Below are 60,948 nucleotides of genomic sequence, written 5' to 3'. Positions count from 1 at the left end.
AACCAAATGAAATTTGATCATGATGGTAGGGGTTTGCGTGGGTGTTGTCAGGGTGCTGGGGATTAGGCCTGGGGCGCAGTATATGCCAGATAAGCACTAAACCTACCTTCTAAGGTCCTTTTGAACCCCAAGTTATAGTAGAGCCTTAAGCAGAGCTCAAGGCCCCAACCTGGAAGCACAGCGCCACCTGGTGGCAGCTCTGCAGACCAGCCTGGAGAGGCAGCCAAGGAAGTGGAACCAACGGCTTGCTTTGTGTTCATTTTATTCAAAACTATATAAAGAACCTTTGAGACCTAACATACTTCCAGGAGGATTACAGAGTTCCACAGACAGAGCTCAGAGCACTAGAAAAAGGACATGACTATGCAGTCTAGATACACGTTGATTTTGACCCACTGAGACTTAGGCTATTTACTGCCTCTGGCATCTTCTGGTAAAGTGAGGTGAGAGTGGGACTGGGGGCTAGGGATTTAGGGTGCTACCCCCTTGGGAGTTCTGCTCCTTTCTAAATAGAACAGCTGTTTACTTTTAATTGAGACAAGGTCTTACTGTATAGCCCTGGCGTCCTGGAATTCACTATGTGTAGCCCTACATTATTGTCCAGTCAGTCCTCGTATATACACTGAAGAGACTGCTCAATGAGCTGACTTAAAAAACAACAACTCTTTATTAGTTTCAACATCAACGTTTGTTACAGATAATCACAAGTGTCTTCCAGGTCACAGTCTGCCTCTGTCACCTCCTTACAGGACAAGGAATGTTCGAAAGCCTCAGGACACAGGACAGTTGAAGCTGATAATGAACTATGGCCCATCAGATCAACGATACTGAAATCACAGGACACACGGACGAGGCTCACTGACCAGTTTCCACACGTGCAGCGAGCATACTACAGTGCACAGACCAGGGGACTACAGACATGCTGGATTCGGGACTTAATCCAGCTGCAGGTTCAGTTGTGGGGATCAATGTGCAACAGCTGTGAATACGTTCTCACACGTCAAAGACACACGTGACATGAGTAAATACTCAGAGGCTAACAGCAGAGGGCACGGCACAGCATAGGACTGACACCTGTGGTCCCTCCTTAGTCCTCAATCGGACTTAGGAAGAGGGGTGCCAACAGGGAACGGTACAGAAAACCACAAATTATCTGCATAGATAGAAAAGAAATCCCCCTTGTGTCATAAACTCACATCTGGCCAGGCCACGTGGGACCTGCAAGGGTCTCGGGACCCACTTCAAGAACTGCAGGTTTCCAAGAGAAAGCACTAACCCGAGTGAGTAGGTGGTGTCTGCATGCTGACCGTATTTGGGATCACTTCTAGCCTTGACTAGAAACCACAGGGAATACGTCACGTTCCCAGCGGTGGACAAAGATGCACAGTCGCTGTTATCTGTCACTGGGATACCTGTACACCCAGGAATCCCCTTGTTTTTAGACAGGGTCTTGGTACATGGCCCAGGCTGGACTTAAGCTTGCCAAGCCCTGGTACCTCTGCCTCCCAAGCGTTGAGAGGACAGCATATGTCACTGTGCTGAATACATGGTAATCCTGACTATGAACTGCGCTCTACTCAAGACTGAGGGAAACAGTGGCACTCTGAGAGGGGTGGCTTTTCTGGAGATCACACTCTGAGGGGAGTTTGAAACCCCAACAGTCATTTGTCATGTGGTTGCTCAAGGTTCATACATCGTACTCTCTTTGTGTACTTAAGTTTGTGTAGAATGAGTCCAGAACACAGACTTCTTGGCTAGAAGTAAGTATTTTCCCAGTTGCTCTGTACTGTCACACCAAGAAAAAGGAAATAACTTATTCTGAGACGGTTTGACTCATGTAGCCCAGGCTAGCCTCGTTCTCTCAATCCTCCTGCCTCAGTCTCCTGCAGGCTGAGATTACAGGCCAGGGCCACCACACCCAGACAACGGTTTCCTTGAAGACAGATGTATTAGGGAACGCAGAGGGAGGCGGAAGGTGACTGAGTTCACCTGACAGGTGAGGTCTCGGGCTCCATAGAAAAGAAGGCAAGCAAGTAGGTGTGAACCCAAGGCATCAAAGAATCCAGGACGCTTCCATGGTTTAATTATGTGTAAAGCTTTCCTCTGAAAACCAAATCCTCGAGTCTAAAAATAGTTTACATAAAAATATAAAGCCCAGGCCCACCATTAGTCTGGAATAGAACTTGATTCTCTAAGCCAAGGGAGAGAATTCTCTTGTTCCATAGAGAACCTTTAACTCCATGCATCCTTTGTGCCTGGCTCTGCTCTCACTACTGTTTACATTCTAACATGTAAATTCTAACACGTAGCGCGAATGTGACTATCCAGGGAACCCAGATAAGGCGGCAACACAACTGCCGGCGGCCAAGGTAACATCAAGTATGCAGATTGGAACTTCTTGACTTAAAAAAAAAAAAAAGATGTTCTTTAATTGAGGGGTAGAAAATGAAAGCCAAGACAAATTTCAAAACTGGGTTATGATTACTTAGAAAATTAGAGAGAACAGGTACTGTATAACGGGGACACACAAACTCCCCAACCGTTGAGAACACACTTGCTGGCAGCTAGGGTCTACCTTACAATCAAAGGAAGCAAACTGCCGAGCTCAGCACTGCAAAGCACTGTAAGCCAAGGATGACCTTGAACTCTTGATCTACTGCATTCGCCTCCAAAGTCTCAGGATTACAGCGGCGTGTGCCTGCATCCAGCCAACCCACTGAGGCCTGGCGTTTGAGACCAACCTGGGCCACACTGAGCTGTCACCTCAAAACAAAACTCACTTTATCTGACAGATGACTTAGATCTAAAAACCAGTGCGGGTGGAATCGTAATCTGCAACTGAATCTGCATGGAGGGTTCCCAACGGCAAATGCAGAATTCCGCATTCGACAGGACCTGAAGGCAAGGGACACTCTCCTGTTCTTGTCACTATGGTGGCACACACCCTCAGTCCTAGCACTTATGAGACAGAGGCAGGAGGAGTAGGAGTTCAGGGTCATCCTTGGGACACAGCAAGTTTGAGGTCAACCTGGACTACATGAGATCCCGTTTTAATGACAGACAATGCAACCTGTGTGCGTGTGTTTGAGTGTGAGTTCATGCGTGCACGCTCATGAAATCAATCCTACCACAAAAGGACTCAGCCCTAACATGTCACCCAAAGTACACGGCTCTCATGGCTTCATTTCTCTACGTTCTTTTCTTTGCAGTTGCAGCTATGTTCCTCTCTGTTCTATGCCCAGCCCCTTCACTTAGGCCAGCCAGCTCTGAATACTTGCTTTGCAAGAACACTCAGATGAGTGGAGCAGCTGATGTACCTGTAGCCCAGCACTCAAAGGCAGGAAAGCCTGCAAGGGACCAGTGATGCTGAGTGACCTATGGAGGCCCCAACAACACATCTTCAAGTGTAAGAGGGCCAACTGCAAGCAAAGGTGGAAATGTTTGTTAAAAGGGGGAAGCACGGACTACAACAAGCCCATGCCTGCAATCCGAACACTCGAGAGCCTGAGGAAAGAGAGTGGTCTGGGCCTCAAGGCCAGCTTGGGCTACATAATGAGTCACAGGCTAGCATGAGCTACAGTGTGAAACCTTATCTCAAAACCAACCAACCAACCAACCAACCACCCCCAGAAGAATGATTACTCTCCCTAATCCATGGGGGAAAGGACAGGTGATTTTTCTTTCTGAACAGCTGAAATACTTGAATGGAAAACTTTGAAATGCATAGTGCTCACCCCTCTAATTCCAGCACTTGGGAAGCTGAGGCAGGAGGATCACAGAGGACTTGAGGCCCAGGAGCTACAAAGTGAAACCCTGTCTTTGAAGAAAACAAAAGCAAACTGGCTCTCCCTATTTAAAGCGGTCTTCACAAAGTCTTATCATTATCTTCTAAAGTTAAGACCGACTAACGTCCATGATTACACGCACAGCGCAGGAAACCTCAAGCAGCAGCAGGCCAGCATTAGGAGGGTCAAGAGAGTAACTGAAGAGCTGCCGCACAGGCTCCAACTCTGTAGTCCTCAGCCAAGCTTCCCGGTGACACATCCCACTGGCAAAGGCCGGGTTCCTCCAGCAGAGCCGAGGCTGGGAAGGGCTGAGCTGGGAGCAGAGTCCTGTACACCATTGTCACTGACTGCCAAGAGAGGCAGGACAGACAGACAGCCAGGAGAGCCAAGAGCACATCTGCCCACGATATCTGGATCTGACAATCTCAGTCATTTGGCCTTTCATCCTCAAAGCTAGTGAAAAAATACTTGAGAGAAATGACTTCTACAAATGATTTTGGATCTCAGGTTTCTTCTCATGCAACAACAACAACAACAAAAAGTGATGTCTATTGAACAACACTCAGCCTTTGCTCGATATATTTGTTAAGACACTGCCACACCTGTACAAAAATACCCACACCAAAGTACTGAAATCCTAAGACTAATTTTTAAATCTGTAAAAATGGCAGTGCACTGGGTGACTCTAGTTCTGGCCTGTGGTACCCAATGCTCAACAGGTTCAAGGGAACTAATATTTCTGGGGGAGGAGACAGGTGCCACATGGTCAGGGCTAACCTTGTCACTTAAAGTGCCATTGAGAATACTGTTCAGAATTTCAAACAGCTGGCCGAATCTGCTACTTCACCCCACGTTCTGGCCTGGGGAGGCTGGCCCAACTGCCTGACGGATGCAGCAGCACCCTTGGGCTGTGCTCCTAGACAGGCGCAGCTGTAGTAGTGGGACAGGCAGGCGCGGCAGGCACCGCAGCCGCTCAGAGTGCACAGTCCAGCCGCTCACTCAGTGCCGCCGTGGGAGCTTCCGGGCGCCGTGTCTGCGTGATTTTCTGTTTTGGATTTTTTGTGTCTTCTTCCTCTTCAGTTTCGCTCTCACAGACGTGCACCACCACACTGGGGGTGGACTCGGTTCCCGCGTGCAGTTCGTATTTCTCCCCTGCAAGCACAGGAAGGAGCCTTACTCCCAGTGAAGGAAATCAGTTTCTTCCATCTCCCAACTTCCTCTTCTACTACGTCATTCAGTGGCTGATTTTTTTTTTTTTTTTAAAGGCTGCGTCTCATGCAATCTGGGCCAGTTAGAAACTTGCTGCTGTAGCTGAGGCTGACCTTGAACTCTAATTCTTCTGCTTCCATCTCCCAAGTGCTGGCATTTAAAAAAAAAAACTCCCTGGAGTCGCACTATGTAGCCCAGGCTGGCCTGGGCTCACTGTGTAGACAGGCTGACCTGGAACTCCTGGGGAGCTGCCAGCCTCTGCCGCCCAAGTGCTGTGAAAGCTGAGTACCACCATGCCCTGCAGAAATCCTATTTGTAAAGACACTGTCGGGTAATGAGATGGCTCAGTGGGTAAGAGCACTCGATGCTCTTCCGAAGAGTTCAAATCCCAGCAACCACATGGTGGCTCACAACCACCCGCAATGAGATCTGACGCCCTCTTCTGGTGCGTCTGAAGTCAGCTACAGTGTACTTAGATATAATAATAAAGAAATCTTTGGGCCGGAGCAAGCAGGGACTAGCGAGCAGGGCCGACCAGAGCGAGGGGGGTTGATGAGAGCAAGCAAAGGTCCTAAAAATTCAATTCCCAACCACATGAAGGCTCACAACCATCTCTGTACAGCTACAATGTACTCACATCCATAAATCTAAAAAAAAAAAAAAAAATAAAGACACTGTCCCTTCTGTCCTGAGCCCTAGGAGTTAAATCCAAGCAGTTCAGGCACCTTCAAGGCAGACTCCTGTTAGCACACATCTTAAAACCATCCTTCTCTTATTTTCAAGTGAAACTTCATGGTGCAGGCGAACCCAAGCACACCCTGCCCACCATGTTCATCTCCATGACTTTCAACTGCGCATGCTCAGGAGTGCACATGCTACTGTATGAATATACACAGCTTCCTTCTCTCGGGGAGGGCTTGCTTTGCAAACAGCTCCTGTCTCTTCCTATCTCTTCTCTTCTTGTCTCTTCCGTTCTATGCTTACTCTGGCTTTGTGCTCAGGAAGAAGAGGAGAACCCATTGATTAGATTACATAAATACTAATTAAAATGTTAATATAAATGCTAACTGCTGTTCTATAGATAACTAAGGTGGGAGAGTTACATTCACGGTGGTGTTGGGGTGCCATGGGAGGCACTGGCTAAGCTCTAGGCAGCGGTGTCTATGGTAGGGCCTCTGCCATCGAAGAGCTCAACCGCCCAGGAGCATAGAGCGCCTTCTCAAAAGCCTCTGAAGTGCCCTAGAAGAATCGGCTCCTTGCAGTATTAAAGATGAGTGAGACCGAGCAAGAAAAGAGGGAAGTAAGAAATGAAAAAAGAGAGAGAGAACTTTGGAAGGGCGATAGGTCACTGTCACTGTCACCCAAAGCAGCTGCCATCGACAGACACTGTGATGACTGGCTGGCAGAGAGAAAGCAGTGAGAATGTTCACTAACCGCCTATATTAACTTCTGGCTGAATGGCTAAAATTATCACGTTGCAGACAGCGTTTAATCCTTAGAACACACTCAGATAACCCAGGCAAGGCAACTGGCTGAGGACCACAGCACTGGAAAGTGTTCAGTTTCAGTGTGAACTCAGACTGGTGTGGCCACACCGCCCACTGGACGGTGCTGGTGTTGCTGGGCTCTGCACCCCATACTGCACACAGTCTCCAACACACAGAACAGCAATGTCTGAGGACGCGGAGAGCTAAGGTGGAATGCAGTACCTGGGCCCAGCTTGGAGACAGCACAGAGCAGGTCATAGTTGATCACTGGCATCGCATCTTCACTCTGCTTCCACCCCACGGGGGGTGAGGCGGGAGGGGAGATGAGGAACTGCTTGGTGGGCTGTGGTGGCAGTAAGTAGGACTTGTCCCGGGCCTCCCCGGACACCTGCACCTGCAGGGAAAGGTGTGCTTGTGAGCAGCTGTCCTTTCTTTTCTTTTTCTGAGACAGGGCTTCTCCGTGTATCCCTGGCTGTCCTGGAACTCACTCTGTAGGCCAGACTCACAGATCTCACTGTCTCTGCCTCCAGTTCTTAGATTAAAGGCCTGTACCATCACCACAGGGCTTTCATTTCCAACTTTATGGTAATTGTTACTTTCTTGGAGGGGTGATTAAAACTGTCTCTCAAACTGTCTGTGACCTTCCAGGTGGTGGACTGGAAGTGGCCACAGGCCCTGGACCCTTGATAAACGTGCTACTCTGTGGTCTGGGCTCTAAGTGACCCTTGGGCTCTCCATAGTAGATAGAGGCTTGCTCCCCTGAGAGGTCAAACTGGGAGCCTTCAGGAGGCAGGGAGGCCTTTAGTCATGGGGACATACCCTAAGGGACAGTGGAACCCCAGCCCCTTACTCTTACTGCTTCCCATGAACGAAGTGAAGAGCTTTGCTCTGCCCCTATGTGCTACGCACAGCAGGCTCACAGGAAAAGTGCCAATCACATGCAGACTGAAACCTGCAAACCACAAGCCGAGACTTTTCTCCTTTACAGCTGACTCTCCCAGGTATTTGCTAGTGGTGTGAGTGGGTGTGCTGGCTACTATATGTCAACCTGATGCAAGCTTTAGTCATCAAGAGACAGGAACCTCAACTGAGGAAATGTCTCCGGAAGACCTGACTGCAGGCAGGAAGTTTTCTTAGTGACGGATGTGGGGGAGGGCCCTGCCCACTGTGGATGATACCAGCCTGGGTTGTGGTTCTAGATTCTATAAGAAAGCAGGCTGAAGCCGGGCATGGTGGCGCACACCTTTAACCCCAGCACTTGGGAGGCAGAGGCAGGTGGATTTCTGAGTTCGAGGCCAGTCTGGTCTACAAAGTGAGTTCCAGGACAGCCAGGGCTATACAGAGAAACCCTGTCTCAAAAAACAAAAAACAAAAAAAGAAAGCAGGCTGAGTAGGCCATGAGGATCCAGTAAACAGTACCCCTCTGTGGCCATTGCCTCCAGGTTCCTGCCCACGTTGAGTTCTTGCCTTGGCTTCCCTCAATGAATGGTGATTCATTATAAGTAAACTACAGCTGGTGAGATGGCTCAGTGGGTAAGAGCACCCGACTGCTCTTCCAAAGGTCTGGAGTTCAAATCCCAGCAACCACATGGTGGCTCACAACCATCCGCAACGAGATCTGGCGCCCTCTTCTGGAGTGTCTGAAGACAGCTACAGTGTACTTACATAAAATAAATAAATAAATCTTTAAAAAAAAAAAAAAAAAGTAAACTACATACACCTTTTGTCTCCTGGGTGCTTTTGGTCACAGTGTTTCATCCCAGTAACTAATTCACTGGGAAGGGCTAACACACTACTGTCTCAGAAGAGAGAAAACTGCATATGTGGTCCTCAGAGGACACAGGTCGGTTCTTTCCTTCCACCCGTGGATGAGTTCCTGGGATCAAACTCAGGCTGTCAGGCTTGGTGGCAAGCACCTTCACCCCCTGGGCCATCTTGATGACCCTTGAAGGTTTTGTTCTGTTTTCCCATGGATGTCATGTCCTCGGTGCCATTTTAGATGCACAGTGTTTAATTTGCCAACCTCCAAGTGTCAGGACTTCCCTCACAGAGCCCTAGCTGAGCAAAATCGCCAGAAAAACGAACCCCTTAGGTGTTCGTCTCAGAGAAACAAGAACAGAGGCTTAATGGGCTCCTAAAATACATGAAATGACGTATGTGTAAAGTCAGAAAAAGCACGGCAGCCCTGGCTCACGTGACTGCTGACCTCACAGACCTCTGACCCCGCGCTGGAGCGGGAACTGGAGCAGGCCGTGTGCGCAGGCGCAGAACGGCCATTACCTGTGCGAAGTAAAGCTTCAGCTTCCGGCCGTGGAACTCACTCTCGTGGAGCTCTATCCGTGCTCTCGCGGCGGCCTCGGGCTTGCTGAAGTTGATCCTCACTCTGCGAAAGCTCTTGAACAACTGGAATGTGACCTGGTCATCGTAGAGGGTGAACAGGGCCTCAAACCTCTCCTGCACCGGGAGGGAAGACAGAATATTCCTGTTAACGGGAGAGCTGCTAAGGGGAAGCCGCCAGACAAACTCCCTATGCTGCCCGCGTGCGCGAGGGCGCTGCGCTGCGGCTCCTTCTTTCTCACTGGTTGAGAGTGAGAAAGGTTGCTACTTATTGTAGATTGCCTTGGTGCTGTTTGTATTTTGATGCTAACCCTGGCCCCAGAGAGGGGCGGATCACTACTCAGGTGATAATGAAGAAGTATTAAAAAAGTATAGCAAAGTAAAAACAAAATTCGAGGCTTTTGGGCCCAGGCTTGGGAGTGTAGCCTTTGTGGCTTAGTGCTCCAAGTACTGGTCATAAAACAGATAGCGACATTCCTCCACCTACCCGCTTCCTGGGTTCAATTCAAAGAATGGCACCCTGACCATTACTGGAACCTGCAATGCAAATGTGCTATCTTTAGGGGCTCTTAGATTGTTAGGGGCTCTTAGAAACTGTCTTGAGAGATAACCTGACACTTGTGACTTTATACTTCCTTGTGACTCTTAACTGGTATTTTTGGTATTTTCCAACAACGCCCTCCCCACCTCCATGAATTGTGGTTTCTTCCTTTAAATACCCCCTTACTCAGCTACTCAGGGCGCCATGGTCCTCTACCCCTGCGTGGTGTATGACCATGGGCCCGAGAACGCTCTCGAATAAAAATCCTCTTGCAGTTGCAGCAAGATCGTTTCTTGTGGGTGATTTTGGGGTGTCGCCTCTCCTGAGTCAGAACGTGAGGGAGTCCTCACGTTGTGGGTCTTTCAATAACATGGGAACCCTGCTCCCCATTTTAACAGGTCAAATAAAGGCTAGAGCCTGTGATTGGGCCGTAGAAGAAAAAGGTGGGGCTGGAAGTTTTAGAGAAGAGGAGGAAAGAAGAAAGAGGACGACAACGAGATGAAGGCACAGAGAGAGGAGGATGGAGGAGAGCCACGTGGCCTAGAGGAGCCGCAAGTCGCAAGGGATCTCACAGCTGGGAACTAGAGTAGTGTAGTGGTCGATCTGCCCAGTCTAGGCTTATAAATATTATTAACTGAGTTGTGTGTTCTTGGCATGGGCATATTGGGTTTGGAGATTTATCAATACAAATCTGGCCAGTAAATCATTAATTAGTTTGGCTGTCTAGTGTTTTCCATTTGTGACGATTTAGATGGGCAGGAGAGAGACTGAAATTGCGGAGCTGTCTTTGGTGGTTGGTGTTGCAGACCGCCAAGTGTGGTCGGTCTGTGGAACAGGAGAGGTAGCTCCAGGCATTTGGATGGTTTATCAAGCCAGGCCAGGGAACCAGGGCCAGATGGCCGGTTTCCCGCATTGGGCAAGGAGGAAGGCTACCGATTCTAGAGCCTAGCCGGACCATGCGTGGGCTTTTTAAAATTACATGCAATAGATACACCGTGACTCACGTGCTCAATTCTGCAATCTACACAGACTTAAAATGGCTACCTCTGTTAGATACTGCAGGTTCAAAGGTTATTATGAAATATTTATGATGTGTAAGACAACACACACACACACACACACACACACACACACACGGCTGTACACAGAACAGGAGCACGGCATGGCTGCTGTCAAGGCAGTGATTCCTCTCACGGGAGACAGGAGTGTCTGGCACTCAGACCCTTCCCTGCTTCCTCACAGTTCTAGGCATTTGTTTGCATGCTTATGTCTGACACTGGTGAGGGCCCCTTTGACTTCTTCCTCGTAGAATCTGAACAACACCCACTTAGCATGTGCACACAATCTAACGCAGGTAAATCACTTCCTACCTTTTGCTTTTTAAAGACTAGGCCTCACATAGTCCAGGTGGTCCTGAGTTCTATTTTTAAAAAAAGCAGGCAGAGCAAGCCAGTAAGCAGCACCTTCCATGGCCTCTGCATCAGCTCCTGCCTCCAGGTGCCTGCCCTGCTTAATTAAGTTCCTATCGTGACTTCCTTCAGTGATGACCAGTGCTGTGCAAGTGTGCGCCAAATAAACCCTTTCCTCCCCGAGTTGCTTTGGTCATGGTGTTTTATCACAGCAACAATAACCCTAAGACACTGGAACACACGTGCATGCAGACACACAAGCATACATGGTCTGGGATACAGATACCCCTCCAATGGTTTTAAAAATGAAAACCGGGGCTGAAGAGATGGCTTAGTGGTTAAGAACATCTGCTGCTCTTACAGAGGACTCAGATTCATTTTCCAGCATCCACAACAGGTGGCTCACAACCATCTGCAACTCCAGTTCCAAGGGGTCCATTATGCTCATCTGCTTTCTCTCTAGGGATTCACTCACATATACACATAAATAAAACCAAAATCCAAAACAAAACACAGCACCAACAAGAGAAAACCAACAAGAACTCAAGCTTCTGCTGAGGCAAACCTTTTCCACATCAACCCCCTGAAGTAGATTCACAGGTCTGAAGCTCGGCCCCGTGACTCTTGAACTTAAGTGTGTACTTACTGTGGGTGTGTGGGCAGCTGGGTGTGGAACTCATAAGAGGGTCGTGCACCTTTCTGTGGGTTTCTAGGGAGGCTGTCAGGCTGACGTCACTAAGCAACAAGTACCTTTCCCAGTGAGCCATCTCACTGTCCCCAAAATCTTGTTGACAATGATTTTAAGATAAAATGGTCCTAAGATCCTCTCAGGTCCAAAATGCTTGTGTAGTAAGTGCTGGCTATAAAGAGGAGAGTATTGGCAAAGGATCTGTGTATTTCCCCAATATGATAAACCCACTGCTAGATGCCCTACAACTCAGAACACAAGGTAGGCAGTTTTTATACTGCATTGCTTAGGAATGGGGAAGATTTTTAAATATTCAGTACAGAAACAACCCCTTTCTTCTCTCTCTCTCTTCTCCTTCACCCCCCCCCCCTCTGAGACAGGACCTCTCTCCACAGCCTGGAACTCACTGTCCTGGAACTCACTCTGTAGACCAGGCTGGCCTTGAATCCAGAGATCCTCCTGCCTCTGCCTTCCAAATGCTGGGATTAAAACATGTGCCACCACCACCTAGCCTAGATAAATTTTTTTTTTTAGCAGAATATTTTCCATCAGCGATTGTTTGAACTTGGGGATGCTACATCCACTGATATATACAAAGGGCTGAGTTAAATACATGTGCTTTCTTACACACAAAAAAATTATCTCTAACATGAAATTCAGAGCTCTTTAAAAAAGAGAAAGCAGGAGGGATGCTTCGGATTCCTGACCTGTGGCTGAACTGGGCAAAGAAACAGCATTTGTAAATAAAGCAACCGGCAAAGAACCCCTCTGTGGCTGGCCATGCCCCCCCCCCCTGCACCGCACAGGCTCCCATCTCCAGACAGGAGCCCTGAGCCTCCCCATCACACTCCTGAGCCCAGTGCCGTTTCAAATGCCACTCTTTGCTCCGAAGCCCTAGGATTGAAACCCCGTAAGAGGCAACTTCCACTCCGCATCGCAGTGTTCTGCAGGAAGGCCCAACAGCCACCTCCCAGCCCAGGGTTCTTGACTCGGGCGCTGAGAGCCTGAGAGTCAGTCATACAGAATGCCTGTTGCTCTTCCCTGCCTCACACTGTCTAACTAGTGTCAGTGTATCTGGTTTCCTCTGGCTGAAGATTCATTTCTTTGCTGAAGTTCTAATTCTCACAGGTCTTCCTCAAGGCCACATGTCCCTAGGAGAGACTTACTGAACCTGGCTGTGAACCTGTGTCCTTGACACCTTGATGGACTACAGGACTGTCCACCCAGGGACTCAGAAGCTGAACAATGCACACTCTACTCCCCAACCTAATCGGCATGGAGCCTTACTCTGCAGGCCTTTGAGCACCCAGGTATCTGAGCATGTATCCAGGTCTGCCCCTAAAGACACTGGAAGGAAGCCCAGCCTGGGCTACAGAGTGAGAGCCACTCTCACTGAAAGGGAAAATCTTTGCATATAGACTAGACCATTTAAAGGCCAAGTCCAGAGTGGTGGCTTCTGCCTGGAATCCCAGTGCTCAGGAGGCTGAAGAGGATTGCCCCGATGTCAGTCTGGGCCACACAGTGAGACTAAGTCTTAAAGAAAGAAAAAAGAAAGAAAGCTATGTAGGCTTTTATGAACGTGTGCTGGACACACACAGACACTTTGCAAGTAAATAATAAGTAGTTTAAAAGGAAATCCATTTCTCCTTTAGAGCCATAAAGAGCAATATAAGCAATGTTAACAATGAGCTAATAACTATTCCTCATTGCCTCATAGTCCCAATAAGCCCCTGGAGAAAGCTGAGCTGCCTCTTTAGTGAGTGCAAAAAGAAGACAAGGAGGAAGAAGCCAGGTTTAAAGAAAAAAAAAAAAAGCAGCAGCACTCAGACATAGCCTAGTATTCAGGAGTTAGAGCCTTCAGCTGCACCACACGGCCAATCCCAGGCAAGCCTGGGCCACACAGCCAGTTCCTCCTGAGCTACGAAGTTCTTCTGTCAAACTACAGTAGCATGTTAGGTAAAGGCAGAATTAGTGGAGGGAAGAAAGGTACCCAAGAGCAGAGACAGGTCCTGTACACAAATAACATGTGCTAACGAAACACATTCTATATATTTAATATCTTCAAGTAAAATATTTAAATAGCTTTTCTTCAATTCTAGTCTCCAAAACTCCATGAATAAGTGAATGAATAAAAACTGCATTTTTTTTTTTTTTGACTTTTCAAGACAGGGTTTCTCTTTATAGCCCTGGCTGTCCTGGAACTCACTTTATAGACCAGGCTGGCCTCGAACTCCGCCTGCCTCTGCCCTCCCCCCCCCCCCCCCCCCCGAGTGCTGGGATTAAAGGCGTGCGCACCACCACTGCCCAGCACAAAGTGCGTTCTTAAGCCAGGTAGCGCCCTGACTCAGAGTTCACTAGTTCATTGCTCCTCCAGTGTGGTCTCCTAAGGCACAGTGAGGGGCCAGCGTGGCACACACTGTGTATGTAATGTCACAGGCTCAGGGGCCAAAGCTATCTTTGCTTCCCACAGTGTGAGCACAGGGACAGGGTGTGTGCCTACCTTTTGCTCTTGGACCTCAAACACTGCTTCGTGGACACTGCAAGCAAAAAGTGAGGTGGGCAAGTCACTTAGGTCCATCATCTCTTCCAGTTCGTCCTCGTTTTCACCGAAGACCATCTCCTCTTCCTCCTCCTGGTCGCTGCTACAGAGGTCTGACTGGCTGTCATTCCAAGATTTCAGGCTGTCTCGGAGCATCTTCTCTGTAAAGTTCTAGGATGCCTGCCAGATACTGCTTAAAGAAAAAAACCAAGGGGGGGGGGGGAGAACTTGAAGGCTTTGTAATGTGGCACTCAATCTATTTCTCACGACAGCAATTCATCAAGCAAAACGATGTAATCCAGGAAAGATCAATCAGTATTTAAGTTAGCTCAGCTCTCAGGAGTGACTTTCCTGTCTACAAGTCTGATTTGCTTAGCAGATTTTATGAGACAATGAAATACGAAGCAGAAAAAAACAAAACAACCCAAAAACAAAAAGCAAGTGCAGGATGGAAAGGGTAGTGGGAGCGATCACATCAACATGTCCTTGAGTTTACAAGCAGAGACAGGGAAGGTGGGAGCCAGCGCGGCCTTCACAGATTTGTTTTGGGTTTGAGGTGCAAACACTGGAAGTGGCCCAGCACAATCACACCCACGCGATCTGCTCGCCATCTGCACTGAGATGCCGTCTGTGAGGCTCTGCCTTTCTTACCCAGCCTGGTTTTTCTGAGCAGACTCCTAAGTTATTAAGTCGCTTAGGCCCCCACCCCCAAGTTCCCTTTAAAAGATGTTCATGAACACGCAAGGCAAGCCGGGCAGTGGCAGCGCACACCTTTAATCTCAGCACTTGAGAGGCAGAGGCAGGCAGATTTCTAGGTTCGAGGACAGCCTGGTCTACAGAGTGAATTGAAAAACCAAACCAAACCAAATACAAAAACAAACAAAGGAAACACGCAATGTAAGCACACCCAGCACACACTTAAGCCAGGAGACTATCCAGGGGATGCACTTAGTCAGAGGCTTAGAGCTGATACTGTCCCTCTGTAAAATCCTGGGACAGGATCTGCCTGTGTCTGGTGCCCTTTGGACTCGACATATTTCAAGATGGTGGTGGCATGGGATTGAAGAAAGCCCAGGGGTGGCAGGGACACTGAGCAGTCATGGTTATTATGACTGTGCTTCTGAGTTCCCCCTTCATTTGTGAGGACACAAGGCTGTAGATCCACTGTGGCTACACTGTGCACATAGACTACATTCCCTACTGGTTAGTAACTATGGGATAAAAATAGCAGAGCTTCCCATTATTCTAAAGCATTCAAGACAACCTTTGGGGGAAAAAAAAAAAGCATCTATACCTGTTTCTGTCACTATCTGGGCACCTACTGCCAGGCACTGGGGACAGCGGGGTAAACAGTTCTCCTGTAGGCCACCCAGTCACATTCTGCAACAGGCCTCATCCTACTGTCTGCTACACTATGGAATTCTCCAATGCTCCTCTTCCATGGCACACAAGCCTGTTCATGTTGGGGTCCCCACCATCTGCTCTACCTTGCCTCCATCCCCCTACTTCTCTTCCTGCCCACTTCCTGGAGAGAGAGAGCATGCACATGTGAGCATGAGCGAGCTCAGTCAGCTTGTCTCCTTCGCTGCACTCACTCCACAGCTTAGTCTCATGAGCTGGCTGCCAGTCTCTCTTGGCTTCAACTTCCCTCACTACTGACATGAAGGCCCCTAGGCCCCAGAGTCCCTTCCTTCACTCCCAGCCTCTCTGGGGTTTTAGCGCAGTCTGCTCTGAAGCCATTGGCTACTTAGTTCTCAGCTTGGTGTTCTGATTCTGTCTCCCCAGGTAGCAGTACCACATTGCATTTCACACAATCGCTCCTAAGCCACGAAGCACCAAAGTCATGGGGAAACGAGAACTGGATCTGCACGGCACGGCATGGGAAGCGTGGAAATATACCATGTCTCCAAGAAATTATGAGCCACTTCTTGGTGGCTCTGCCCTCTACAGCTGACAACTTAGGAGCCACAGATGACCATATTTGGGGATTGGAACCTTTCCCCTAGATCTACACTTAGATATTTAGCTTTGTGCTAAACATAGGTTTATTCGGGTAGCCCAAGGTCTGACAATTTTTAGCTGATTATGTTAATTATATTGCTGTGCCTGAGCCTTTGGGTCTGAAGAGAGGCCCCTAGGAACATGTCTCACGGTGGCTTTTATGATGAGGGAGAGGTTGGACTCTATCATCACTGTGCTGCCTTCTCTGCTCTAAGCTTACATGACTGTTTAAAAATCGCCCCTAGCTACCAGACTCCCCAGGCCTTCAAATTCCCAAGTCCTCTCATAGTTTCTGACTCACAGCTGCTTAGAAAGGGCAGCCGAGCAAAAGCAGACAGCACCCAGCCTCATGTCACTGGCTTGTCAGCACGGACAGAAGATTCCGGTCCGGAAGGAATTAGAGATGGGCTCCCAAAGAGGTTCTGGAGGAAGTCCTCAGGCACCGAGCATGCATGCACAAGGCGAGGAACAGAAATGTCCAAAAGCCGTACGGCTTAGGAAATGATGTGACCCATCTAGTTTATCCTTGCAGAGTGGTCTCTTTGCAACTTGTCTATTAGAGGCATTAGTTGTTCCTGTTTTGTTTTTAAATTCTCCATTTTTCTTATTTATTTCCCTTCTTAAAAGATGTGAGAAGCCGGGGGTGGTGTCACACACCTTTAATCCCAGTACTCGGGAGGCAGAGGCAGGTGGATTTCTGAGTTCGAGGCCAGCCTGGTCTACAAAGTAAGTTCCAGGACAGCCAGGGCTACACAGAGAAACCCTGTCTCGAAAAAAAAAAAAAAAAAAAAAGAAAGAAAAAAAAAAAGATGTGAGAAAGCCGGGCCTAGTGGTCCATGCCTTTAATCCCAGCACTCAGGAGGCAGAGGCTGATGGATCTCCAGGAATTCTTGACCAGTGCCAGGCAGGCGAGGCTCCTTGGGGGCTAGGGACAGGGAGGAAAGCCAGACCACTTTCAGCCTACATGTGTGCAGCACAAAGGATCGAACCCTTGGCCTTGCTCATGCTAGACCATACTCTACTACTAGGCTACAGCCTCGGCCCCAGTCAATTTTTTTGTTTGTTTGTTTTTGGTTTTTCGAGACAGGGTTTCTCTGTGTAGTCCTGGCTGTCCTGGAACTCACTCTGTAGACCAGGCTGGCCTCGAACTCAGAAATCCGCCTGCCTCTGCCTCCTGAGTGCTGGGATTAAAGGCGTGCGCCACCACCGCCCAGCAACAACACATCTTTATCTTGAGTTACCCAATAGCCTTTTAAAACTATTTACCAATGATTACAAAGTATACTATAATATAAATACCCCCAAGCCAGCATGGAAGCAAGATCCCTTTTTTACACAGCAAGACCCATCAATTTAACAAGGGTAAAATAGTATTGCCTATTTTAGTCTATATTCAAATTTTGTTAATTATCCTAATAATGGCGACAATAATGATTTTTGTTTCTCCAAAATTACTCATCTATTGTAGCACTAAGATGGACTCAGGACCTCCTACATACTGGGCAAGTGCTCTACCACTGAGCTCTTTCTCAGCCCTCTGTACCCATATTTTGAGACAGAGAGACACGATCTTGTTTAATTGTTCAGCCTGGCTCTGGATAACCCCTTTGGCCTAGACAAGCCTTGAAAAAATTTTTGAAAGTTATTTATTTTTATGAATATGTGTACACTGTAGCTGTCTTCAGACACACCAGAAGAGGGCATTGACTCTCATTATAGATGGTTGTGAGCCACCACGTGGTTACTGGGAATTGAACTCCAAACTTCTGGATGAGCAGTCAGTGCTCTTAACCACTGAGCCATCTCTCCAGTCCCCTCTTACTTGAACTTTTGATCCTCTTGATTCAGCTTCCACATTAGCTGGGATTACAGGCCTATCCCACAAGCCCAGATCAAATTAGATGATCATTAAGTAATATTGCTCCAAGACTTAAAGCTCTATATACTTAAAAAGAACAGACTGTGCAGACCCACAGAACTCTGAACACATCTGATCAGTCCTCAAATATCCCCAGAAGGGGTCAGGATCCATCTTCAGACCTTCAACACTGGAACTCTGAGGCCCCGCAGGACACATTACTCCACCTATGTGTTTCTGGTGGTGGTGGTGGTGGAGTGTCTGCTGGCGTGTGGCATGCTGTGCGTGAGAGTCAGAGGACAGCTTTCTGGAGTTGCTTCTCCTACCATGTGGAACGGGGGCTGTGTTAGGCTTGGCAGGAAATGCCTCTACTCTTTGAGCCAGCTCACCAAACCTGCCTTGGTTTTGTACTTGGTTCCTCAAGTGCAAAATAGAGATAACAATAATCTTTTACCCAATAAAGATGTTAGGAGAAATAATGCTCATATCGAGAGTAACACTTCACACACCGCCATGCGAAGCAGCTATTTAACACAAGCCTGCTGTGAGTTTCCTTGTTGGTTGAAAGGAGCCCAATAGTACCAGAGCTACTGTTAGAACTCATGTTTAGACTATAATATGGAGTGAAAAAGGAAAAAAAAAAACTGAGTAAATCATAATATAAAGGGAGAAAAACCCTAGCATTTTGTATGACCTCAAGGAAAGCAGAGAGAACCTATCTGGAAACCAAGCTCCCAAACAGCCACTGAGTTAGTTCTCTGCTTCTAATGTAAAGACAGATTTAAAACAGCCCGGAAAAGGCCACCAGGCCTTGTGTGAGCCTCACAGATTTTTATGTCATACATTATCAGCCATTACTAGGTAGGTATTGGCTATCTTGATGAAAATACATGAGAGTTTTTGTTGTTGTTTTTGTTTTGTTTTTTGCTTAAAAGCCTGAACTGTCAATCACTTCAGAATTTCCTGACATTCTAAATGCATTTCAAATGGAAAAGAGAAGTATGGACAGAGATAAGCTAGCCTTGCTTTCATGAGGGCAATAAGCAAACACTACAGGGCTGAAGCCGAGACTCAGAGCTCCAGGCCTTGCTTGGCATCAGGAGGCCCTGGGTTCTGTCCCCAGCACAAAGGCTCTATTCCTGATTCCTGCAACTGTTGCAGCCCCACCTGTGCTGATCTGGGCCTAGCATCATCTCCAGTGCTGATTCCTACAACTGTTGCAAGCCCCACCTGTACTGGTCCCCGCCTAGCATCATCTCCAGTGCTGTCCCGGCCCTGGCTGGCTTCCCGCTAGGCTAGGCTAATGGTTTCCTCATGCAAACATTGCCTGAGTGGGAAGCCTCCAAGGACTGACCATGACCATCTGCTCTGCTGCACCAGCCCGGGGACAGAGCTAAGCCATCAGGGCTGAATGGCAAGCAATTTCAGCTGACAAGAAAAAGGTGAATTCTTTCTCCTCTAGCATTTGTCAACAAAATATTATGTTTCCTAACTCCGGGAACATTCTAATCTCTTAGCCAGATTTGCTTCAAATGGAACTCCTGCCAACCCTGGGGCTCTGGTCAACCATGGTTCCCCTCTCATCTCTCATCCAGCATTCTCAGGTAGAACTCTACTACCTTTTTTTTTTTTTTTTTTTTTTTTTTTTCTTGATTTGGTTTTTTGAGACAGGGTTTCTCTGTATAGCCCTGGCTGTCCTGGAACTCTGTAGACCAGGCTGGCCTCGACCTCAGAAATCTGCCTGTCTCTGTCTCCCAAGTGCTGGGATTAAAGGTGTGTGCCACCACTGCCCAGCTGCTTTTTTCTTTTCAGTTGTAGTAGTGACAAGAATCAACATAATAAAGTTGGTGGGACATTAATGTAAAATTGGTTATAGAGACTAGATTTTGGGGGATAGAGAGATGGATGGCTTCGCAGTTAAGAGCACTTACTGCTCTTGCAGAGGACAAGAGTTCGGTTCCTAGCTCCCGCCTCTGGTGGTTCATAACCACCTGTAACTAAGGTTCCGCAGGATCCGATGTCCTCTTCTTGACCCCACAGATATGTGCTTATGTGCATAAACTCACACACAGACACAATTGAAAAAATGAATTTTTAAAAGTTATCCTCCTGGAGCTGGAGAGATGGCTTTTGCTCTTACAGAAGCCCTGGGTTCAGTTCCCAGCACCCACCCAGGGGCTCACAACCCCAGGATAGCCAATGCTTTCCTCAGACTTCTGAGGACCCCAGGCATGTCTGTGGCTCACAGAACAAGCAGACAAGACACTCATACACATAAACTTCTAAAAACCTAAAAATTACATTTCTGTATTCTGTTTTCAAGACCTAAAGTCACCGCATTTTTATTGATCATCTATAACTGTCCCTATCACTGGTGACATTCCTGCTCTGTGTGTTAGTATGAGAAAGACAAAATAGAAGCACCGCCTGCCAAGGCTGTGGAGAGCAGCTGACTCCATCCAAGGCTGTGGAGAGTAGCTGACTCCATTCAGTTTGCTGCATGTAACTCAGACACCGGACCAGAGCCGGTTCTCTTCAGGGCACTGCTACTGCAGCTCAATGGCTAGAGGGTTTTTCTGTTTCTCTGTTTTCATACTGCGGATTGAACCTGGCATCTCCAGCATGCCGGTTAACGGCTTTACCATTGAACTACATCACTCTAGGCCATGTTGAGCTTTGTGTAGGTTTTTGGAGCTGGGTGGTAAGTCTGGAGCTCTAAGTCATAGTATCTTCATGCCTGTCCCCCCTTTTGGACCCATACTTCTGGTAACATCATGCAGCATTGCTTCTCGTGGGTTAGTGAGCACGCCAAGGTTTTAAAACCTTAAATTATAGCATGATTGAATAGTTAAAAAAAATCAAATCTGTGTTCCCCCAAAACACTAAAAGCTCCTCTCTTGGAAACTGGTTGCCAATGAAGCAAATTGGAAAGCTGGAGTGAAGAGTAACAGGATACTGATTTCATCTTTTTCATAATCCTCCCACATCCAATGTATAACTGAACGCCAATGTGAAATCCCCATCAAAATGAACAACTGTACATGTTGCATAAACACCCAGACTCTGAGACTTAATATATTCCTCAAATTCTGCCCTTTTACTTACTTATGAGTATGTGTGCGCTTACATGTGTGTACATGCATCAGGTGTGTGCATAAGCCCTCAGAGGTCAGAGGAGGGTGGGATCACCTGGAACTGAAGTTACATACGGGTGCTAGGACTCAGAGCCTAGTTCTGTGCAAGAGCAGTAGGTGCTCTTAACAGCGGACATCCCCCCAGGCACACTATTTTGTTAACATATATTTATTGAATGTTTATATGTGTGTTTGTGGCCTCGGCAACACTCAGGTATTGGTCAGAGGACAACTTGCAAAAGCTGGTTCTCTCCTCCTGCCACGTTGATCCCCGGGATCCGGGAACTCCAACTGTCAGGCTTTGCAGCAAGTGTGTCTGTCTGTACCAGCTGAGCCATCTCATAGGACTACATATTGATATACTGGACTAGAGGTGATGGCATTGTGTTAAGATAGGTTTTGTTTTGTTGGACAGAACCTTATTATGTAGTCCAGACTAGTCTCCCACTTGCTAATATTATAAATGTGTGCCACACCCAGTTCTTAAAATAACATTTTAAAGTAATCACTAATCACAGCTACAGAGGGTCAATTACTTCTCTGGCCAACTAGTCGATGAGAGACTTCTACGAAAAGCTCAAGTAAATGGATTGTCCTAGATAGCCTTCAATATCGGGACGTGAATATATATATATATATATATATATATATATTTTGGGTTTTTTTTTTTTTTTTTTTTTTTTTTGGTTTTTCGAGACAGGGTTTCTCTGTATAGCCCTGGCTGTCCTGGAACTCACTTTCTAGACCAGGCTGGCCTCGAACTCAGAAATCCGCCTGCCTCTGCCTCCCGAGTGCTGGGATTAAAGGCGTGCGCCACCACACCCGGCATATTTTGGTTTTAAACCTTACAATAAAACATCCCTCAAGCCGGGCGTGGTGGCACACGCCTTTAATCCCAGCACTCGGGAGGCAGAGGCAGGCGGATTTCTGAGTTCGAGGCCAGCCTGGTCTACAAAGTGAGCTCCAGGACAGCCAGGGCTATACAGAGAAACCCTGTCTCGAAAAACCAAAAAAAAAAAAAAAAAAAAAAACCAAAAAAAAAAAAAAAAAAGCCCTCTACATAATCCTAGTTTGAATCTGAAACATGGACGTGAGCCGCTAGAATCTTAATCCCCAGAGGAGATGATGAGATTTCACACGGAAGCTGGAACCCCACAACCTGGAAACAGACTGCTATGGAAGGCGCGATGGTTCAAGAGGAAGCGGACAAGTTTCCAGATGCCAGGGAAGCAGAGAAGCACGAGGATTCCTGCATCCTGGGGGAGGGGAGAAGGGAGGGGAATGGGGCTTCCACCTGCTGCCAGGAGGGTTTTACTAGCCACACCTTCCCTGCCCTCGGGGGCAGGTTGGGCCTGACATCTTTCAAAAAGTCGAACTGCGGGTGGAGAAACTGCTGGTGGAGGAGAAAGGACCTGGGGGCGAGGGTTGTTTTGCAGGACGTCACCCCGAAGCTGCTGGGGGAGATCCTGGGGATCAGGCGGTTGGTCCTTAGCAACGTCTAGGGGGTTCCTGGAGGATCTGGGCAGCTGCTGCTGTAGCTGAGGCTGCTTTAACTTTCAGGGATCCTGGGGATCCATCACCCAGAGCTGCTGCAAACCTGTTCGGAGCGGCCGCGACCCGGCCCCGCCCTGCGAAGGGGAGACTCACCTGTGCGCTCGAGGGGAGAGGCCCGAGGGGAGATGCCCACGAGCGCGGCCTGGGGCCGACAGACCCTCACCACCCGGAGCCACCACGCCCTCAACGCCGGCCGCAGCGGCCGCCTCAGCCAGCGACACGGGCGGTGACCTAGGGCCGAGCGAGGTTTTCGGCGTCGCGCGCGCTCCCGGGCCGGCGCGCCTCGCGCCCTCCCTGGGTTCCTCGCGCCCAGCGGGCGCACTGCGCCGGCGCACAGACAGGAGGGCGGGGCTGACAGCTGGGTGGGCGGGAGTCGCGGAGTGGTGGGCGGGGCTCGGGGGGGCGGGGTGGGTTCTGCGCGCGCGCATTCGCCTGCTCCTCTTGGCTGGCACTGGCTTTGAGCGGCTTGGGCCGGAATTCTTATGGCAGAGAGGCTTTCCGTGACCTCCAGAACAGGACCTTTGATGACCCCTTGGTATCCACCGCCCCCAAGAAACATTTGCTCTCTCTTTTTGTTGGCCTCACGTGACAGTGACAGGAACAGCTAGCCGGGATACTAGGAACCTTCTCGGGGGGGGCGGGTTCCTGTGAGCTTCACCCCGGGTAGCCTTCTAGGAACCTGGCAGCCGGATGTGCCCGACCGCGCCCCGCAGCCCCCGTCGCCCAGTAGAGGCGATGGCGACGTGGCTGTGCTGTGGGTGTCACCAGGTGTGTGACTGCGCGCGCCCCACCCTCCCTCCATTGCACCCAGCACAGATGTACAATATTAATGATATTTGCGTTTGCCTTTCCACACAGTCTTGCTTATCTCCCTTGGAGATAATGGAACATTAATTATGTCTAGGTCGGGGTTTAGGCTAGTAGTAGCGCCGAGACTGGCTGGCATTTTAATTTTAATTACTGTTGCTGAGACCAGCCTGTTAGGGAGCTGTGCCCTCCTCCAGCTCACAAACTGGATGAACAGTACAGAGCTGGAGAACTCTCCGCTCCCGCTAGAAGGATTCTGCTCTGCTATCCGGGCCGTATGGCTCAGTTCTGAGGGTCCTTGCTCCCAACCCCAGACGCACATGATGGAAGGAGAGAACTCCTGCAAGTGTTCTCTGACTTCCACAGGGCTGCCCTTCTGAATAATAAACAAATAATAAATAGAAAATCAGCTTTTGTCATTTACGCAAGACCCTTCATAGGACAAATGAAACAAGGGGGTCAAAACTAGGGACACAGTGTTGTCACTCGGTGAGAGTCATGGGCACAAAATGCAGGGTGTAGCATCCTCATCAGAGTGGCTCCCATAATGTCCCCCGCAGGGTCATAGTGTTATATCCCTTTTGCTTTAGGAAGTTTCTGCAGCTTTCCACCCTGAGGCTCCTGATTAAACTTGACTTAACACGTCAAGTTCTTCACTTTTTCATCAAAGAATTATGGAGAGTGACTTCTATATTCACATCAGGAAGCATAGAAATGTTTCCCCTTGGGCTGGTGAGATGGCTAGGCGGTTAAGAGCACTGACTGCTCTTCCAAAGGTCCTGAGTTCAAATCTCAGCAACCACACAGTGGCTCACAACCATCTGTAATGAGATCTGACTCCCTCTTCTGGAGTGTCTGAAGACAGCTACAGTGTACTTACGTATAATAATAAATAAATAAATCTTAAAAAAAAGAAAGAAATGTTTCCCCCTCTGAGGTTCTCTGAACTCAGTTTCTGAGGTGACTCAGTTGGTTAAATACTGGGTTCAGTGAGAAATTGTGTCTCAAAATATGTAATAAAGAGTAAATGTGGTCAGTTTCTTACCCCCACAGTCATATGTGCACAAGCGCACAAGTATGCATGTATATGTGTGTGTGTGTGCATGCAGATTTGTGCACACATACACAGACATGTATATGTAGCACATACATGATGGAGTTCTAAGTCAGTGTGTGTGGGAACTGCTGCATTCTCTACCCCTGCTCCGCAATGCATGACCTCTAGCAGCTTAGGAAGGGCTTGGAGCCATTCTAAGTTAAAAGCCTGGCTCCAGCTTGCATTGGTTATTATTTCCCAATGGTTATGAAGGCCCTGTGCTGGGGGTTGAGCTCATAAGATCAAGGAGCCTACCAAGAGAGGAGACAGTGGTTGTGAAATGTTATATGTACCAGTGATGTGCTGGCAAGTAGAGAGAGAAGGTGGTACAAGTGCCTGAGGAGGGCTTCTGTAGGTAGTACAGATGGGAGGGGGCACTGCCCAATTAATGACCACAGGGGCACATTGACATGTAGACAGACAGAACCCTATCTTTCCAAGTCTTACTGGCCATTCTCTCTCCTCTCTCCGTCCTCCTCCCCTCAATCCTCACCCCCAACCTCTCTCCTTGTAGTCCAACACATAAAATAAAGCACACTGGATGATGTGCACGCTGGATGACCTAACAGGAAAGCCTGAGGCTTCAGGAATGGCTGGACCGAGGGGCTCAAGCTACACCACTGGCTCCTCCCCCTTTCTCTCTCTCTCTCTCTCTTAACTGTTTTCTTCCTCCATGCTGTCAGCAAAAGTTACACCCAGTATCTCACTGGTGTAGGTTTGGTTATGTAGCATCTTTAAATCTCTCTCTTGAGAGGGGGCGTGGAATATTCCAACAGTCTGGTTCTGGGTCATGCATTCAATCTCAGGCACGAGAAGCGGGAGAGGTGCCAGGAAGTTTCTGGCTGGTTCCTCCATCATTGTAGCTTCTGATTTGCTCACAGTGGGACTGACCTGTCTACACTGCTTCCCTGAGTCCCATGCACTCTGGCTCAGGCAAGGCATCCCAGAGAGAGTAGGCAGAACAGAACGCAAAGGTCAAAGGTCAAAAGCTTACGTCAGACCTGTGAGTTTGCCTTCGCATCACAGGATGAGTTGTTGCCTGTATTGTGAGTGAGACCGAGATCAAGAGATTCAGAGACCAGGAGCGGAATCTCCCACATCCTTCCTCTTCCTGTTGTGTCTGGCGAGGTGATGGGCATTGTGGGTAAGGAATACTTGCTATGAATGAGCTCGGCCCGGACTCCCATTTCCCAGGGCACCTTTCCTTGCCTCATCTCCGTGGTTTGGGTTACAGGCCGAGGGAAAAGGATCTCTTGATCCATTGAAACTGGGGCTAAGGTTGATAAGCGGTTCCTGTCCCACAAAACTCAAGGAGAGCCTGTTAGTTGATGCCTTGATACAGCTCCTGCAGGAAACTTTCCGGATGTGCGATCTCATTTCCGAAGTTCTCATCCGATGTGCATGGCTTAAGCAGTCAATACGTGGAAAGTATCCTTGATGGGTCTAAAGCCTGGGACTATCTCCAGAATTGCTTTGCCATTTTATCAACCAAATGGACACCTAACCGGTGGCACAGAAATTCCATCTCCCCTCCTCCAAATAAAAAGAAAGAATGAGGGTAAGGAGATGGGTCAGTGAGTAAAGTATTTATTGCCCTGGTGTGAGCATTGGTGTTCCGATCCCTCACCTCACACTCCTGAGAATTCTGAGGGGGCGTGGCCCTGACCTACAGTCCGGCACTCTGAAGACTGAGACAGAAGATCTCTGGAGCAAGCTGGCTAGCCAGACTAGCTGCATTAGGTGAACTCTCTGTTCAGCTGGGAGACCCTGCCTTAGTGAGTGAAGTGAAAAGCGATTGAAGAAGACTTTAATGTCCCAGGGCCTTCCCAAACACAAGGAGGAATTTGCATGCATGTTCATGAATATACATGCAAATACCCCACACCTTTTATTTTTATTTTTTATTTTTTTAAAAAGAGACTTGTCTAAGAATTCTCTGGGTGTATTTACCCATTCATATTATCTCCAGGTTGGAAAGATCTCATATACCCATCAGCTGAAAGATTATGTTTTGGTTCTTTTAGTTGACTGACAGAACCAAAGCTTTTCCTTGTCTTTTTCTTTCCCACTCTCTCCAGCCCAGGCTGACTATGAACCCTCTACTTAGCTGACGATTGCCTTGAACTTTTGACCCTCCTGCTTGCTCCACTCCTGGGATGACATTTGTGTACTACCACACCTGACTGGTGACACGTTGCGGGTAGAACTCAAGGCTTCATATATCTAAGCAAACACGACCAACTGAGCTCCAGCTCCAGCCCCTGAGTTAATTTTTTTTTTTCTTTTTATCCAGTAAGGTGTGGACAAATGGAGCCTGTCTGAACTGTAAGGCCCGCTCGTTGGCTTTTGCTATTCCTCTGTTGCTCTATCTAGCCTGTGAACATGGCAGCTGGAGGTGCAGCAGCCATTAGGGACCAGGAAGTAACCCTGAAGATGGCAGTGGCATGTGGGATGTTGGCTTCAGAAGAGAAGGGATCTAGAACAGGCACAGGACTGGTTCATTTGATGAGGTGGCCCCAGCTCCTATAACAGTATCTGGTGCTGGTAGACAATAAGGGCTCAACCACAGTGGAAGAAAAAAGGGGAAGGAGGAAGCTGCTGCTGCTACCGCTGCTATTGTTGCCACTGCTGATGTGTGTGTGTGTGTGTGTGTGTGTGTGTGTGTGTGTGAGAGAGAGAGAGAGAGAGAGAGAGAGAGCACTGAGAAAGAAGGAAGCTGGAAGGCTGGGTGGAAGCTGGACTGCTTGAACTCTACAAATCAAAACTGCCCACCACCCATACCACCTCCACCCTTCATCCCCCAACTACCTGCCTGTGCTACCTGCTTAAATTCATGATCCACTACATACTTTAGATAACGCTCCTGAAATGAACCTGTTTCCCTGGTAACCTACCCTGTATCTACTTTTCCTGGGGACTCAGTTATTTTCTCATGAGGAGCCCCAATGCGATCAGAGATTTATATATGTTTACTTCACTTATTTATTTTGGTGTACATGTGTGTGCACATCCCATGGTGTGCAGCTCTATGAAGAGCAGACATTAACTTTCAGGAGTTGATGCTTTCCACATTGTAGGACCTGGGAATCAAACTCAGGTTGTCAAGCTTGGCAGCAACCATTTTTACCCACTGAACTTATCTCACCTGCCCTGTCACCCAGCAGTTTCTTTCTTTTTTAAAGATTTATATCTTTATTATATATAAGTACACTGTAGCTGTCTTCAGACTCTCCAGAAGAGGGCGTCAGATCGCACCACAGATGGTTGTGAGCCACCATGTGGCTGCTGGGACTTGAACTCAGGACCTCTGGAAACCAGCTAGCGCTCTTAACCACTGAGCCATCTCTCCAGCCCGTACCCAGCGGTTTCTTTCTTTCTTTCTTTTCTTTTTTTTTTTTTTTTTTCGAGACAGGGTTTCTCTGTGTAGCCCTGGCTGTCCTGGCACTCACTTTGTAGACCAGGCTGGCCTCGAACTCAGAAATCCGCCTGCCTCTGCCTCCCAAGTGCTCGGATTAAAGGCGTGCGCCACCACCGCCCGGCCCCAGCGGTTTCTTAATGGCACCACTTTAATGTTGGTTTGGAGATGCATTCTGTAGACTTGGGATATTTTAAATGTTCTTATTATCAAAATTAGACTTGGCCTTTATAGATAATTTGAAAGCAAATGATAATAGGAAAACTAAAGTCAACTGTAGAGGTAGCCATTCTTCAATATTTGGGTATATTTCCTCTTTATAATTAGACTTACTGTTGGGATTATTCAATTTGGACCTCCCCTCTACTTGCTTCATGCCAATCAGTACTTCCTTGTGTTCCAAATATTATTTTAAAATATTTTAAAATGATGAGCTAAAACTTCACCCGGGGCAATTATTTAGCTAATTGGTAGATTCAGGGTTTCCTGAGAACTTCCATTTGTATAATTAACCATTCGGTGACTGCCTTTTACATTATTGCATCCATCTTTGTTTCAAAGTTCCGGCAGAGGACAGCAGGCCAAAGAGCACGAACACACACAAACTTCTTAGGAAATGATGGACCCACTGTAGGTGCCTTTAGGGCCCGCCCCTCCCAGGGTTCGTCCCTCCCAGGGTCCGCCCCTTCCGCATCCTCCCCTTGAGGATTTCCAGTTCCTCTTCTACAGACAGAAAGCTAACACCCGCAGTGTCTGGATCATGGGGGCGATGGGTGAGCTGTTCCTAGCTGCTCCTCAGGGGAAACCGCCCATGTTTACTGAGTGATTACAGCGGCGTGACTGAGTACAACAAACTGCATTTGTTGGAAGGTTTCCCTCCGTGGTTTCCCTGTTGAAATCTTTTGTTTTGTTTTGTTTGTTTATTTTGTTTTTCAAGACAGGGTTTCTCTGTATAGCCTTGGCCATCCTGGAACTTGCACTGTAGGCCAGGCTGGACTCAGAGGTCCATCTGCCTCTGCTTCCTGAGTGCTGGGATTAAAGGTGTGGGTCACCACTGTCCAGTTGTTGAAATCTCTTTAAGTACATGTTTTGTATTTTGCTGTATCTACTTTGAGATATTTTTTCACTTACTAAGTCTAATTAATAGTGACTATAGTGATGTCCATTTAAAAAAAAAAGACATGAGTGTTTGTCTTAGTGTTCTATGGCTGTGAAGAGAGTCCATGACCACAGCAACTCATACAAAGGAAAACATTAACTTGAGACTGGCTTACAGTTCCAGCGGTTAAGTCCATTATCTTCATGGCAGGAACATGTCGGCATGCAGGCAGACATGGTGCTGGAGAGATAGCCGAGGGTTTGGCAGGCAGCAGGAAGAGAGAGACACTGGACTGGTTTGAGCGCCTGAAACCTCACCCTGGGTGACACACTTCTTCCAACGAGGCCACACTTCCTAATAGTATGACTCCCCGGTGAACAAGCATTCGAATCTGCGAGCCTCTGGGGGCCATTGTTATTCAAACCACCACAGTATGTATGTGTATATGAATATATATGTATACACACACACACACACACACACACACACACACACACACACACAATGTGCATGCAGTGCCTACGGAGACCAGAAGAGGGCATCAGATACTCTAGAACTGGAATTACAGACAATGGCTGCCATGTGGGTGCTAGATCCCCTCCTGGGTTCCCTGTAAGAGCAGCAGGTGCTCCTAACTGTGGGGCCATCTCTCCAGCCAACTTTTCCTTTTTGTTAAGGTAGCACCCCAGGCTGACCTTGAACTTGCAGTCTCCCTGCCCCAGCTCCCCAGTGCTGAGGTTACAAGTGTGCATTAAGATGCAAAGCTTTCTTTTCTTTTTTTTCTTTTTTTGTGTTTTGTTTTGTTTTGTTTTGTATTGTTTTGTTTTGTTTTGTTTTGTTGAGACAGGGTTTCTCTGTGTAGCCCTGGCTGTCCTGGAACTCACTTTGTAGACCAGGCTGGCCTCGAACTCAGAAATCCGCCTGCCTCTACCTCCCGAGTGCTAGGATTAAAGGTGCGCACCACCACTGCCTTTTTTCTATGGTTCTACATTCTCTCTCTCTCTCTCTCTCTATATATATATATATATATATATATATATATATATATATATATATATATATATATATATATATACAACTTGAAAGAGTCAGTTTTCTCTTTCTACCACATGAGTCCCAGGAATTGAATTCAGGTATCCGGCTTAGTGACAAGCCCCCTGGCCCTCTGAGCCATCCTGTCAGCCTGCGACACTCAAAATTTTGTTTTAGGTTCTGTTGGAACACACTGTGTCGTTTAGACTGGCCTCAAACTCAAGGTAATCCTCCTGCCTCTGGCTCCAGAGTGCTGAATTACAAGTGTGAGTTATTACACCTCATTTTTCTAATTATTTTTCCCCCCGTGGCTTTAAAAAAAATCATGCTGGCAAGACAGCTGAGCCCGTCAAGGTCCTTGCTGCACAAACCTGATGGGTTGGGTCACCAGAACCTATGTAAAAAGCTGGGTGCAGTAGTGCCCATCTCTTATCCCAGAATTCCCTCAGTGAGGTGGGCGGCAGAGACGGAAGGATCCGCTTGAAGCTTGCGGATGGGCTAACTTGGGGTAGGGTGAGGCAAAAACCAAGGGAAACCCTGTCAAAGTCAGGGTTTTACTATAGAGCCCCTGGCTGGCCTGGACCTCTCTATGTAGTCCAGGCTAGCCTCGAACTTAAAGAGGTTCACCTGCCTCTCCCATCATGCCTGGTCAGATTGGAGCTTGTATTTAGTTATTTGTTAATAGAAACGGTTCTGATACGTGTAGTTTTATTCTCTAGAACGGAATGCCCGGATATTCATAATTCCAGCCACTTGTAGGAAAGTTGTAACAGGCAGGAATGACAGTGACCTCCTGGCATCTCCGTGATTGGGACGTGGAGACAGGAAGATTGGAAGTTCAGGGTTACCTGAGACACTGTCCAAAAGCAGAGAAAGTAGAGGACACGTAAACTGTTGCAGTCGATGGAGCTGTCCCCGAGTCTCAAGTAAGTAGACCTTTTAGTGAGAATTTCAGTTTCTTTGGAAATCTAGTTATGCTGTATGAATGACTATGTTTTTTGTTTTAATCCCACGTGTGGGATATGGGGCTGCTTCAGTTGGTCCACAGCTGTTAACTATGATTGCTTTGTGCTCTAGGGGGCATGTTTTTTGTGTTTGTTTGTTTGTTTTATTTTTTGTTTTTGTTTTTGTTTTTTTTGTTTGTTTTTGTTTTTCGAGACAGGGTTTCTCTATATAGCCCTGGCTGTCCTGGACTCATTCTGTAGACCAGGCTGGCCTTGAACTCAGAGATCTGCCTGCTTCTGCCTCCCAAGTGCTGGGATTAAAGGTGGCATGGGGGGGGGGCATGATTTTTGCCAGCTGCAGATAGGTTAATTCTGGGGACTCCGGAGAGGGTATAAGTGTGAGAATCCTAAAAGGGCCTGTGGTGGTTGCTGCTCCCCTCCAGGCCTGCGGCTGCTGCCGCCACAGCCACTGCTGCCCCGCCCCCCCCCCCCCCAGCCCCTGATGCTGTTGATTGCTGGATTGTTGAATATTCTGAGGACCACAAAGGTTGGTCTTGCCCCTAGAAACTCGATGGCCCTATTCAACATAAAAGAGCCTCTAGAGGTCTGTGTCTCCTTCGATTTAACTTTCTTTCTCTCCTACCTAGTGTTGGGGTATTGTAAGGGTGGTAGATATAATAAAATAGTAAAAAAGAAAAAAAATGTCCCAACAGAACCCAACCCTGTGTCACCTAGCTCCACATGGCAGGATGAAATTTTACCTGGCTTCTGTTATCCCAACACCCTGCAAAAGATACATTTCCACCTCCAAGCCTCAAAAATCACCCAGGACTCTTTGTATTTCTATAAGATAAAAATTTAACAGTTACCAATCAAGCAGCTTTTAACTAAGAGTTTATATTCCTCTAGAAACTTTTGGAAACAGTTATTGGAGTCTCAAAACCATCTGATGCAGGAGGTACTTTTGTCTCTCTGTTAAAATGAAAAGTAACTAGGCTTTAAAAGTAAGAGGTTTAGCTGGGTGGCGCACGCCTTTAATCCCAGCACTCACCCACGTGGTAGAAGAAGAGAACCAACTCCTGCAGGTTGTTCTCTGGCCCCAAACATGTGCTGCGGCATGGAAGAGTCCCCCCCCCACACACACACACATACACACACCACACACACACACACCATACACATGTATGAAATAAATACATGGAAAAATATGAGATTTGCTCAGGTTGAGCAGATAGGTAACTATATAAACTGGCATAATTATTTAGCTGTTTTTGTTTATTTTTGGTACTGGGAATGGAATCCATTGTGCATGCTCTGTCATTGAGCTGCACCCCCCCCCAACCCTAAAGACCTTTAAGTATTTTAAGTAAGTTACTCTGTTTATGCATTGCTGGGGATAGAACTCAGGGCTCTGGGCATGCGAGGCAATTGCTCAATCAATTGATGTATGTCATGTTGGCTTCAAGTATCAGTTTGACACATACTAGAGTTGTGTGTGTGTGTGTGTGTGTGTGTGTGTGGTGGTGTCTCTGCAACCTCCATGGCCACCAGAGTGATGATCTGTAAGAGGCAAGAAGGTATTTCAGTTCAGTAAGACTAAGTAGCCAGTGTTGTTTCAAACTTCTGAAGTCGGATCCCAAGTGGTTTATTTTAGGCATATTTAAGCACAGCACAACTTGGGTGATAACTTTTCTAGTGGTAATTCACTCAATCCTGTGTGCACAATAAAGCACGCATAAATCTCTCTGAGGAACAAAGTAAGCTAAATAGAGATTGGACGTGACTACACAGAAACTCTTTGTAGGCTAGAGAGATGGCTCAGAGGTTAAGAGCACTGACTGCTCTTCCAGAGGTCCTGAGTTCAATTCCCAGCAACCACATGGTGGCTCACAACCATCTGCAATGAGATCTGATGCCCTCTTCTGGTGTGTTTAGATAAATAAATCTTAAAAAAAAAAAAAAAGAAAGAAAGAAAAGAAACTTTTTGTAAAGTACACGTGGCACCCTCCATAAAGCTAAGTTCTATAGATTGACTGAGAACAGCAAGCTATAATCAGGGCCTCAGGGAGGGTTTGGTGAGGTCTCCCACCATACAGATAACACAAAAGTCACCAGGCTAGAAAACAGATCTGCTCTCAGCCTTCTGGGAGGATAACAGGTTACGCACTCCTTCCCTTGAGGGAACAACAGTGTGTGCTAACATCCCAGGGTCCCCTAGGACTTTTCTGTGAGCAATAAGGACCTTGTACCTCCTGAGAAGTCATCTGAGAAGAAGCCTCAGTCAAGAAACAACTTAGATCAGATTGGCCTGCGGGCATGTCTGTGGGAGACTCTCTTGATTATTAGTTGGTGTAGGAGGGTCCAGTCCACCGTGGGCGGTGCTATTCCTAGGTCACTGGTCCTGGGCGATATAAGAAGCTAGCTAAGCATGAGGCTGTGACTGAACTAGCAAGCCACATCAACTAGCAAGCCACATCCTCCTGTGAGTTTCCTGGTTGGAGGTAATGCACGGAACAGCAAGCAATCCTGCCTTGATTTCCCTCACTGTGACCTGGGAGTGTTAAGACGGAAATAAATCCTTTTCTTCCTTTTAGTCAGAAAGTTTTATCACAGGAACAGGATGAAACTAGAACAAGCTTTGTCCCCAGCTCAGTGGTCATCTGCTATCTGCCTTCACGAATGTCAGCACTCCAGGGAACCTCATGTACATGGGACCATATATGTGCCCTGCTGTGTCCTGTTTAGTCACTTAGCAGAGTATCTTCCAGGCTCATGACTGTGTTGTATCACACGTGGAATGTCCTTTCTCAGGTTGAAGGCTAGTCCACCATACACTACAGGACACTTTGTTCAACCCATCATCATGGAAGGGCACAGGCAGGTTGTTTCATAGCGCTGGGACTTAGACTCCATCTAAGCACAAGCTAGCAGAGTGCTCTGCCACATTCCCAACACACAGCTTTTTTTTTTTTTTTTTTTTTTTTTCTGAGACAGGGTTTCTCTGTGTAGCCCTGGCTGTCCTGGAACTCACTTTGTAGACCAGGCTGGCCTCGAACTCAGAAATCCGCCTGCCTCTGCCTCCCGAGTGCTGGGATTAAAGACATGAGCCACCACGCCCGGCTACAACACACAGCTTTTATTGTAGATGCAAACATCTGTCTAAGATCCTGCTTTGGGAGCCTGAAGAAATGGCTCAGGGGTTAAGAGCACTGGTTGCTTTCCCAAGAGGATCTGGGTTCAAGTCCCAGCACCCACAAGGCAGCTCACAACCGTCTGCACCTCCAGTTCCAGGGGATTCACATACATGTGGTATACATCCATCCATGGAGGCAAAACACTCATACACATGATAGAAAAACAAGCACTTTTTATTTATTTCTTTTTTTGAGACAGGGCTTCTCTGTGTAGCTCTGGCTGTCCTAGAACTTGCTCTGTAAACCAGGCTGGCCTTGAACTCACAGAGATCCACTTGCCTCTGCCTCCTGAATGCTGGTATTAAAGGCATGAGCCACCACTGCCCGGCTAATAAACACAATTTTAAAGAATGATCCTGTTTTCATTTTTTTTCCTATATAAATCTGGAAATGGAACTCTAGGATCATATGGTCAATTCCTTCTTTTTTTTTTTTTTGAGAGGCAGAATCTCTTTGTGTACAGGCTGGCCTTGAACTCTGTGTGGCCCAGATTGGTCTCAAACTCAATGTTTTGTCACAGACAGGAGAAACACAACGAGTATACCCAGGATCCTTTCCTCAAGCCTTAGTCTTAGCAACCATTAGAGAGAACATGCGGGAAAGCTTCAGTAGTTCATGTAGTGTGTTATTATGTATGATGGGACACAAGCGAGAGTCCCCAAGATATGTACATGGGGTTTAGTTCACTAGGGCAGAGCTTTGTCATTCATTCCAGGTATTAGGATATCCTGGTGGCCATCTGCATGGGCTACGTTTGGATCTACACCTTGCACTGTACAGAGAGATAAACTGAGTGACTGTCACAGATCTTTTAAATGGTGAGTCAAAATTCAGAAACCATGAGACACTAATTATGTACATAAACTACACATATAAACACCTATATAGAGATAATTCAATCATATACATAAAATGGGGTAAAAATAGACTTTCTTTGAGCCAGGATGGTATTGTAACCCAGGCTGTCCTGGAACTCGTTATGTGGCCCAGAGTGACCTCAAACATCACTCCTCCTGCCTCTGCCTCCCGCCTCCCGCCTCCCGCCTCCCGCCTCCCGCCTCCCGCCTCCCGCCTCCTGCCTCTGCCTCCTTAGTGCTAAGATACAGGTTTGAGCAACCATGTTTGGCAAACAAACATCTCCACTAACAAAGCAGCAAAAACCTGAGTGTATTTGTCTTAGGGTTTTACTGCTGTGAACAGACACCATGACCAAGGCAAGTCTTATAAGGACAACATTTAATTGGGACTGGCTTATAGGTTCAGAGGTGCAGTCCATTATCATCAAGGCATGGCAGCATCCAGGCAGGCATAGTGCAGGAGGAGCTGAGAGTTCTACATCTTCATCTGAAGGCTGCTAGCAAAATACTGACTTCCAGGCAGCTAGGATGAGGGTCTTAAAGCCCACACCCACAGTGACACACCTACTCCAACGAGGCCACACCTTTCAATAATGCCACTATCTGGACCAAGCATCGTATACAAACCATAACAGTATTTCTATCTATATTCCTCTCTCTCTCTCTCTCTCTCTATATATATATATATATATATATATATATATATCCCCTAGATGGATATATATATATCCATCTAGATCTCCCATATACACATATATGGGATTTATTGCAGTAGCTTATAGGCTGTGGTTCAGCTAGTCCAACAATGACTCTCTACCTATGAAAAGTTCAAGAATGCAACAGTTGTTCAGTCCACGAGGCTAGATGTCTTCAGTATATATCAAAATGCTGAAGAAGCACGCTCTAATGCCAGTGAAGGAATGCACTTGCCAGTGGAAGCCAGCAGCAGAAGAGAGCAAGCTTGGTGGCAGCCATCTTTCTCAGCTGAGCCCTCTCTCACTGGCCCTGAACTGCCTGCCATGCCTGACTTAAGAGGGTCTCAAGTATTTCAGGCTGGCAATTGATAACCTATCAACTTGCAATTGATAACCCCAGTCTCCTGATCCTCCAGCCTTTCCTCCCTAATGCTGGGATTGCAGATGTAGCTCCTCATGCTTAGTTTATGTGGAAATAGGAGCCAAACCAAAGGCTTAGTGCAAAGCAAACACACTACCAAACAGGCTGCATTCCCAGACCAATTTAAACATTTAAAAAAGAGATCATTGTTATCTTATGTGGATGGGTGTTTGCCTGTATTTTTTTCTGTGCACCTCATGGGTGCAGTGCCCTCAGAGGCCAGAAGAGGGCGTTGGATTTTTTTTTTTCTGGAATTGGAGTTACCTATGACTGTGAACTGCTGTGTGGGTGCTGGGAACCAAACCCAGGTCCTCTTCCAGAGCAGTAAGCTCTCTTAAACTCGGTGCCTTCTCTCCAGCCACCAGCCCCATGTCCTGAGCATCTTGATAGAATTATATTCAGTAACTTTTTGGCAGTGTCATAAGACATGGCTCCCCAGCTTCCTATGTGTCCTCAACAGTGGATGTGGCTGGCACTGTAACGCTGTAAGGTCAGCACAGGGGCTACCAGCCCAGCTCCATTTCTGGTGATCAAACACACCTAGGGGGATTTAAACGGGACTTGGAGGTTTTGTTTCCAACTAGAAAGCAACCTGAGAGAGGAAGGTCTGAGCACTTCTAGAGAGTATGGCTGAGACTTCTGGGGAAGGGAGGATGCTGTTCTCAGTGCCTCGTGGCCTGCCATCATCCACACCAGGGGCCTGCAGAGAAACAGTCTGTTCTAGGAATGAACACCTCGTGGCGCCACAATGAGAAAGAAAATTCTGTCTCTCAGCCTGTACTCGCTTTGTATTTACCAGGCGACATTCTGCTTGGTGTCTTTTGAGAGTTTTAAAAATTTATTTATTTTATGTATAGGAGTACACTGTAGTTGTCTTCAGACGCACTAGAAGAGGCTTTGAATCTTGTTAAAGATAGTTGTGAGCCACCATGTGGTTGCTGGGAATTGAATTCATGACCTCCTCTGGAAGAGCAGCCAGTGTTCTTAACCACTGAGCCCTTGTTTTGAGATTTAATGTACCCACGGCAGAACACTGGGCCTGCTGTGCCAGGCACAATCTTTGTCCACATAAAGCTGAATTTATTCTACAGTGGATGATGGTGGTGGTGGTGGTGGTGATGAAGAGGAGGGGGAAGAGGAAGAGGAAGTATGGGACTTGGGAGTTGTAGTAATTTGACAGAAATATTTGATATTTGAACCCTTAGTCCCCAGTTGGGTGCTCTTTGAAGGTTCTGGAACCTGTAGGAGGTAGAGGCTTTCTAGAAGAAGGGTTTTAAACAGGCCCCACTTCCTGTTTGCTCTCTCTGCTTCCTGATGTGGAGACCCGACTTCCTGTTCTACTGCCATTGCCTCCCCATCACGATGGACTCTCACCTCTCCAGAGCCATAAGCCAAAATAAACGGACTTGCATGCATTGCTTTGACCATGGTGTGTTACATAGCGCAGTAACAGGAAGGAACTATGCAGGGGTGTGGCTTAGTGGTGACACATTTTGAGGCTAATGAGATGGCTTAGCAGGTAAGGGCACCTGTGACCAAGCCTAATGACCCCAGTTTGCTGCCCAGACCCCACATGGGGAAAGGAGAGAACTGAACCCCAGAGTCCTCTGAACTCCACTCATGGAGCATGCATATATTCACATGTGTGCACATACAAAGTATAAAATTAGTTTCTTGGGCACACTAGCCATACTTAGAGTGGCCAGCAGTCACGTGGGGATGACAAGTCAGAAATGACATGGGCCATTCTGCTAGACAGCTGCTGAAGTATGAGTGCAACACAGGATCCGAACTCTGCAAGAACTGCTTGGATGTTTAATTAAATACCGCTTTACAATGTTATCTGCACACAGTATACACACTTCTGCAAAATAACACATGCTGTGTCAGTTTTGACATTTAACAAAAATATAAAGCATCTACAGAGACTATGTTCTAGAGTGACTTCATTTACAGGGTGGTTTCAGTGTCAGCTAGAGTTGGGTCACGTTTGAAATCTGCGAGCCTGCAGGGTGGGCAGGGCTCAGTCCTTCTCTGATGGCCACCTGCGTCTGTTCCCACGATACCCTCAAGCTGGCCAGGTCCACTGGAAAGACAACCTCCCCCCGACCCCCAGTACTCAGGTCCATGATGAACCCCAAACCTTAGTGCTGAGAGTGTGAGTACCATCAGGCCACAGCATGGAGTCAGGACCCCACCTCTGAAAGCAGCAGTGTGCAATCACATCTGTTCTAATGTCTAATCTGGAACCCAACCCGCAGAACAGAGATTCGGATCGGGGTTCAGGGAGGAAGACAAGCGAACAAATGAAGTTCAACCCATGGTTAATGAACCTGTTGGAGTGCCTTGTGGCTGGGAGAGAGACCCTGTGGCCAGGGGAGTTCAGATGGACACAGTAGTACACATCTGTAATCCCAGCACTCCAGAGGTGGAGGCAAGAGGATTGAGATTTCAAGATCAGCCTGGGCTACAGACTGAATGCCTGGCTTCAGGATAGGGGTGGGGAAGGATGGGAGTGGGTGGGTGATGTCAGAGCCACGAGGGAAAACAGGGTTGTGGGTAGAAAGTTGGTCTTCCCCTTCCTCATTCTACCAACAGGGCAGCCCTGCTGTAAAATGACAATCCAGTGACACCTGGGGCCAAGCAGGGCATCTAGGACTGTGGGGGAACTCGGGTCTCCCACTGCCTGACTGCCCTGCCCCATCTCCACTCAGGAGCTCAAAGGCCTTTCTGCTCATCTCTCATGGCTCTTTTTGTATGATGGTAGCTACTGTCCCCAACCTGAAAGCCATCAAGCTGCCCAGGCCCCAGGAAGCAGTTCCTGGGTGGCACGGCCTACCTCTTCTGCATCACCTGCGGTTACAGTGCACCTGTATCTCAGGCTGGCCATGGCTAAACAGCCCACAGGAGCAGGGAAGGGGCAGAATGAGGCTGGGCATACATACCATGCCAAAATGATGGGTGCCAGCCCGGGTTTGCCACAGGGAAACCTGCTTACTTCTTTGCGTACACCACCCACGTCCCAATCCCTACCAGCGATCAGAACAGAAGCTTTCTTTGTTCTTAGGGGCCTGGAGTCTGACCCTGAAAGGTGACTTCTTGCTCCATCTTTCTCTGCTGCCACAGAACAGGGTCTCGTTCCCAATAGGTGCTGACTCTGTTATGCTCTTCCTTGTGACTCTTCAGTGGCTCCCATGTCCTCTGGGATACTTGCCTCTGCCAGCCAATCACACCTCTTTTATGATTATCTTTGCTGCTAATCTTGTTTTGAGACAGGGTCTCACTTGGTAGTCCAGGTTAGCCTAGAATTTGCGGCTATCCTCCTGAAGGAAAGAACAACGTCTTCCAAGTCACGGGTGTGAGCCACTGTGCTTCAGGTCCACTGCTTGTCTTTCGATATTCATCTTTTATCACATCCCTGGGCTCTTTGGCAACCCTGGTTCCAACCTCTGATTTTCCAGAGCTGCCCATTTCCTTTCAGGGCGAGGGTGTGATCACCCACTTCTCTAATCTTAGCTATATTTCCACCATGATTGCATGGAAATCGTTTCCAATCGGAACAACTATTGAGTTCAGGGCTTAGCCTTATGGCAAACCTCCGTGAGGCTAGGCCTCTCTGCCACACAGCCTGCCCTGCCCTAGGTTCCTGGTGTGTCCGTCCCCCTGCAGTCCTGGTGGGCAGAACTATGTATAATGCTTGTAGCTTTGTGGGTGAGAGATATATGGTAAAACAGCCCCCAGGACCTCAGAAAAGCACCCAGGGCCTACTGCTGTTGGGCTGAGTTGAAGAGCCCTTTCTCTGTTCCCATTTCAACCTCAGGCATGCGAGCCACAATACAGACATGGTCAAGAAGAAATACAGAAGTGGTTGTAGGCTCTGTAGCAGATGGCAGAGTTCTGAAGTCAGAGCACTGTTTGGGTGTGAAGAGACATGCCAAGGACGGCATATCAAACACTGACCTATTAACACTGCCACTCTCCAGTGGTGTTCACTGGGTAGGGACTGCCACAGGTCCGAAGGGCCCATATAGCTTGCCTACAGAGCCCTGAGAGGGTAAGAAACTGGAGGTTTAAACTTTCTGGGTTGTGTGGTCCCTTGGGAATTAGTGGTCTGTGAGAAGGCTTCGGAGGGGGTATGCTCTCTGGGGCTCAGATCTCCGAGATGATGCAGGCTGTTGGGTCCCATCCCAGGCCCACTGATCCAGGTCACTCCAGTTGGAGCAAGGAATTTACATTTTAAAGAAACTCCTCGGAAATTCTAATGCCTGTCAAAGCCTGCAAGCCTTTGCCAGCTATTCTCAAGTGTGTGCATTGGTTGGGGAGTGGGGGAGGGAGAGGGGGAGGCCACTCACAGAATAAACAGGAAGAAAGCTGTAGACCTGTGTGTGAAAATGCCTGTTCTGCCTGAACCAGGCTGTGAAATAGCAGCTGAGGCTTAGCTAGCGGGAGAAAAGGGGAGGACGGGGAGGAGACTGAAGTGGATCTTCAGGAGACTCCGACTCTCCCAACCTTTTTAACTAGCTGGAAACAGAGTGGGCTGAAAGCGCCCCCCCCCCCCCCGCTCCTGTCCCCCTCTGCCTCTGTTCTCTCGGCTTCTTTGGAGGGAGGAAGCAATGGAATAATCTCTAAGGACTGGAACGAAGCCAGTTTTCAGAACAGACCCAGTAAACACCGCCCGGTCTTCACAGATGGACCCAGGCGATGGGAAGGTCCATGTCCGCCAGGAAGGTGCAAACGACTGCTTTTTCCACGCAAGGTTGGCAAAAGGGACAGCAGTATCCTCTGAGTTACAGAATGGTGAGTGAACTAGGTAGAGCTGAGACATGCGTGCTGGGTAGAGGAAGACCAATGGTGGAGGTCGCCAGCCATTTGCTGGATTTGCAAAGAGGGGGCAGACTCACTGTCTTGCTTTTACTCCAAGGAAATGTGTGGAAGCCTGTGACCATTACCTGACGCTCACTGACTGTCCAAGGAGATAAAATGGCTTCAACTTCCACTAGCTTAACCGGCCACATAGCCCACCTGGGATTCTCCCCTGCTATTTGAAATTTCCAAAGCCAAGGTCATCGAATGGCTTCTCTGCCCGAGAGACAGGGGCCTTGCAAGGCCATCTTGTACAGAGTTTTTTCTTCTGAAACCAGGATACTTGAAAGGCAGTTTGTTCAATGAAGAGTGGAACCATGGTGACCTCCGGGCAGTGACACCCCAAAGGGAGGCCGATCATTCCTTCTTGGTGTGCTCCAGGACGCGGTAGGGAACCCCAGGGGTGCTCCTGGAGCTGTGCTCCTCCTGCATGACGGGCAGTGTGGCCGGGGTGTAGAGCTCAGAAATGCTGTCGTTGCTTTCCAAGGCTCCGTAGGAGAAAGAAGCTTTGAGGTCAGGCTGGACCGTCGTCCCTTTGGCATGCATGTCCTGCATACCTGAAATGACATCCATGTGCCCAGTCATCGTGTGGGAAGGGCCACTGCACTTCCCTCCCTCTCTCCCCACCTCAGAGCCACCAGAGCTCATGGGCTGATCAAGCGCCTTACTGATTCCCAGATGCCTTAGACTTAAGAGGATCTATTCACACGTACACTGGAGGAAGGGAGGTGTGTATCCCGAGTGGCAGATGGACAGGACAGAACACCGTGCCTAGGAGTGCTAGATGCCACTTTGCTGTTGAAATAACTCAGAATTCAGAGAGGTTTTCCCCATCGAGGAAATAAAGAGGGGGACTTTTGCAGCCTGGATACCCAACATTGGGATGGATGGAGGGAGTGTTTGTCCTTTGACCTTGACACTCCGCATCTGTATGCAGGGTGAGGTGTGATTCCCATAGTTTAGGACACGCTGATGTTGGTTTTAAATTTACACGTAGGGGGAAACAAAGCCCCTAGTTTGGTTTTGTTGCTGTTGTTGCTGTTGTGTTAACTACTGTTTGTAGAGACGGGGGTCTCACTATTTAACCCTGGCTGCCCTGGAACTTTCTATGGACATCAAGGCTGGCCTTGAACTAATAACCTTGGCTTCCTACATGCTGCGCCGTAGGCCTGCATCTCCACACCTGGCTTAAAGAGCTGTCTCTGTAACAGTCTTCTACAATCTTTATAGGCAGGACGCCTGATCACTTGGGGGCGAACACCTTTCCTAACTAAATGCCAAATGTCTCCAGTGAAGGACGAGACAATTGTCCTCTCACTTCCTGACACGCCTCTGCCCCAGGCTAGGCCCAACTTGACAGTGGCCAAGGTGTGCCAGGATTTAGACAGCAAAATATCCTATTTCAGACATTCACCCAATTTTGTCCCATCCGATCCTTAAGGCCGTGGGGGAGGACTAGACACAGCTGGAGGCAAGTTCCCAGAGAACCTTGGGAGCTATTAAGAGGCAGGGACAGGGTTTAACACAAGGGTGTTTAAACTCTAAAGCCCACGATCTTAACTGCAGTGGTATACTGTCTCCCGATAGACCTAACTTAATCATTAAACAACGCTAGGGCAGAGAAAAACTACCACCCTTATTTCCTGGATAATAAAACAGGTTCCACGAGGCAGAGTAGCCCGCCTACATAGGGCTAAAGAGCAGCTGGGACTTAGCACCAGAGCCTGCAGCTTTGAATGCCAGCTGGGGAAGGCCTGTGCCTTCCACGGGACACAGATTCAATGGATGCTTATTTCCAGGGCCAGTTCGAGAGTGTACGGCCCAGGCTGGGACTCCGGCTCCATCAGCCACGTGCTTTGCTTGCTTGCTTGCTTGCCTGCCTGCCGAGCACGCACAAAGCCTTGGTCTGGATCCCAAGCATCTCATACAATTGGGGACGAAGGCACACATCTGTAATCCTAGCACTGGGGAGGTAGAAGCAGGAGGTTCAAAAGTTCAAGGCTATCCTCAGTCTATAGAGAGAGTTCAGAGCCAGCCTGGGCTACAGAAGACCCTGTCTCAAACAAACAAACAAACAAACAAAAAAACAAACATCTATGGTTTGGGGCTCCCGCGTGTGGTGGGGCAGGCAAAGGAGTCTGCTGCTCAGGAGAGAGCTAGTGTACATGATTATAAAGTACTGCATAGCTGTGAACTGTATCAATATCTCCTGCCTTATCCCACCATTCCATAAGAGTCTGTGTGTGTGTGTGTATGTATGTGTGTGTATGTATGTGTGTGCACAGCAAGCATTCTATGTACCTTGCCATCTACTTAGCCCCAAAACTTCAGAGTTTTTTAAAGCAAAATGGAAGCAAAGGCAAAGTTAACCAGGCATCTACCACATCCCAGGCACTGTGTCAGAATCCTTGACACATGTGGCCCACAACCCAGAACTAAGGAGTTCTCCAATGCATGAGGGTAAGAGGGCCTCAACACGGTGGGAAGGTAGCAGCATCTGAATCGGAGCCAGGCCATGTGAACTCTGTGTGTCCAGCACGGTTGTCTCAGCAGCCAACAGGATAGGGTCTCCTCTCTTCAACGCCTCATTCCCTAATGGTCATGAGGTCCAAGAGCCACACCCCCAAACTGGCCACACAATCCTGGTGTCTAGGATCATCTGATCTCACCCCCCTACTTCCCATGGAAAAATACATCTGTATGTATGTACAGAGGAACATGTGTATGGACAGACACACAGTTTATAAACACACGGACACACGGGGGACATACACATACTCGCACACACGGAGTTGACACCTCACCTATCTGGGATTCAGCTATCCAGCGCCCTCATCTATCCGGAACACAGCCGAGAAACAAGGAAATAAGCAGAAAAGGCGTCTGAGCAGCCAGGTTCGACGTTAACAAAGTCCACGCACTCACAGCCCGAGCCCTCAACTGTCAGGAGAGACCTCAGGGCCCGACTCAGCCACTCTGCGTTTATCCACGTGTGGCTGAGTTGGGTCAAAAGAAAATGCTGACTTGGGGTTCTCTAGTCTTGCTCAGGCAGGCTGGCCACAGCAAGCAGGGCAGATGGCAGCTTTCACGGAGCAAGATAAAAACAAACAAACAAACAAACCGGTAAGCGAATGCAGCTGGGGCCACTCGGCACAGGAGCACATCAGCCAGTCCTGAGAACACACTTGGGTCATGGCATCAAAGCCTCAAACCTGGGTCCTGTTGCTATGGTGCCCAGGCTGGTCTCGAACTCACAATCCTCCTGCCTCGGCCTTCCAAATGCTGGGATTGCAGGTGCATGGCACTGAGGACATTTAAGCACTGCCCTTGACTAGGCGGTACCTTATGTGGCTGCCATATGCACTCATGCTTTCTTCACAGATTACATAACTGAAGAATGCGTGGTTGTGTTGTGGAGCGATGTAGGAGAGACAGCAGGCATGACCTGGTGGCCAACCTACTTGGCACACTGCACTTCTAAATAAGAAACACGGCACGCTGTGCCCCTGAAAGTCAGAACACTGAATTCTCAAGTAGCGGAGCTGGAGAGATGGCTCAGTGGGTAAGAGCACGGACTGCTCTTCCAGAGGTCCTGAGTTCAAATCCCAGCAACCACATGGTGGCTCACAACCACCCGTAATGAGATCTAACGCCCTCTTCTGGAGCAAGCAGGTCCTACTGGAGTGAGCAGAGGTCCTAAATTCAATTCCCAACAACCACATGAAGGCTCACAACCATCTGTACAGCGTACTCATATACATAAATAAATCTCTGAAGTAGTGTGAGTAGCAGGTAGCTGGCCCACGGAGGAGTCTGAATTCTCCATGTCTTCTTTAATGCACTTCTTTCCCATACAGACCTGGTGGTATGAGCTCTCACTGTCCAATCAGAGGTAAGGTGCTAACTAACCAACCACAGCCAATAGGCTTCCACCATATAAGTTGCTCACATGCATTAAAGCAGACGCTATTCCTGAAATCCTCTCTGGGGTGGTTCATCTCCTAGCCCTTTTTACCAAGCCACAGGCATTGCTGTCTTGTCAGGGGAGGCCCCAGTAACAATAACAGAGCGAGGGCCAGCGAGGGCCATCTTAATCAATTTAAAATAAAGACTGTTTGGGGTTCAAGGTTAGTGGGCAGAATTTACATCAGCCAACCTAACCCAGGCTGGTCCAGTCTTTAACTGTCCGACTCTGAGCTTTTCTAATTCACCACAAGCCCCGCTTCTCCCTATCTTTGAGCTTGTGTTCTCAGTGTGAGCCCTTATAGTGTTGGGTGTCATTCATGTTATTTTTCTTCTTATTTTTCTCCCCTGCTATGAGCACTCTGTCACCGCAGGCTCGAAGCTTGGTACTGTGGGTTGGAAACACACCCGGTGTGAATCGGGGTTTTCTGTAGAAGAGCCTCTCTCTGTGTCAGACCAGGGAGCTGGCAAGGGGTTCTCAAGGCCGACTGAGATGTCTCAGCTGTCACCTCCTCTTGAAAGAGGAGATTCGAAGAGAAGCAAACCAACAAGGACAGGGCTAGAACTCACACCACAGCACACTTTTCTGCACCTCGCCCAGCACTGGCAGTCTAATTTCCGACACCAAGCAGCGGTCATTGGACAGGGGCAGCCGGCAGGATACAGGAGGTTTTATCGTTACCTGGCATGGCGTCCATGGAAATATAGGGCTCGAACGGAATGGCCTTCTTTCTGTTTCGAGTGATTAGGAACACGCCCAAGAAGGCGATGAGGCACCTGAAAGAAAGGAGACAGGAGAGGAAGAGGAGAAATGAGGCCAGGAGCAGCCACTAGGAGGGGGACTTAAGGGCGAGTGGCAAAGGGTGGCTGGCTAAAAGGAAGGCTGAGATCGTGGGGCCTGAAAGCAACCAACAAGGAACAGACGCCCTGAGTAATAACAGTCATGGGGGGAAGAGTGTCGGGGGCGGGGATGTGCATCCGCAGTCCCCACGAGCTGGGTTCAGGGTAGACTAGAGTCACGATCTGCAGTGTATGGCCTTATCCGCTGCCCTTCACCCAGCGTTCTCAGAAGCTTGCCCTTTAGAAAGCTGTATTTTTCCTTTCCTTCCTTCCTTCCTTTCTTTTTTAAAGCTTTATTTATTTATTTTATGTATATGAGTACACCATAGCTGTCTTCAGACACCAGAAGAGGGCATCAGATCCCATTACAGATGGTTGTGAGCCACCATGTGGTTGCTGGGAATTGAACTCAGGACCTCTGGAAGAGCAGTCAGTGCTCTTAACCACCGAACCATCTCTCCAGCCTAAAAGCTGTATTTTTGAAACTAAAAAAAATTCTTTTTTTTTTTTTTTTTTTTTGGTTTTTCGAGACAGGGTTTCTCTGTATATTCCTGGCTGTCCTGGAACTCACTTTGTAGACCAGGCTGGCCTCGAACTCAGAAATCCGCCTGCCTCTGCCTCCCAAGTGCTGGGATTAAAGGCGTGCGCCACCACGCCCGGCAAAAAAATTCTTTATGACTTTAGGAGTGCAGTCGGTATACAAGTCTAGCAAAATGAATGAACACAGGGAAGTCCCGTACTTCCCAGTCCAACTCCCCCAGGAGGAGCTGGAAGCGGGATTGCCTTCAGATGTTCTCCCTGTGTGACTGTGTGACTGTGTGAGTGTGTGTGTGTGTGTGTGTGTGTGTGTGTGTGTGTGTGTGTGAGAGAGAGAGAGAGAGAGAGAGAGAGAGAGAGAGAGAGAGAGAGAATATGTGTGTCAGTCTCCCAGTGTTGCTCTCTCTGGCCTGGGGTTTGTCCTGTAGTTCAGGAACACACAGGTTTATCTGCCTCTGCCCCACCTGCCTGCCACCCACAGGGCTGGGGTCAAAGGTCTGTGCCCCCCTGCAACACCCCCTCCCTTACCACTTGATTTTTCGGGTTTTTTTTCTGTTTGTGTAAACGAGACATTTCTCCAAATCAAGGTGAGATTTACATGCAGGGATGTATGAGTGCCAACAAGAAAGATGGCCGGTGTGTTTACATTAACTTGGTGTATCGTCCCCTTCCAGGTCAAGATCAAAAGATCTCTCTCTCCCTAAGGTAAGGGCTCTCGAGCTGCCCAATGCTGCGACCCTTTAGTACAGTTCCTCAGGTTGTGGCGGCCTCCAACCATAAAGTTATTTCATTGCTACTTCATAACTGTAGTTTTGCTACTGTTGTGAAGCATAATGTAAATACCTGACACGTAGGATATCTTTTATGTGACTCTTGTGCCAGGGTCCTTCGAACCCCAAAGGGGTTGCGACCTACAGGTAGAGAATCACTGATCTAGAATGTTCTACGCAGCTGAGGGTGACCTTGAATTTCTGAGCCTCCTGCCTCTACTTTCTGAGTGCTGGGTTTACAATTGTGTGCCAAGAGGCCTAGTTTTCTGTAGTGTTGGGGATGCCAGGGAAGACCTCTACCAAATGAGCCCCAGCCCCATCTTCCTTCTTCTCTTCACGCTCCGCCATCCCCGACAGTCTCTACCACCAGACGTCTCTCCCCACAAGCTAGATTTACCTGATTTTAGAAAGGACCAGGACAGAGAAGGAGGCAAGGCTTGGAGGGGGGGATAAGCTGCTCACTCCGGGGGTCAGCCCCCTCCAGCTCGATGCTCTCCCAACTCCAGGCCCATGACTGAAGCAAAGGGCCGGGGGCAAGGCCTGGAGGGAGGCTCCCCCTTGTCCTGGTTAGATGGGGTGAGACTCACCCCAGTGCAAACATACAGATGTGCAGAGCTTCCTCCCCAAGGAAGTCCAGGTAGAAGATCGCACCTGCGCAGCAGCAAGGGAGAGAAAAGACAGTAAGGTAACCATTTCCGGATCTGCCCCGTGCCCACCTGGCTAGGCTCTGGCTGTATACTCTTCCCTACAGGGCACTGAAGTGATCAGAAACATTAGGATTAAAACTTTTGGAGGCAGGGCTGGTGAGATGGCTCAGCGGTTAAGAGCGCCGACTGCTCTTCCAAAGGTCCTGAGTTCAAATCCCAGCAACCGCATGGTGGTTTACAACCATCTGTAGCAAAATCTGATGCTCTCTTCTGGAGTATCTGAAGACAGCTATAGTGTATTCATAATAAATAAATAAATAAATAAATAAATAAATAAATAAATATTAAAAAAAAAACTTTGGGAGGCAGACGGTCTTCTCTGCCAGCCCTCTCAGGCTCTTCTATCTCCCTATTAAAACAAGCCAACCAACAGTCTTTTGGTATAATATTAAAACTTTCCCAGCTGTACAGTGGTGGCGCATGCCTTTAATCCCAGCATTTGGGAGGCAGAGGCAAGTGGATCTTTGAGTTTAAGACCAGCCTGGTCTACAGAGTGAGTTCCAAGACAGCCAAGGCTACACAGAGAAGCCCTGTCTCAAAAATACACACACACACACACACACACAAACTTTTCCAAATAGCAAAGTTCTCATATATGCTTTCAATAGGATCTCCGATCATTAACCACAGTTCACAATAATTTTCCTGCCTTAGCTTCCCACAGGCTCAAGCCACCATCTCTGGTTGGGTGGTTTCTTCTTTCATCTTCTTCCCCGTCCCCTTTTTTTGACAGTCTCATGTAGCCTAGGCTGGCCTCGAACCCCTTATTAGATGACCTAAAACTTCTCCTTCTCCTGCTTCTGCCTCCCAAGTGCTGGCTGTCAGGCAGGCCCAGGCAGACCTGGTTAATGCAGTGTGGGGGATGACTCCCAGAGACTTGTGTGCACAAGGCCAGCACTCTACCCACGGAATGCCCAGCCCCAGCCAAAACTATTGAAGAAGCCCTAGCCTTGGACCCACAAGCAGGAGGACCAGGGGCTGTTTGGATTGTACATGTTACAATCCTAGAAGGGAGGTGTTATTAGAGTGTAAAACCGAGCCTCAGAGAATTCCCTGAGCCCTACAGTTGGCATATGTTTACTGGATGGCAAGCCTCCATGTCTACATTCCACACCTTCCACAGAAGCCCAGGGCGGAACCAGACCGCAGAATCAGCTGAGCAGTAGCCCCTCCGACCCCTAGGCAGGGGACAGACCCCAATAAAGATCTGCTCTTACCTGCTGTGATGGCCGCTGTTGTGGACAGGATGTAGCCAACGCTGGCGATCAAGGAGGAGTCATAGATCTGGGAGGCTTCACTCAGAAACCTGCAACACAGGCACTTGGGTCAGTGGGCGGAGGGGGAAAAAAGAGAGAAACTTGGGGGTATAAGGTAAGGCATGGGGGTTTCTAGGTCTGTAAGGATGGCCTCTCCCTATTACAGGGTATGGTGTATCCCAAGATCTGGGGTCTATACCTGGCCCACAGACAGGCCAGCCTGTTGTATGCCTCTGGCTGTATGGCTCTGGCCATTGCCACACCCTTCTCCTCATCCCTGATCCCCACCTCAGAACAGAGCTGCATCTGGGTCCACACATCCCAGGGCTCTCTCTCAACACCAGTCGCATCCAGCCCAACATTGTTATTTTTTAAATATTAGAAACATTATTTTAGTGGTTACTGCAATAAACGGGACACAGGGGAATTAGCACTGTTCCTAATGTCTGTCTGTGACAGGCACCACCTTCAGGCGGGAACCGATCCTGTCCTCTCTCGGTTGACATTCCAGTTGGCGCTGCACGGCTGCCCACATGAACGCTAACCACTGAGATAACCATCTGTGTGTGGGCTAAGTCCCTGAGAGCCAGAAGAAGGACAGTGGCTCTGAGTGCTGCAGGGGGAAGGAGGAGCTTGCGTGTGCCCTGACTGGGAGACCATTAGTTCCTGAGAGATGGCAGGAGCCCCTGGTTGCCTGCATCACCCTGACCTTGAAGCATGGAGCTATGGACTGGGAAGGGATTCCCTGTGGGAGGGCAATAATGGTATTGAAGGGCTAAAAGTCATAATCAAAACGACAGCAGTGACCAAGCTGATGCTGTGTGGACACCTCGTGGGGGCCACTTCAGACCCGTGGGTCTCAAAGAGTGAAGCTGAGTCCCAGAAAAGCCCAGTAAGACTGGAGGAGCAGGTGCAGAGAGTCCAGTCTGGGAGCCTGATGTCTGGGTTTGGCTCTCCACCTGTCACTTCCGAACTCCCTCTGCCTCATCTGTAGCCTGGGACAGACAACACCATTTCTGTGTCCCCTAAGAAGATGCTGTGAGCACAGGAAAATGAAAGATGGGCGTCACCACCACTAGCAGCAGCTAATGCTATGGCCCTCAAAGTCAAGTGACCGGTGGATGCTGAGGCCAGGTCAGAGCTAGGAACCTGACTTTCAGGCTAGCTCAGCCTCACTCATCGCCTTGAGACTGTTAGGTTGACTCGCGGCTGTCACCTACACTATTCATGGAGTGCCACTAGCAGGACTCCGAGGGGGCGGGACATAAGCCTCAGGATCACTGAGCTTCATTGTCACCTGGGCTCAGAGGGAGAAGAGAGTGTGCACTCCTCTCCCTGTGAGGTCCAGGGTTAGAGTTCTCGGGGATGAGAAATGACAACTTGTTCTTCCAAGCAGACAAGAACATGCCTCTTAGGTGACCACAAGGTATTCTCCTCAAGTCCCCACAGGGCACATGACAGGGAGTGAGGCTGCTGCTCATACTTTGAGGCAGAAGGCGCACTCAGGGTAAGGAGGTGGGGGGAAGGGCAGCTCAGCCCCTCCTACCCCCCAGGAACTCATCTCCACCCAGAGACTAAACCCCCTCCCTGTAAGTTCTGGCTTCCCTATAACTTTAAAACAGAACAGAATTAGGCCCAGAGCGGAGGGAGCACAACGTACGTGGCCTGATAGATGGCGGTGGCCACCATGCACACCACCATCACGTAGAAGATGGGGTAGTCCAGCTGCAGGTTGCCTTGGATGGACAGCACCAGCATCCCTGACACGGCCTTGACTGTCACCACTGTCATGGAACCTGTGAAGAGAGAGCAAGCGAGGGTGTGGGAGGCCCAGGGGGATGTAAGGAGTCTGAATGGACTTGGGGACAGAGGTGGAGGGCCATGGAGCTGCTCTGGTATGAAGAAGCCACTGAATAGGTCTCCCTTGCCTGTGGCTCCCAAGTCTGGAAGGACAAGTCACAGGAAGGGAAGGGAGGTGCCCACAGCTATTTCCAAATGTCACCTGACTCTACCTTAATGGGCGTCGAGTTCAGGTCTCTGTCCCCAGACTCCACAGCAGGGAGTGGGGATACGGAAATTTCCCGAGCATCAACTTGATGATACTCTCAGGAAAACAGGTAGGGAAAGAACTCAGGGGAGGCAGAGGCAGGTGGATTTCTGAGTTCGAGGCCAGCCTGGTCTACACGAGAAACCCTGTCTCGAAAATCAAAAAAAGAACTCAGGAACTTCGTAACCCTCAGTGACACATATTTGTTTTTTTGTTTGTTTGTTTGTCTAGACAGGGTTTCTCTGTGTAGCCCTGACTGTCCAGGAACTCACTCTGTAGAACAGGCTGGCCTTGAACTCAGAGATCTGCCTGCCTCTGCCTCCCAAGTGCTGGGATTAAAGGTGTGCATTGCTCTCTACCCCTCCCCACTCTATCTATCTATGTATCTATGTATCTATCTATCTACCTACCTACCTATCTATTTATTTTCTGGTTAGGGGCTGGAGAGATGGCTCAGTGGTTAAGAGCACTGGCTGCTCTTCTTTGAGGACCTGAGTTCAATTCCCAGCAACCACACGGTGGCTCACAACCATCTGTAAGTCCAGATCTGGGGGATGTGATGCCCTCCATAGCAATCATACACACATGGGGTGGGTTTTTCCCCCCCTTTTTTTTTTCAGTTGCTTCTCCACCCCCCTTCCTTCCTTCCTTCCTTCCTTTCTTCCTTCCTTCCTTCCTCCCTCCCTCCCTCCCTCCTTCCCTCCCTCTGCCTTCTCTTTTGGAGACAGAGTTCCTTACTGAGCCTGGAGCTCATCACTTTGGCTAGACTGGCTGGCTAGTGAGTACCAGCGATGCTCCTGCCTCTGCCTCCCTAGAGTCAGGACTCCAGGAGCGTGCCCTGTGCCTGGCTTTTCACTCAGGGGCTGGGGAATCCAAACTCAGGACCTCAAGCACTGTGTTGTCTGAACTGACTCCCCAGCCCCCTCTGCACACTCCTTCACTCCCAGAAGTCCCTAGTGCTACATAGCCTTACGCATATGCAAATTAACATCCAACAGGGCTTGACTTGCTTCAAAATTCTAGCTATGTAAGAACGTACTTGTATGATTGCGTGCATGCATACTATGTGATATAAAACACACACAAGAAATGTAACTGGATGCGACATAGAAGGAAGATGGGGATCTCTCCTACACATCCCGTGGCCATCGTGAGCACCATACTCTGGAGACCCATTGCTGACTTCAAAGTGGCTTCAGCTTGCAAACTGTCACATCTGCCAAACTGGTGTTACTCCTAACAACGTGTGTGTGTGTGTGTGTGTGTGCTGAACTGCTTTGTCTCCTCTTTCTGCCAGCTGCCTCATTGGCTTTCTTGTGCCAACCATACAGCACACAGTGCCTTCTGGGACCCTCAGCCACTGCAGGCACTCGTCACCACGCTGTCCATGTCACCAAACAGCAGATGGGCCATGAGGGAAGAGATGTTGATGACTCCGGTCCTAATCACCAAAACCGAAGTCAAAAGGGACAGGAATGGCTTAGGCTGCACCATGCGCACGGGTAAGGATGGTTTGTTGAAACAAGCCAGTTACAAAAAGGCCACATAGGCCAGGGGTGCACCTGTCCTCCCAGAACTTAGGAGGCCAAGGCAGGAGGATTGAGAGTTCAAGGCCAGCTGTCTAAAAAAAAAAAGAAAAAAAAAAGGCAGCAGCTGGAGAGTTGGCTCGGTGGCTCGGTGGCTAAGAGAACTTGTTGCTGTTCAATTCCCAGCACTCACATGGACTCTCATCACCTCCCTGGGCACCAGGCATGAGTGTGGTACGCAGATGTACACACAGGCAAAACACATATACATAAAATAATAAAAATAAATCTAAAAAAAAAAAACCAGCTGAAGATGCATCTCAGTTGGCAAGGGGCTTGTCTAACATGCACACAGCCCCTGGGCTCAGTCCCCAGCACTTCCTAACTGGGGTGGGCTGTGGTCCCAGCACTCAGGAGATGCCTGCAGGAGGATCAGAAGTTCAAGGTGGCAACAGAGGGACTTCAAGGTCAGCCTAGGCTACCCAGAGACCCCCATCTCCGCACAAAGAACCACGTTAGGATGTAACTGCATTTATAGAATTGATAAGATTCACAAAGGTGCATTTATACACAGAAGAAAGGCTAGTGGTTTGCCTGGGGCTAGGAAGAGAGGGGATGGGAGCCACCAGCACTGAGTCCAGGGTTTATTTTGGGGGTGAAAATGTTCTAGGATTAGAGTGTGCAAGCCTGTGGCTATAGTAAAGTCCCTACAGAGGCTTACCTTGAGTAGAGGAACCGTGTGGCATATGAAACCTATTTCGATAAAGCTGTTTTAAGAAGTAGACCAGCTGGGCAGTGGTGGCACATGCCTTTAATCCCAGCACTTGGGAGGCACAGGCAGTCGGATTTCTGAGTTCAAGGCCAGGCTGGTCTACAGAGTGAGTTCCAGGACAGCTAGGGCTATACAGAGAAACCCTGTCTTGAAAAAAACAATAACAAAAACAAAACAAAACAAAAAAAATGCCTGCCAGTGACAGATATTCTCGTGGTTTGGGGGCCCTGTCCCCAAGGTGGGACTGGGGGAAGAACACATATGGGCACCTCTGCCTGTGTCAGCTCGCCTTCCTCCCAACCTTTGTGTACTTTCATTGTCCGTTATGTAGTGTTGTGTGAAGGAGAGCCACCAGATGGCCAGGGGGTTAACAGGAAATGGTACTCTCCTGCTCTGTCAGGCACTGGGTGACACGTAGCATCCATGCCTCAGTCTGGGGTCCACCTTTCCGCTCACCACCCATCCTATTAAAGTAAAGAAAATCTGTCTGCTCTGACTCCATTCCTGCCCTCTGTGAGTGCTGCTGGACAGCACAGGGGTTGCTCTGAGGTGACCTCTGACCTCACCTATCTCACCCTGGGTCCTTCCTCCTCCTGTTGGGTCACTGCCTACACTCACATGGCTCTCTCTTGACCCTGTGTCTGCTAACTTCTATATTGCTGCAGACAGCCCTCTCTGAGTCCCCCACTTTGGACTTCAGTTCTGGACACTTGTCTGTAGCCAGAGCCTACAGCCCCAGGAGCCCAAGCAGCCCCATGATCCCCATTGTCCAGACACTGCTTACCAAGCAGGGCCACCAGGAGGAGAATCACAACGATGCTGTTGGCATTCCTCTCCTTGTAGAAGTAGAGCAGCAGGCAGAACAGGACGATTGCCACCAGCTGCGGGGACATCAGTGACATTAGTAGGGAATTCAATGTGTGTCCCCTGGCCAAACCAAGCCCCGAGTGTGTGTGGCTGAGTAGGGAAAGAAGGCATCTGTTGGGCCCAGTGGCTCACTTAGGATGGAGGGTGTGGTAGGAGGGTTGAGAGTTCAAGACTGGCCAGGACTGCATGGTGAGTTCAAGGCTGGCCTGGGTAACTTAGGTCTCAGAATAAGAAAGTAAAAAGTGGTTTTGGGCAGACAAAAGGCAGAGCAATTTTTAGGACAGGCCCTGGGCTCTATATCTAGCACCAAAAAAAATCAAACTATTGAAAAACCACAAAAAAGAAAGAAAGAAAGAAAGAAAGAAAGAAAGAAAGAAAGAAAGAAAGAAAGGAAGGAAGGAAGGAAGGAAGGAAGGAAGGAAGAAAGAAAGAAAGAAAGAAAGAAAGAAAGAAAGAAAGAAAGAAAGAAAGAAAGAAAGAAAGAAAGAAAGAAAGAAAGAAATCAAACCAAACCAACAAAAAAAGTAAAATGCTACCCCCAGAATGAGACACTCACTCCAGGAGCCATGTGGTCAAGTTACAGGTGTACATTCTGTGTCACCAAGCCTCAGCTGGGCACAGCTCCCAGAGTAGACAGAGGAAGGCAACAGCTGGGCGTGGTGGCCCATGCCCCATCCCTGGGACTTGGGAGGATTTTGAGTTGCAGGCTAGCCTGGGCTATGTGGTGAGACTGAGTGAGACTGGGAGAGTCAGGCGGTCATTGCATCTGTCTCTAAATTGCTTATGGGACCGTGGGGAAGTCTAAACGTCCCCAAACTTCTGGGACATCCTCTGCACAGTAGAGGTAACTCCATTTACAGAGCACCAGTCAGTGCTACGCTGGGTGAACTCTCCCCACAAGCGAGACACCATGCTTGGCATGGTTACTACGCAAACTCCTTACACCAACATAGTATTATGAGGTGGGGAGCATTACGTCCCACCTGGCCAATGACTTGAACCTGGGTAACTTGTCTAAGGGTCCGTATTCTTTCCCAGTGACCATACTGTATGGGGCTGGAAGCCTAAAGCCTCGCATGGCCAAGCTGCTTCAGCAACAGAAACTCCCTAGTAGCTGATTCAAAGCTTGCAGTTTGAGAAGGCCTACCTGCCTATCGTCAGCCTCCTGCCCTTTCTAGCCCCCTTCAGGGCCTAGGTGCCTGGCTGTATGTCCTCTAAGGGAGTCAGACCCAGCACCCAGCAATGCTAAGGCAGCAAACTGTAACAATGGCTCAGCTCCCTTGCCAGCCCCAAACCCATACTAAAGTCTACTTATTCCTAAAACTGACGGGAGAACATGGGCAAACGAGTATTCCAAGGTGAGAGATTTTAACTGGAGGCCATTAACTCCAGGTCTTCCATGTCTGCAGGGTCCGCTCTCAGTTCCAGTGGGTGTGTCTTACCTAGCTGTCTTGGGCCTTTGTCAATCTGCAAGCTAGCCTCGTGTTAGGGAGGAGTCATACAGGATTTCACATGATTACTGGTAGATACCCAATCAGGTATACACAGACTACACAGACTGACACAGTAACATTCCCAAGGCTGCGGCTGCGTGTGTGTGTGTGTGTGTGTGTGTGTGTGTCCTCCCGGGGACCAACTGCTGGGACTTGACTCCTGTCCAAGCAAAAGGATGTCACCGTCACTTACCATGTACAGGAGAAATGGCCAGCTTACAAGGTGCCTGGCGATGTTCTCGCCTGTCATCTTCTCATGACTGTTGGGTGCAAATGTCACTAGCAGGTAGGTGCCCACGATGGCCAAGCCACAGCCAACAAAGGACAAGACATAGCGTCCTGTGGGGAAGCAGGGAGAATGGTCAAAGCCTTGGGCATGGCTCAGGTGCATTGGAGAGGTCTTAGCAAGTCAGGGCAGCTTTTGCCTGTGTGCTGGCTACTTTTAGGTCAACTTGACACAAGCTAGAGTCATCTGAAGTGAGGGAACCTCAATTGAGAAATGCCTCAGTAGGATCTGTCTGTTGGCAGACTTGTAGGCATTTTCTTAATTGCAGATTGATGGGGAGGGCCTAGCCCACTGTGGGTGGGGCCATGTGTAGGCTTGTGGTTCTATAAGAAAGCAGGGCTGTAAGCAACACTAATGAGTCCTGGTGCCTTCAGAGATGAGAGGGAATTAGATCTCCTGGAACTGGAGTTATAGACAGTTGTGATCCACCATGTGGGTGCCAGGGATTGAATCCAGGTCCTCTGCAAGAACACCAAGCGCTCTTAACCACTGAGCATTTTGTCCAGGTCCCCTTAATGTATGTGTGTTTTACAGATTGTTTTCTTACTTGATTTGATTCATTTTACAAAAACTTTTAAAACTTTATTTTGTGTGGGTGTTTTGCCTACACAGAGTGACAGACGGTTGTGAGCTGTCACATGGATGCTTAAAACCAACCCCAGGTCCTCTGCAAGAGCAGCCAGTGCTCTTAACCACTGAGCCATCCCTCCAGCCCATTATTTTAAGATTTATTTTTACTTATGTGAATGCGTGTGTATTTGTACGCTGCCTTTGTGAAGTCACAGATATGTGAGCTCATGCCTGGAGCGTTTTTATAATGCTATTGGGGGAGGTACATCAGAGCCTCTTCACACATGCGCATCATGAGCTTTGTGCACATTCATTCCCTTAAATGCCATTCTAAAAAGCTTAACCAAACCAGCTGTGGTGGCGCACACCTTTAATCCCAGCACTCGGGAGGCAGAGGAAGGAGGAGCTCTGAGTTCGAGGCCAGCCTGGTCTACAGAGTGAGTTCCAGGACAGCCAGGGCTATACAGGGAAAAAAAAAAAAAAAAAAAAAACTGTCATGGAAAACTAACTAACCAATCAACTAAACCCAAACCAAACCCAAACCAAACCTTAACAAAACTCTGATGAAGGTCGCATGTGCATGCACACAGGAAGTGCTAGAGGGAGTCTTGAAGTAAGCAGGGGTACCACACCCATGTCCCCAGCACCCAAGTCAGGAAAGGAGACCTCAGGAGCGCCCCAGTTCCCACAGCCTGCCACAGGGTAGCATGGCCCCTGAGCAGCGACACTGCTCATTGAGGTTTGAGTGACACTGAGGGTGTCAACTGCTTTGGCTTTTTTTTTTGTTATTGTTGTTTTTGGTGTTTTGTTTGTTTGTTTGTTTTTTCAAGACAAGGTTTCTCTGTATAGCCCTGGCTGTCCCGGAACTCACTCTGTAGACCAGGCTGGCCTCGAACTCAGAAATCCGCCTGCCTGTGCCTCCCAAGTGCTGGGATTAAAGGCGTGCTCCATCACTGCCCGGCTGCTTTGGCTTTTTGTAGACATGGACCTGTGGGGGCTCTTTAGGTCACTCAGCAGGTGTTTGTGAGGCCCACGTGTCCTGTGCCAACTGGGTTCATTCACTCTTGCCTGCCTAGCAGTGGGCCATGTGACAGCGACTGTTCTGCTGCTGGGCCCTGTCTGTAGCCTTGGGTTGTATAGACTATGCCCCAACCATAAAGTTATTTCATTGCTACTTCATATTGTAATATTGCTATTGTTATGAATTGTGATGTAAACATCTGACATGCAGGCTAACTGATATGTGACCCCTGTGAAAAGGTCATTTGACCCCACAGGTTGAGAACCCTGGTGTAAGGGCTCTGTCTGTGTTCTTGGTTACTTTTATGGTATACTCTTAATGTCTTGTAGCCATTCTGGGGCCGGTGGGGACTATGTTCACCTTTAGGTTTTTCAGTACTGGGAGTGGAACCAGAACCTTGAGCACTGGGCAAGCTCTCCCACTGAGCCACACCCCAAGCCCCTGCAAGGTGGTTCTTATGTGCATTTCAGAGGGAAGTTCCAACCTAGAATCCCTCTGTGGGCAAGCTAAGAAGGAAATAAAACTCCCAAAGCAAACAAAGAGTAACTTTTAACAGGGACTTTGTCCCTTTCCAACCGCAGGTGCTCGCAAGGATCAGCTTCAGGGCTATTGTTAGTCTGTCCTGAGGTCTCCTGGGGACCATCAATGAGACCCAGGACAGAGTGAAGGCTAAGAGACCTATGCCTCTTCCCCAGTGGCCTATCATACTCCAGTGGGGAAGGTCCAGCTCAGACTTGGCCAGCTGTGGGCTAGCACACACTGCACTCACGTTAGACTACGGTCTCCTGAGAGCAGTGCTCCACAGCCCTACTGACACACCCTATGACACAGTGTGACTGGTGTCCAGTGGAGGGACCTCGATTGACACTAAAACCCCTTGATCACGGGGTCCATGTTTCTCAGTTGGTCAGGATTATCTATAAACAAATTAAACATGGGACTTCCATCTTTTTCCTCCCTTCTGTCCTTCTAAATGGTATGAGACAATACTTCTGGGTCAATACCGTGGCTCTGTAAACCCAGATGATACCTCGGGGCTTGGGGACTAGGCCCAGGTCTAGCTGAGCCGAGGGATATTTTGAGGGACTATGACCAGGTTTCCTGGGCTGCAAGCTCAAACTCAGCTTTATCCATAATGAACTAAAGGTTTCTGGCTTCTAGGTTTGACTCCTGTGGATTTAAAACTCCATCAGAGAGTCACTGGGTTTTTCTATTTATTTATTTATTCATTCTATTTATTTATTCATTCTATTTATTTATTTATTTATTTATTTATTTATTTATTTATTTATTTATTATATGTAAGTACACTGTAGCTGTCTTCAGACACTCCAGAAGAGGGTGTCAGATCTTGTTACGGATGGTTGTGAGCCATGGTTGCTGGGATTTGAACTCAGTACCTTCGGAAGAGCAGTTAGTGCTCTTAACCACTGAGCCATCTCTCTAGCCCCTGGGTTTTTCTAAGTCTCCAACAACAAAGTCCCAAGCTGTATAGACTGCAGGAATGAAGGAAGGGAAATTTTCTACTGGGCCACAGACAATTCTAATGGGTAGCTGGGCTTGGGTTATTTAATGTAACATCCCAGGAGCATGGAACCCAGAAGGGAGCAGGTATCAGAGCATCTTTCCATGGCAGGGGTGGGGATGGAGGAGGTGAAAGGGGGAGGGGGGAGGGGCTCCATCAGAGACTTACTCACAAAGTCCTTAGGTTTCCATTTTTCCTTGATGAATATGATTCCGATGATGGCGCTTGCTGGAAAAAGCCAAACACAGAGGCGTGAGGCTGTTGCCAGGCAGAGGGCGCCTCTTATCCACACTCTCCCCGTGGCTCATTTCCACACAGCCTCTTGCCCATGTTCCGCATGCTCCCCAGAGACCTTTAGAGCTTGCTCTCCTTCAGCCTCAGACTCTCCATCTGGGAGTGGGGACCTTCCAGAGCCTTCTGTGGCATCTCTCATAAGCCAGGGCCCTGGGCCGAGAGGGTCCATTGTTGCGAGAGGTAACTTACATGTGTGACTTTGGGCATGCTCACCCTGAGAGGTGGGCACACTGTTAGTCTTCTTTGGTAAATGGGGATAGTGAGGCAAAAGGGGTGAAGCTGGTATGAAAAGGCAAGATTTGAAACCAGGACCGTGGGGGCCAGAGCCTTTCTTCTTCTACTACTGTATCCTCCTTCTCCCATGATGCTCGACCCTCCCTGACTACTGCAGAGTCACTGCTTTAATTTAAGCTCCTGTGATCATCGTACTGGGCAGGCCTGGCAGCCACTGTGAATGACTTCATTACTAGCCCAGCTCTGCCTCTGCCGGCTGGGCGACCCTGGGGAAGTCACCTCACTAGTGACAGCCTTCTATGAGAACGTGTTCTGGGTCCGGCTGCATCATATCCTGCCACACATTCAGGAGGCCACTGATGGAGGTCGCTGTTGACCAGATGCGCGTACACCGTGCAGCTCAGCAAACTCTGAGAGAAGGGGCCTTCTCTCCAGTCTTATTGACTACGCCCACGGCCACCTTCCTCTCTACTTCTCTGCCCACCTCAGAACCAGTCCACAGACCCTACTGAAAACTCCTTCTCTGACTTATAGGATAATAACTGCAAATCACTTATCACCCAGTAAATGCTCATCATGAAACAATCCTTGTTATTGAACGGTGACAGAAAACCCACAGGTGGCCCTCGGATGAGCCGTTACTGTGTTAAATTTATTTCTCACTGCGTAGTCTCTGTAGCCCAAAGAACGCCTTAAAATCCAGTGGCTGACTGTCGCCCCCTCCCCCAATCTTGGCACAATTTACCCTACTTACTTATTTATCGTGGCAATGGGGTTCAAAACCAGGGCCTGGTACCAACCAGGCCCTCATCCCTGGCCTCTAGGTTTGAAAAGTTTGGTTACTTATTTGAAAGCAAAGATTCTGATCACTTACGCCTCACTGTGAATGAAGTCCCTCAGGGGTCTTTGGAGCCCCCAAGCAGCGGGCAGAACGGAGGCAAGGATTTAATTCTATCAGTGGGGCTGGGTGGAGCCCTGAATGCAGGAAGCAATCCAGAGGACCACCGCGGAAGGTGGGGATTGACAAAGGACTTGCCTTAACTAGGGACATTCAAAGTACCTTAGAAAAAGACACTGGGCCGGGTGGAGGTGGCCCACGACTTTAATCCCAGCACTTGGGAGGCAGAGGCAGGCGGATTTCTGAGTTTGAGGCCAGTCTGGTCTACAGAGTGAGTTCCAGGATAGCCAGGGCTACACAGAGAAACCCTGTCTCAAAAAAACAAAACAAACAAACAAACAAAAAAAAAGGGAGGCTCTTCTAATAGCAATTTGGAA

General features: G+C 48.6%; 2 protein-coding genes across 6 annotated transcripts in view; both read right to left on the bottom strand.

Annotated features, from left to right (window-relative positions):
• Nucleotides 1-644: 644 nt before the first annotated feature.
• Nucleotides 645-22,847, bottom strand: Rcan3 (regulator of calcineurin 3). Of its 2 annotated transcripts, none has more exons than XM_029476538.2 (5): nucleotides 22,636-22,847; nucleotides 13,957-14,185; nucleotides 8,762-8,935; nucleotides 6,704-6,875; nucleotides 645-4,937 (listed from the first exon to the last, which is right to left on the bottom strand). In XM_029476538.2, exons 2-5 carry the CDS (start codon nucleotides 14,149-14,151, stop codon nucleotides 4,759-4,761), a joined length of 720 nt encoding a protein of 239 aa, XP_029332398.2. In that variant the 5' UTR covers nucleotides 14,152-14,185; nucleotides 22,636-22,847; the 3' UTR covers nucleotides 645-4,758. The 2 variants fall into 2 exon arrangements, with proteins under 2 accessions (XP_029332398.2, XP_085694976.1); XM_085838850.1 differs by having other exon boundaries at nucleotides 13,957-14,188; nucleotides 22,636-22,840.
• Nucleotides 22,848-37,895: 15,048 nt separating this feature from the next.
• The window catches only part of Nipal3 (NIPA like domain containing 3), a 39,383-nt gene continuing 16,330 nt past the window's right edge, over nucleotides 37,896-60,948 (bottom strand). For 2 of the 4 annotated variants that reach the window (XM_029476384.2, XM_021161036.3), the window contains exons 5-12: nucleotides 59,314-59,373; nucleotides 55,937-56,082; nucleotides 54,168-54,264; nucleotides 50,699-50,834; nucleotides 49,000-49,088; nucleotides 47,663-47,726; nucleotides 45,611-45,705; nucleotides 37,896-41,522 (exon numbers count right to left, since the gene is read on the bottom strand). In XM_029476384.2, coding sequence (XP_029332244.1) covers nucleotides 41,323-41,522; nucleotides 45,611-45,705; nucleotides 47,663-47,726; nucleotides 49,000-49,088; nucleotides 50,699-50,834; nucleotides 54,168-54,264; nucleotides 55,937-56,082; nucleotides 59,314-59,373 — 887 coding nt within the window. In that variant the 3' untranslated portion in view covers nucleotides 37,896-41,322. Of the gene's footprint in view, nucleotides 41,523-43,769; nucleotides 43,802-45,610; nucleotides 45,706-47,662; nucleotides 47,727-48,999; nucleotides 49,089-50,698; nucleotides 50,835-54,167; nucleotides 54,265-55,936; nucleotides 56,083-59,313; nucleotides 59,374-60,948 lie in introns of those variants that run through there. The other 2 variants (XM_029476385.2, XM_085838849.1) reach the window with 2 other exon arrangements.

The sequence above is a fragment of the Mus caroli genome, unplaced genomic scaffold, assembly GCF_978045245.1.
Source record: "Mus caroli unplaced genomic scaffold, Mus_caroli_1 scaffold_6, whole genome shotgun sequence".
Classification (NCBI taxonomy): domain Eukaryota; kingdom Metazoa; phylum Chordata; class Mammalia; order Rodentia; family Muridae; genus Mus; species Mus caroli.
The sequence above is the reverse complement of the archived record's forward strand: the minus strand, read 5'-3'. Positions and strand labels throughout refer to the sequence as shown.

Bases quoted from the DNA above. Each gene is read 5' to 3' on its own strand.
- Rcan3 (XM_029476538.2), bottom strand. From the start codon at position 14,151: ATGCTCCGAGACAGCCTGAAATCTTGGAATGACAGCCAGTCAGACCTC. The intron at 6,876-8,761 runs GTAATGGCCGTT...CTTTCCCTGCAG, and splicing joins TGAAGCTTTACTTCGCACAG to GTGCAGGTGTCCGGGGAGGC. The intron at 4,938-6,703 runs GTACTGCATTCC...CTGTGCTTGCAG, and splicing joins TGTCTCCAAGCTGGGCCCAG to GGGAGAAATACGAACTGCAC.